Raw genomic sequence first — 71021 nt, forward strand, 5'->3', positions numbered from 1 at the left:
TTTTGAATTTATTTCCATACGTCCTTATTTTTATGTCTAAAAAATATTTATTTATTAATTTATTATTAATATTTTTTTATCAATCTAGTTTATACACTATAAGTATTTTAATTTGGTAATTGTAATGTATTTTGAATTCATTTGCATACGTTAAATTCAATCACAATAAATAGGGGATAGAGAACGAGGCAAGTTATACGGTGTTACAATAACCGGCCAAGACGAGTACTGACGTCCTGATTGTACAAAAGGGGCAAAACCATATGTAGAGAGGCTCAATCTCACATTTCTGGTCTCTTGATCGAATTCAGGATAAACTGAATTCAAGTGTTTCCATGCCGGGTGGCGCATAACCCCATCGTATGTTGAAGTCGCATGCCAACGCATATTTTCGGTTGTTGCTGGAGATGCAAACAACCTCTGCAGTCAGGGCGTCAAAGGAAAGTAGTGCATCTGTTTTGCGGGCACAGGTTGCTTTCGCCGGCTTCCAGATGCACGCCGTGTCTCCTTATATCATGACTCGCCACAGAAGTTACAGCTCTGCAACTCACTATCGTCCCCCTAATACAGCATGCAATTATTAACACAACAATCGATCTTCTCTACCGGCAAACCCAAACCGCACAGATTTCTCTTCGTACTATAGAAGTCGTCGGGCATGTTGTTATCCTTCGATAAAGCCGTTTTAAACATCAACGCAACTGATTGTAGCATCTCTCTGACATGTGTTTTTCAGCCTTTATGCTCGTGAATTGTGTCATAAAGGATAATTGTGAGTAAGTATCACAAGATGAGTACAATGGATTATCAGTTGCGTTCAACATGTCATAAATCCACGCCTAGTAACATGTTCTCTGAATGTAGGTACGGATAAAAAGGCTTTATTGTTACACTTCTTACACGGGCACCTAATGTTACCTACTCCATCTGTGTACATCGTTTGATTTATCGCATACTTAAGGAAACTCTCAAGTCTCGTTTCAAATGCAGAACGATCATTGTATCTCGCGTACATCCACAGACGATTATCACTCATTCTTGTAAATTCTAATTGGAAAAAACAAATAAAATATCATAAATTACTTGAATCAAACGAAATTTCGACGGCATAACCCCACTATCCTAACTACCAAGTGCTCGACTCTACCAGCAGCTATAGTGACCATAGTGGTCCTAATTTACTGAGCCTATACTAGGTTTACCCGGCCCCCATTGTCGCAACAATACAATACATATTAAGCAATAAAAAATAAAGTAATTAAATTAAAAACAATCATTTGTTAGGAGAAGATCCTTAAGAAATACTCCCTCTGTCCCAGCTTTTAGTATCCAACTTTTCTTTTTTGGCCGTCCCACATTTTGGTATCCATTTCTATTTTTAGTAAAAGCAGGTGGGACCCTTACTCCACTTTAATTATTTTAACTCTCACATAAAATGTGGGACTCTTATTCCACTCACATCACATCAATAACTTTATTAAAACTCGTGCCGTTCTCAACTGGGATACCAAAAGCCGGGACGAAGGGAGTAATCAATTTCTATCCCAAAGAGAGAAGGTCCTTAAGAAATTGATTAAATCTATCCCACAATATATAATAACATATCATTTCATACTTAATCATTATTTATAAACTAACAAATTCATAATTAATCATACTATTAATATTAATTAAAATTTACATAATCATACTTAATATAACAAAGCTATCTAAAATAAATAAATAAATCTAACAAATTAATACTAATCAGAATTTATAAACTAACAATTCAATTCATAATTAATCTAACATTAGTTTATAAACAAACAAATGCATAATCAATCTAACATTAATTTATAAACAAACAAATTCATAATTAATCATACTATTGATGAGGAGTAAAATATGCATCAGCCCAGCACATGGGATTCAGCGCTGACCTTGGAATGGCGAGATCAAGTCAACCAGGGACTCCGTAAGAAGACCGCGCGATAAAGCTAACAGGAACGTGACCGTGCTAATTCTACGACAACATGAGAGCAGCGCTGCAGACAGTGAAGGGCTGAAACCAAAATGGCAGGGCTGGAATCAAAGTGGCAGGGCTGACATCGACTGAGCTGAGGAACAACATCCACTACGAGGAATAAAGGGCAGGGAGCAGGGCTGTCTTTAGGCATGCTTAGGGTCTTTTCTCACTTAATGTAGGGCAGGGCTGCGACCATAATTTTACCGTTTTGCCCCTGTTTATCTCTATAAATAGAACCATTGCACTCCCATGTAACTTACGTGATTCTCAATACAACTGTTCTTATTTTCTTTGCTAATTGCTCTCAACTCATATTCAACATACAACAGGTAAATCTCTCTGAAATCACCCACCAAATTCGGACTTATCAACTGGTGCCATCTGTGAGAAACCGGAGTTTAAGACGTGAGGAATTTCATGGGGGGAAAATATCCACTATCTATCGAGAGGAAGTGCATGGGAGAATTGGGATCGGGGGTTCTTCTGAGCTATCTTCTTTGTTACTTTGTTCTTCTTGTGTGCGATTTATTGTGTGCTTTATAACTTTGTTTTTTCTGTGAATTTATGATTTTTTGTTTGCCGATATAACGTTTAACATGGAAAATTGGCTCACGCCGCTTTATTTGCGGCGGAGGTTGAATGGATCTATGAGTTTTTGACGGATCTGTGATTTTTCTTTAGTTGTCACCTTTGCATGGTTTCAATATTATGCGAGGCTGGGTTTTCTTAGGATTTCTGGAATTCTACGTCCTTTTCTGAGCTGATCGTCACAATTGGCAGGGCTAACTCCTTTTTACATGCTCATAATTTGATTATGATTTTTTGCAACAGGTCATGGAAAGCACTAACATTCCTAAGAATTTGATGGGTGATCTCACTGGGGAAGGCCGAGATCCGGCTACTGCTGCAACAATTACCAACGGGGGAATTTGCTTGGGTGACTTTACACCCACTGGGCCGGTCAGATCGGTCTTTGCAGGGCTGCAGGCTACTTCAGCCATTCAGGGATCAGGAATTGCGGGAACAGGGATGGTGAATGTTACTACGACTGAACAAATGCTGTCTTTTCTGAGCTATGCTTGCGCGAAACAAATGATGGGAACCTCTACATCCTTCTTGAATCTGGGCTCAAGTGTTGTTCCGGAGGCAGGGCTGGAAATTCCAGGGCTTTCTCGCCCATCACAGGCTTTACCAGGGAGCGCCGGGGCTGAACATCCGACAGGGCTGATCAAGAGTACTGTGGTTATCCCCCCAGCGGGAACCAGAACAACTAGAACTGAAAATGTACCAAACACTCACCATGTGGGACCCCAGTTTCCGGGGGATATGGAAGGAACTGAGGATTTGGAGGATACCTCCAGCCAGACCAGACCAGACCAGTCAGCAACCACCGTGGCAAGGAGGCAGAGCTGGCTGAATCAGCCTTGCTGCAGAAAATGGTCTCGATCATGCAGAAACACATTCAGGACCTGGAGGAAGTTATTGCAGATAAAGAAAGGGTGAAGGGGAAGAGTAGAGTCACTGGGCACAGGAAGAGTCAGCAAGCAGCGTCTCCCCGTTCTAAGGGCAGAAGTTCTCTGGATAAATACTCTCGCTGGAGAGAAGAAGAGAGATATGATGCTCGGGATGATGGAAGTAAGCGTCTCCCCGTTCTAAGGCCTTTGTTGTTGATCATAGTAGAAGTCCTAGTATGCGTGCTATGAATAGTATCGCCAACAGTTGCTGGTCTGATGAAATGGAGTTGCACAATCTTCACACAAATATGGATTTTCCTTATTATTAGGTGTTTGGGCGTTTAACGTGTTGAAGCTTTTTGAGTAGCTAACTCTTTCTTCTATTTTTTACGAGCTCTTTTTCGAGTCTCGAGCCCCTAGTCTGCGTCTTTGTGCTTTCAAGGGCTTCTTTTTCTTTTTTTCTTTCTTTATATAAAACCGCAATTTAATTAATATGCTTTTGAGAAATGTAAAATTAATACAAATATATATATATATATATATGTATTAATTTTACATTTATATATACATATATTATTACAAACATTCAAATAAAATCATATATCATACATAAATTATTAATAGTTTTTTATGAAATGTGTAAATCTAATTTTTGTCGAGATAAAAATTTGATAAAATTTATTAATCTAGATTTGTGCAATTAGCTGATGAATCAATAATTAATAGCTGATATATATATATAATTTTCATACAATACAATATATTGCAAAATATTCTTATAATTTATACTTTAGGAAAACATAAAATTAATATAAATATACATTTTATTACAAACAATACTCCCTCCGTCCCTAAAATAACTTCCTCTTTTTCCATTTTGGGACGTCCCCCAAATAACTTCCTCTTTCTTTCTTTCTTTCCATTTTTAGACACCTACCCCACCACTAATAATACTTTATTTATTCTTACTTTTCACTTTTCACCACTCTCAATACTAACTATAACACTTTTCACAACTTTCGATAATAATTATATCACTTTTTCTCCACTATCAATACACTTTACAACTTTTCATTAAAACCCGTGCCGTCCCCAAAGAGGAAGCCATTTCAGGGACGGAGGGAGTATATCATTTCTACTTTCATTTATAGCAATAAGGTCCACAAATTTCACTCACAACAATAGTGAGACTTAAACTCCACTTATAATAATACCACTATTATCAGTTACTCCCTCCGTCCCACTAGACTTGGCACTTTTGAGTTGGGCACGGAGATTAAGAATAAAGGGTTAAGAGTGTAAAGTAGATAGGGTCCACTTATTTTATGTGAGTAGAGAAAGTAGGGACCACATACTATTTTAGGAAAGTGTCAATTCTAGTGGGACAAACAAAAAAGGCAAGTGTGCCAAGTCTAGTGGGACGGAGGGAGTATTATCCATTACTTTCTTAAAATTCGTGTTGTACATAAAATGAAAACGATATCGCGGACGGATGGAGTATAAGAGTGAGAGTTGAGTCATAATCGAAAAATATGTAAGTACTACTCCCTCCGTCCCGCTTCAAATGATCTTATTTCTATTTTGAGTTGTCACACTTCAAATGATCTAATTCAAATTTAGAAATATTTAACACTGTTTTTTTGATGATCCCACCACCACTTTACACCGTTATCACATATTTTTTAATTTTCGCGTTGAAAATTTTAGGGCCATTTGAAATGGGGTGGAGGGAGTATTAGTTTAAAATCTAAACAAATACTCCCTCCGTCCCAGCTTTTAGTATCCAACTTTCCTTTTTTGGCCGTCCCACATTTTAGTATCCATTTCTATTTTTGGTAAAAGTAGGTGGGACCCTTACTCCACTTTAATTATTTGAACTCTCACATAAAATATGGGACCCTTATTCCACTCACAACACATCAATCACTTTATTAAAACCCGTGCCGTTCTCAACTGGATACCAAAAGCCGGGACGGAGGGAGTAAATAAGAAAGAAAGAAAAACCTAAACGCAACATCTGAATGTATAATTGTGTATAGTGATCTGACGGTCGCGCGCCTATTGAATCGGAGGAGTCTAGAATACTCTATTTAACTAGTATTATACCCGTGCTCCGCACGTCCAATAATTCATACGTATTTGTAATACATAATAGGAGTATTATAAAAATATATAAATGTATTTAAGTGATAGAAAAAAAATACATAACAATCAAATCAAATTGAAAATTTAATGAAATATATAATATAAATGAACATCGATAATATAATAATTAATAAATCTAATATATTATATTATGACAAAAAATTAAACACAAATATTAAGTGAAAATATTTAGTTTCGTGTATGTATTGTATGCGGACATATATATATATATATATATATATATATATATATATATATAGAGAGAGAGAGAGAGAGAGAGAATGAACGGACATATTGTACGCGGGCGTATTTACCGAGAGAATAACAAATCTATACATTTTACAAACATATCAACATAACTAATAAATGGACGTATTTAGTCAAAATAATAAAAATTTCGCCACCAGCAGGGTTCGAACTCAGGCCAAAATGTTGTTCATGAGCTACATTGATTTGTTCATCAAAGTTATATAGATCTGTTCGTTTTTTTTTTCGTATTTTTTCACTTGTTTTCTATTCTTTAAATATTTGGGTTTGTACCCCCTTGCTCCCATGTAGATCCACCACTGAACACAAATATAGTGTTGTATGATAAAAAATACACCACAAATGAAAATTTATTAATTATTTTTTAAAATAAATTTTTGAGTTCGATTAGCTCGATGGGCTAACCCGAAATCAGAACATTTAGGGCTAAAGTTAGAAATTTCTAAACCAAAAAACACTTCAACCCAATTAGCCCGCACCCGAATGACATGTACCTCGATAGGGCTAGTTCGAAACCTTGTGGATTGGCCCGATTGATATCCATATTTATATTTATCTTTATGCATATTCTTTTTCAATTATATGCATGATACTATGTGATACCATATAGTGGTTCTCGTCGTTGGTCACTTGACGAACCTTACTTTCTCAGATGAGTTACACAGTGATATCTATTTAAAAATAAATATTTAAACATTTTTCAATAATAAGTATTATTCTCATAAAGAAAATATTACAACTTTTAAATTAGAAAAAAACTAACTAATATACTTAATATACTAACACACGCTAATATATTAGTAATAGCTGATACAATTAATTAGTAATAACTAATACAAAAAAAATTGAAGATAATTTTTCCAATGCAAATATTTTTTTTATTGAAACTATTTGTACAATGTTGGTGATTTTTAAAATAATTTTTTTCTTTATAAATTATTTATAGACACTAATTAAAGTATACTATCACAAATCAACTACCGAATAAATATTAATTAATAAATAATTAATCATTAAATAAGTTTTAATTCATTACAACTTGAATTTATTAAGTTTCAAATAATTTCAATAAAAAAGATATCCACCTTTAACAAATTATCATTTAAATTAATTCTTTTATACTCCCTTCATCCCATTAATAACGTCTAATTTCCTTTTCGCATTATAGATACAATAACAATAATGTGCGTGTGTCTGTGTATACAAAGTCTTGAAGCCAAAGTCTCTTTGCCCTAAAAAAAATTGTATTCTTAAGTACATAAATGCAAATATAAGCTCAACAGTTATTTACTGTTAAAATAGTTCACGTGAGCAAGACAAAAAAACCTCATTTTTACGGTTGTTACCAGCGAACGATGGTGCAATTACTATTGTCAAATGAAGCAGGAGAGGAGAGAAAGAGCGGTGGTGGTGTTGCTAATGTCGCCGGTGAATGACGATGCGGCTGGCAAGAGGTAGCTTTCCGATAGAAAATTGGTGATAAGGCATATGATTTAGCGTGTTTTTAGGAGTTTTGGCTATTCTCTCTTTATATATATATATATATATATATGTAAAAAAACATTGTATAATGGATAGTATATATATTAAAGAATTAACTTGGATGGTGAATATGGACATCAATCCAACTCGAAATCAATTAAGTGGTGTATACATACATATATATATATATATATATATATGTTGATTGATGTTAAAAAAAAATCAAATCATATAAATTAAACAAAATTCTAATAAAAATATTATCACCTACTCCTCTTGCCAACTCACCATGTAAACTAAAGAAAGTTATATTTTCATCATAAAAGAAAAAATTAAAATATACTCTAATTTTCATTAAAACTTTGAATGTACTAATTTTATATTAAAATATAAAATATAATATTATATATTAATTTTTAAAATAAAAACTAAAATGAGCGGAAAAAACTTATTAAGAATATATTATCCTTATTCGAATTTACTAATTCAAATGAGCCCAATTACCACATAAAATATTATCCGTAATTTCACAATTCATAATTACAACATAAAACTAATGAAATATTTTTATTTAGCTTTTTATGTGTTGTAGGCTGAAGTCCATTAAAAGATAAAGTTCATGTACAAAGCCCAAATACTAATTACACACAAACTAAAAATAATACTAATTACACACAAACTAAAAATAGTATAAATACTCATCTAACATTTTAGGGCTTCACAAGGGAAGCGGCGCCGCTAGACGCAGATGATCTTAAATCACACTTAATTCCTCTGCTCCCTTTTTCCCTTCCCTCGTCTGCATCTTGAATTCTAGCCTTCTCCCCCTACTCCTTTTTTCCCCTTCCCTCGTCTGCATCTTCCCTTCTCACTCGTCTGCATCCCTCCTCTGTATCTTCAGTTCCAGCTTTCGGGAAGAGGCAAAAGAGCCCCGTAACTTCGGGAGAAGGGGGGTCGCACAAATCCTCGGCGCGGAATAAAAAGGTCTGAAATGAAATGATATTTATAGGCGGAGTGTTATGCAAATTGGCTCCAAGATTGGTGGTTTTTAAATTTCAAATTTCAGTTTGGGCGCTTTTTTCTGGAGCCAAAATTTAAGGATTCTACCAGCTATGTGTAAAGAAAAGGGAAATATTAAAATATTAAAAACAAAAGCTGCAGATTTTCTCCAAACCCAGTGGATAATTAGGCAATAACTTTTGGACCAAAGGAAGTTGCTCTTGGCGGGAATCACATTCCCCTAGGATTCTATGCTTTAATATATGTATAGATAGATTCCTCCATTCTCATTCCTACTGAACCAGCTCAACAGAACAGGGGTTTTGCTAGGGTTTAATATCTCTTCCCATCTAACCTTGTACACGGTTTCCCATTTCTAAGAAATTCAAAACCTTATGGCCTTCGCTTCAGCTTTCCGTCGCATTTTTAACGGATCATCCACGCCGTCGCTCAATATACGCTCGCAGTTCTGTTCGATTCGTTTCAGTTCCACTCTTCCGACGCTCACCTCTCCTAAGCTCTTCATCAGCGGTATGCCTCTTCATTTTCTTTTAATTGTAATACGCATTTTTCAGTTCTATCACTGCTGTTTCGTTTGATTCTATTTTGTTTCTCAATTCGTGCCAAATCTTCGTCTAATGTCAATGGCAATGGATTTTGTGTATTTGAATCGGAGTATGTTATAACCTTGCCGAGTGTTATCCTTCCTATTTTTGCCATATCACAAATTATATGCAAATACTGGAAATGTGATTGCAATCGCCCATCACATAGTGAAGGCTTCCACTGTTTATTTTGGGTAGTACAATTATATAACGCAACTGCTAGTGGATGAAGATATTTGAATACTGATAATTGGAGATCTTCAAATGTTAAAGTGACTAGTAGATATATTTATGTACTTATATGGATGCACAAGCGCTTTTATGTTTGATCTATAAAGATGTATAATTCCCTCTGTGAGGCTTCGTGAAAATAAGTGAAATGTACATATACGTGTTACTATCAACTTCTTCATGTCTAACACTGTTGTATTGGTGCATTTAATCTAACCAACATGGCATATCTCACTCGTTATGATATGACATAACCCCCAAGTATAAGTCCATTGTTGTTGTATCTCTCATATGAATGTGAGAGCAAAACATATCCTCCCTCCGTCCCATTATAAATGTTCCATTATTTTTGGACACGAGATTAAGAAATGTGTAATAAGTAGATAAAGTGGATTGATGGAAATTATTTAAATATTAGGTATAGAGAGAATATATTACCAAAAAAGAATGAGACATTTTTGATGGGACATCCCATTATGGAAAGTGAGACATTTGTAATGGAACGTAGAGAGTAGTATTTTTTTTAATTTTATTTTGGAATGTGTGAAAGAATGGGTATCCGAAACACGTGTTGAAAGAAGATGTTTTCGATCAATCTTTTTTTAAAATGACTAAATTGAAACAGTTTTATCTCAATGGATCCCAGAAGTAATCTTACCATGACCTTGTCAGTAGATATCACCCAAAAATGTTGTATAAATAGAACTCAAATTTACTGGTCAGTATTTGCTCTCACGCCTTTTGGGATGTGAGTATTGCATGAAGCACTAGGAGCTATTTTTTTATTTTTAGAGCTCAACACAAGTAGCTTATAGAATCCCTAAATCATATAGCTTGAATGAAGTACTTTTGATATGTCATAGTTGAGACATTTAATGTTCTCGTTATCGCCTACTACTAATGATTCACCTTTGAAGAACATATTTTGAATACTAACATACTTGACACATGAGGTTTCTCAGAAAAAGAGGGTATTGGTTTCAACAGTTTGTGTCTCTGAAGATTATGTAAAGAATGACCTTCGATTCTTTAATTCTCATGAAACAGGTCTTTCAAGAACGACAACTGATGATAACCTATACAAGGCATTTGCACCTTTTGGAATTCTTCGTGAGGGTAAACAGCTCACACCTTATTCTTAGGCACACCGCCTGTCTTGGATATAAATTAATCTTCTATCCTGTTGATTTAGTCTTTCAAATTCTCGTGTTGATCTTGCAGCAAAAATTATCATTGACAGAGGCTCTGGGAAATCAAGGGGGTTCGGTTTTGTAACTTATGATACTGTGGAAGAAGCTGAGAAGGCAAGGGAGGGAATGAATGCCAAGTTCCTTGATGGTTGGGTAATTTTTGTTGACCCGGCCAAACCAAGGGAAGCTCCTCAACAACCTCCTCCTCCTCGGCGAGATATGCAATCTACTGAAACCGGTTACACTACGAACAAGACTGTTGGATGGAGTGGCTATTGACTTCTATCCAAATTCTTTGGAAGATATTTTGTAATTGACTGGAATATAATAGCTTTTGGAGAAACTGGACTATTTATTGAGACATTTGGACTGCAGAATCTGTGGTTAGTCGAAGCGAATTGTATACTAGTACAATATGCAATAGCTGGAGGTATATTTATATCTGCATCTGGCAATGGCATGAGGAAAAGTCACAGGCTAGTTTGTTACATTGTTTCTAGATATTTGTCCAGTTCCTCCTCTTTAGTTATTTTTTTGGTCAAATAACTTAATATCAGATCTGGTCATTTTGCTAAGGCATTATTATTTTCAGGAAATTGGTAGTAAGTTGGTAACTAGTGTTTGATGGGTACATGTTCCGGTGCAAAAAGTGGCCGAAACATGCTCACATTACAGCGGCTCGATCAAATTTTGGAGTCAAATTAAAGCCCAATTTATATTCAAGAACTTATTATTCCATGCGTGTACAAAGATTATACTACAATAATTGTTTTATTTAGCGTCTATAAGTAGTATACTACGTTTTTTCTAGGATATAATGCTGCATTCTGTATTTATGTTTTAACCTTACAAACATTCTTTATTTATCAAAAAATCACTCTTTTTATATTTCAAACTTAAAAACACTCTTTATTTATAAAAAAAATCACCTATAGTCTACCACATTAAATTCAATTATAACCACTTATTTTTATACGGTGGAACCCTTTATTTACAAAACATACATCCAACAATTATTTTAGTAAATAAAAAGTTGACTTTTTTTTTTAAGATCAATCTATTGAATAATATTTGGCGAAGAAGTATAGTATATTTTCTTTTCCTTGTAGTTACATTCTAACAAATATGTACAATTATATATACATATATATAGGGCTAGTTTTTATGGAGAAATTAATTTTTATGTGAAATTTAAAAATATTGAACATGTCAATATTTTTTTATGAACATACCAATAATTTTATTGAACGTTTGAGGATCGAATCCTAGAGTGCAAGATTTTCAACAAATACGTTTATTCATAAAAAAATTATTGACATGTTCATCAAAATTTGGACACATAATTTATTCTTAATTATTGATCGTTCGATGGATCATGATCAATTGATGAGATTGTTTCTCCCTTCTTTCAACATTTACCTTTCTCTATTGAATCTTTTCTTAGTGGTGCGGTTCTAGTGAGAACCACAATTTTCGTGAGAACATGAGAACTGTTAAATTTACTGCATCTGCTATACAAATTAACGCATCTGCTATTAAATTTACTGTATTTGAAAAAAATACTAATTTTGCTCCCTTGAGGATTCGAACCCAGGTTCTGCATTCATCCACCAAGATGATACATCCACGATAGATCTTGATGATCTAATGGTTTAAAATGGTTCTTCGTTCTTATTTTATTTAGTGGTTCTTATTTGAACCTCTATATATATATGTGTGTGTGTGTGTGTGTGTAAAGAAAGTGGATCATGTAGATCTATTTCATTTAGGTAGTATAAAAATTTAAATTTGGATCCCACATTTTATTTATGTGGACACATAAAAATATAAGAGATATTGTCTCTTAAATTTATGATGATTTATAATTTTTTGCATTTTTTTAAAGTCTTCTTAATGTTTTTTAATATGAATAATGTTGAACATAAAAATATGCATAGATATTTCATAATATATCATCCTAATTTACTATTTATCTTTTGTTTTTCTCCTATAATATATTTATCTGTTGTGGATGTTACTGTTATTGTGTCCGAGTGCAGAGAATATAAGATGGCAACGGTGACAACATGGTGCTGCTAATGTCAGCCAAAGTAGGGATTTGGGGTGGTGATGACGATGATGGCGGCATTAGGCTGATGGTGTTTATGAGTTGGAGATGGGACAACGACATCAAACATCGATAACTAAGTCAGTCGTTGACGTGAGCTGTCCGACGGATAATAGAGACGAGGAGCAGGTAGTGGCGGCCACACCGATTGCGGGCGCACCTGAACGAGCTCCACACCGATGGTTATTTCCAAAAAATCAAAATACGTCTTACGTAAAATTATTTAAACACAATATACATATAGTTAAATATAAATATACATAAATCTGAAATTTGTGTGCACTTACGCATTTTTTACTTGAAATTGTTATTTATATTTTCATATTTGAGTTCGAGATTTTCATGCTATAAAAGAGGATTAGAAATATAAAAATAAATAAAAAAATATTATAAAAATATTTAAATAACTTGTTGGAGGAGGATCTTAGCTTATAAATTACTCCCTTCGCCCCCCAAAATAACTTTCTAGGAAGGAGGGACATGTTTTAAAATAAAGTTGTTGAGTATATTGAAAATTGTGAAAAAATGTTATTATTAGTATTGAAAGTAGTGAAAATATAATATCGTGAGTGCTGAAAAGTTAAAACATAAGAATAAATGGGGTATTATTAATGGTGTGATAGTGTCCTAAAATGGATAGAAAATTATTTGAGAGACAACACAAAAAGAAAAGATATGAAGTTATTTGAGGGACAGAGGGAGTATTTAAAAAATTTATTTAATTAAATATTTTAAGAATTATAAATTCTTAAACAATTATTTTGAAAATTTTATAAGATCAGTTAAGTGCCTATTACCTACTCCCACTGTCCCAATTAATTTGATCAATATTTTTTTTGGGTCGTCCCAACTAAATCGATCAATTTCCTTATATAAAGTAAATATAAATAAGAAAATATTTTATTATTTTATTATTGAATACATTTAAAATACTATTAATCTATACTAATAGAAAAAGAACCTAAGGCATCATAAGACATAACTTGTAGATTGTCGATTTTACCCCTATTACATATTTTATTTTAAGGTTATATATTTATAAGAATATATTAATTCATTAGATATTACACTTAATCTATGTGATATATATCTATAGCTATTGATAATTAAGGTTTATAGATAAATATATCCATTCAATAAATTATCTAATAAAAGTAATGAATTAATAATTTTTTTAAAATAATAGATTATCAAATAAAATAATATTAATTACATATTTTTCCTGCTAATTTCTTAAATTTTGAAAAAGTTAATCAAACTTAGGACGAATAGAGTATTAATGTTCACCTACAAAAAGTATTTTATCATCAGCATTCTTCCACAGTCAAACATTGTAAATGCAGAAAAGAAAAGAAAAGTAAGAAACCAATAAGTTGACGTTTGTGATTTGTGAATTTTGAGAATCTGAGGAATATACAGTAGTGTTCGACGCCCACTTCCACTCAAACTCAAAATCCAAAGTCTTGCTAAACCCTAAATTAAATTACTACTAAATTGGTTTTCCTCCCTCCCGCTCCAGGCGTCAACAATGTCTCTCTACGTTTCTCACCATTTCACCCTCAAATTCTCCGGACTCAATCAATCCAAGGTTTGCATTTCTATTCGGTAAAATCCCTCCATTCAACTATACATGCAGTAGGTTTTGGTACATGTCGCTAGAAATGAGAAATGTTCATTTCTCCTTAGTCGATTGCTTCTACATTTATAATTAAATAAATAGATAAGAAAATCTGCATTTACTCAGACCGGCTATTTTGTTGTGCAGATATCTTACTCAGCAAGTCGTTTGAGAATGAATAGCTGCAGAATTTTTGCGGCAGTGTCTGTTGGAGAGGATGTGTCGAATTACATACCAGCAGCTCCTATATTGCTGCCTGAAGGGCCATGGCATCAGGTCAGTAAATAGTGTCGAAATTTCTATTTTTCCATGTATATTTGGTGCTCTTTCAGTGAGTATACATGCGTGTATACAGTGTGGGTTATGTGAGTATGCAAATGCAGGGACGGAGCCAGGAATTAAGTTCAGGGGGGGCTGAATTTACTACGGGCCGCCCCCGAGAATTTTTTTTTGGGCTTCCGTATATTTAAGGCATTTTTTTATTAAAATACGAGCATAATAATAATAATAACAAACAACATTTTCTTAGATTATATAGTTTCAATATATTACAAATTAGTTTCAATACATTACAATTTTTTTTTGAACATTTCGTATATTTTAGGCATTTTTTTATTAAACGACAAACATAATCTAAATAACAAACAATTTTTTTTGGGCATTTCATACATTTTCTATTAAAAGACAAGTATAATAATAATAGTAATAATAATAATAAACAATATTTTCATAGATTATCTAGTTTTAAAAAACACGATTATCCTTAAGTTAAGTATATATGAGTGAATATAACAAGCAAATCAATTTTTGTATAACCAAGTTTCACTATATTTTATTAAATGAATTTTGTTTAGTTCAACTTATTAAATTGAATTTTATGTAGAAATTATATTGGTCTCGATCATAGAATGGGCCACTAAAAAAATTGTATACACATATATATATTTAAATAAATATTTATATACATTTATATATTTATTATGCATATATATACATAGAAAAATTTAAAATTTTGAGGGGGGCGGTGGCCACTACCAGCCACCCCCCTGTCTCCGTCTTTGTGCAAATGAGCTTCTGTTTTGTGCTCATGTGTTTGTTCGAGTGCAATCTAGTGTGTATTATGTTAGTCATTCATCATATGGATGCAGTTTCAGCTGTCTGCCCTTGATAACTGGGAGGACTCATGTTTGTCTGCTCCTTACATGCATGGAAAAAGATTATCAGGTTGAGTTTGTCTTGATTGAATACTTGTGTTTGATTCAGAATCTAAATCATTGTTTGGTTTGTAAATTTAATTTTTATTCATTATTAGTACCCCAATGTTGAGATAGAATATGAGCTGGATAAAGTAGTGCAATTTTGACGAATATACTTTTGAAGTTACACTATCAAAAATTGATGAGTTCTCCAAATGGACCAGTTAAGGTGTTTGCACGTCGTTTTAGTTCACCACTAATATGGACTTCAAAGTTCCAGATTCCAGGTGGAGTTACAGCTGCAAAGGGTTTCAAAGCTGCTGGGATGTATGGTGGACTGCGTGCAGTTGGAGAGAAGCCTGACCTTGCACTGGTTACTTGTGATGTAGATGCCGTATCCGCAGGTTTGATCTCCTTGTTAAAGAAGTTAACAATAGCAAGATTCCATTTAGACTGTAGCTCATATTATTAAACCAGCATCCGAGTGGGATCCTTGATATACTGCAACCTTTTACAACACTTGTGTCTTTAAAGAAATTCTTGAGTCTTGGTTCATTAGCTTCTTAAACATGTGCTTTGTTCCAACTAGCCTACTTAATTTTGTAGGCACATTTACAACTAATGTAGTTGCTGCTGCACCAGTACTATACTGTAAAGAGGCTCTAGAAAAGTCTGCAACGGTATGTTATTACAAGCCTATTTATGTTGGCTGTAGGGAATCTCCTTGTGCAGTGACCTTAGCCTAATGGCAACAGTTTTCTTACCTTTCTCCTAAAATTACCTAATTATATCTCTATTCTTCAATTTACCCCATCCTCTCGCTGAAAAACTTACAAATGATGAGAAAAGAAGAGAATTTAAGACACCAGGAAGAAGGAAAACATCTTCACATGACTGAACTGATATGTATGCCTCATCATCTCAGGGCCGTGCAGTACTGATAAATGCTGGTCAAGCAAATGCAGCAACGGTAACTGTTCGTAATATTACAGCTGTTGCTCATTAAAACAACAATAATTACTTGGTCTAGATAAATTTAGATTAAAGAATACAAAATAGTTTTATTTTTCTTGGAGAAACAAATTAAACGTCCTAGGAATTCAGCTAGGATATTTCTCTACACTGCTTCCAGAAGTTAGATCATTTTGAGTTGCAGTGGCTATTTGTGCTAATACATGTTTTAACGTGATGGAACTATATTCCTTAAACTTATTTATAATTTATAGGGTGATGCCGGTTATCAGGATGTCATAGAATGTTCTCATGCCCTGGCTGAGGTATCTGTATTTGAGTTTACCTTTCCTTTCAAATTTTAATTGCACAAATAGTGTTTTATGTATCTAACTTGTTAAGAATACAGTTACTGCAGCTCAAGCCAGACCAAGTTTTGATTGAATCCACTGGGGTGATTGGTAAACGTATCAAGAAGGTAGAAAAAGTAGTCATGATTATTAGTTATGCTTAATGTGTGCATGTATTCATAACTTGCTCAAGGTTATATTTAACAATCCAGATAGCTGCGATTTAGCTGTTCATCTGGCTAAATGCTATTCTTTCTCACATGCAGGAAGCACTTCTCAAGTCACTTCCAGATTTAGTAAATCTTCTGTCGTCAACTATTCAAGGGTAATTCGTCAGAATAGCTCTATAACCCCTTATCTGATGATAAATATTAGACCCATAGATAATGTTCCTTTTCTTCGTCCAGCTAGTTTTCTTGATTTGGATGTGAAGATGAGCTTTTCCTTTTCCTTTCTTCCGTTAAAATGCATAGTTGAATCCACTTCATCCTATTTCCTTTGTTTTTATTCTCTATTTCCATTTTCCACCTTAAATTTTCTGATTTATTGTTTGCTTGCAGGGCAGATTCTGCTGCTGTAGCAATAACTACCACAGATCTTGTGAGCAAAAGTATTGCAATAGAATCTGAGGTGTGGAACTCTTTATTCATGCCTACATTGTATTTGTCTTATTTATTATCCAATCATGATTGACACAATGACACTGAACTGCTCTGGAGCTGAAGTTAACATCTTGAATTACTGTATACTTTACTGCTAGCATGCCAATCTATGATGTTAATAGGTCCCTGTAAGAAACACAGACACAAAAACACATGTATATATTTGTTTGAGGTTGGTCTTTAAAGGGCTAAGATTTTTAGCAATGTGTGTCATCGGTTTCAATAGTTTGATAGTTTTGAATTGGATGGTTGGGCTTTAAGATGATCTGTTTCCCTACAATCATTGTTAGTTTTTCTGTTATCTATTGAATTAGGTTGGAGGAAAGCAAGTAAGGATTGGTGGTATGGCAAAAGGTTCTGGGATGATTCATCCTAACATGGCCACGATGCTTGGGGTTTGTATTTCTGATTTCATTATTTTTCTACAAAATTTTAATAAAATAATCCATTTTAGTGATTTAACTTTCATAGGTTATAACAACTGATGCCTCAGTTACAAGTGATGTGTGGCGAAAAATGGTACGAGTTGCTGTCAGCCGTAGTTTCAATCAAATTACTGTGAGTGATAAAGTTCTTCCAGTTCTTTGTTTTAGAAGGATTTATTAGCTTGAAACTATAAAGGCAATACACACACTAGCTTATGGTTTTGTATGGACAATTTTACATGTATAGTGTCCACTAACCTGTAGTCCCTCTATTTCCTGGTGTACAGTTGACACGTTACTTGTCTGACAATTGACACATATGTCTGGCAATTTTACATGTATAGCATTGTCCATTCTATTGATTAATGAATGCATTGCTTTAGGAAACATACTAGTCTTATTTGTGTAAGTGACAGTGTAACACAGATTGACTAGTTTATAGTTCTTAGCAATTATCATAAGATGCATGATTTAATGATCAAACATGAGTTAATGGAATCTAACTAGCACACACATCCACACATATTCTATTGAATCATAACAAGTTAAGAGACCATCTTCCTTTGGCCATTCACGTTCTCCTGTTGTATATTGATCAGTATGTAACTCTGAGTAAAGTTTCCTTTTCCTGATAGTAACTGATGAGTGAGATAAGGTTGTATTCACTTTTAGCCTACTTGATGCTGTTTGGCAGGTAGATGGAGATACCAGTACTAATGATTGTGTCATTGCTTTGGCTAGTGGCCTTTCAGGAGCAAATAAAATATCATCTTTTGATAATTCTGACGCACAACATCTGCAAGCATGTCTTGATGCTGTACGTATCTCTATCGTAGTTGGTATCAAATAATCTGTATGTTACTACTCAGGCTGGCATATACTGTATCTGACTATCTGGTATTCGTCTGTTCTTGTTTGTATCATCATAACCTGTATAAAAACTGCATTCAGATTAAAGCTTCTTGCTCTTTGTAGCAGGGGAAGTTCAGTTTCTACGAATTTCCTGTACTTATTTCCCAGGGAGGAGCAAAAATGAAGTACAATAGGTTTGGGGGGCTATTGATTTTATTTCATGGAGAACTGGTTTGTACAAAATAGGATAAATCTATTCACCTAATCAACATTGTGGTTCAACTTATATATAGATATGTAGTATGTGGTTAATGCTTTAGGTAGGGAACCTTGGATAGTTTACATGGTAGGTAATTTGGTCTGATACATTCAGAGAGGATCTGAGTTGACATTTTCTTTATGTCAGGTAATGCAAGGTCTTGCAAAGTCAATAGCTTGGGATGGCGAAGGAGCAACCTGTTTGATTGAGGTGTGCATATTTTCACAAAACAATTACTCCATCTGTTTTAAAAACCTTTTCCTTGTTACATATGTAATAGCTGAAAATGATTGTTCCAGTACAAAAATAATCTGCTACTAGCTGAGAAGGAATAATTCTTAGCTAGCTTTTTATTCAAGTAAAGTATCTCACTGAAAGGCAATGCACCATTAAAGGCTGAGTCAAGAATATATAATCTGTTGCTGTGGTGCCCTCCTAGTATTTTTTAATCGGGAGATATATTACTGTCTTATGCATGAAGTTGGTTTGACCAACAGAAGTTATGAGTCTATAGAATCTGTAGATAGCTTCTCCTGATTTAACTGAATACATTTTTCAGGTCCAAGTATCAGGAGCAGGTACAGAAGCTGATGCAGCAAAAGTTGCACGATCTGTGGCATCTTCTTCGTTAGCCAAGGCACGATAAAATATGTTTCGATTATCTGATAAAGAAATTCTGATTAAGACTTGCTCGGATGTTAATTTTCATTATCTATGTAGTAGGCTGCAGTATATGGCAGGGATCCTAATTGGGGGCGCATAGCTTGTGCTGCTGGTTATGCTGGAATTCCTTTTAATCAAAACAACCTTCGAATATCACTTGGTGATACTATATTGATGGACAAAGGCCAGCCACTGTCATTCGATAGGTAACATTAATTACCTGAAATGAGATGGAACTACAGCCAATCAACATGTCTTGGACCTTGTTTTAAAAGCCACCTCTTCTTTTGGCTCAAAGAAGCCCTTCAAACTGAAATTTCCGCGTACTCTGCATGCATTGAGGCACACACAAGTTCTTATTAACTGCTGATAGGATCCCTTTGAGCGGTCAAGTTCCTTTCCTTTCGTCATAATGACCCCCAAAAAAATGTTTCAGGACTGCTGCTAGTAATTACCTCAGAGAGACAGGAGAGAGACATGGGACAGTCATAATTCAGATATCTATTGGTAAGTTTGGGAAAACTGTTGATGCCATGGTTGGGCATATCAACATGACCTTGGAATTCTTTTTCATCTTACACAATTATTGCCTTGTTAAAACAGGTGATGGTCCGGGCATGGGACAAGCATGGGGCTGCGACCTCAGCTACGATTATGTGAAGATAAATGCAGAGTACACAACTTGAGCAGATGGGCTTCACTCTTACATTATTATGGACCTCAGCTACGATTACGTGAAGATAAATGCAGTTCACAACTTGAGCAGATAGGCTTCACTCTTACATTATTATGAAACCAGCTTTCGGTCTTCAGCCCAGCAGTTGGTCGATGGATAAAATTGTAATCTGGCATTAGTAATCGATTCATCTTAGATAAAGGAATTTTTACTAAATCTTGTATTCTTGTCTGGATCTTAATCAGCAGCCTCTAAGCAAGCAAATGTAGAAGCGAGCATTTAAATTGTAATTGAGGCTGCCAAGAAAAATGCAATGACCCGATTCAATGCAGCCTACCAATCTTTAAAACCCAAAAGCGAACTCGGTGCAATTTGATAAAACATTTGCCGTGTGGAAAAATCCTCACTGAAAAACAAACGTGTGGACAAAGACCAACAATAAATTTTGACAAATCCACCCATAAACTAGGTCACCGAAAAACATAGGTCAAACTACAACCAAAGTCACCAAACAAAGCACTCAAAACCATGGTAAAACAATCATCTGACAAACATTTCTCATGCATCTTAGAACGTTCATGGATCAACCAAAATCTCAATCTCTACTTATTTATGTACACCGGTAGAAAAACAAGCATCCATGACTCATCACGTAGCCTCCGCAACTGGAAAGTGCATATTTCTGACAGATTGCTTCAGGAAGCTACTCCCACAGAATGGATCTGGGCTGCCAACATCAAAATCTACAGGTGGTTCGCTGAAACTGTCTCCGTAGGTCTCATAGAAGGGCCTGAGCCTAGTGGACCCACTACCACTTTTCCGAACTGGCTTCTTATCCTTACCCTTGCTGCCTCGTGAAGATTTAGAACCACTCTTCTGCTTGTACTTCCCATACTTCTTGCTATTGCTGCGATAGCTTTGATTCTTATTTGATGGAAGATGTGACACAGATGTTGGGACTGGGTCGTACACTTCAGGAGCCCAGGTTACTGAGAGATCCTTGAGTGGTATTCCCTGTTTTTCACGGCTACCTTTCATGGCAGATACAAGCTTCAAAGGAACCTGGGAGATAATAGCATCAATAAGAAAAGAAAGAAAACAATGCAACTGTCGACACTACATTCTCAGAACCTAATCTTTACAGATTTTATCATACAAGAGTATCGTACAACCAGGATCGAATCAAGAAAGATACAGATAAGCAAGGAAGCAGAGTAACCTCATTAGTGAAATGACACATTAAAATGCTCAAACAGTTACTCGATACAGAAGAAAATTTCTGGTGTATAGACAACATAAAACCAAATCTCTCACAAGATTTTGGTCAAGGGAAATAAATATATGAGAGATTATGTATGAAATTCACTTAAGCAAACTTCATAAAAGGTATGTCTTCATCAACCAAGACCAAAGGGAAACAGTATAAATCCCACAAACTGAGAGCATAAGATAAAACCACATTTTCAAGGAACTTACACAATCAAATAACAGCATGAGCGTATTTCGATACACCAACAACTAAATTGATGTCAATATACTTATATGACTAGCCGTAGAAAATCCAGAATGACATCATTAATAATTTCTATTGCACAAGAGAGAGTTCATATACTTGAAAAATAATTGACAAAGTAGAGTAGGCCTGAGATTGTAATGAAAGCTTACAGGCAGTGATTTGGATCGTGAATAGCACTTATTAGAAGGATTATTAATGTCATTTGCTTCAGAGACTTCAGCACTAATATCTTCCTCCTGCTCTTCTTTCTCACCAATGATTGCATCTACGGAGGGCTTCGGCCCACAAAGAGGTGGAAATGTGGCACACTTGCTTAGGCATTTCTCAGATGCTGAATTACCTGTTTCACTCTTTTCTAAGCCTTGGCATTCACATTCTTTCACCACATTGACTACATAATCCTTCCCAGGAGATAGGTCGAGTTCATTAGTTGATGATCCACTATCTTCAACATCAAAAAACTCTGTCAGACATGTTTTGAGGTCATTCATAGAAAGATCCTTTGAGTTGTTCTGAGATTGATGGTCAGGGTCTGTTGAAGAACAGCCGCTGCTTTCTATATCTAGACAAGCTGATGTATTATGAGGACCAAACACTTCCATCTACACCGGAAACAGCTGCAGAAAAGAACTGTAAATGCAAAAATCTGAGTTGATTAGTCACACACATGTAAGAATGATAACCACAAGACTATGTAACCTAAGATATCTGTCAATAAAATTTGAATATACTACTGTGCAAACGTCAGAAGATCATTCGATTCAATATTTAATCACCATAAGATAGTTAGATGGACCATCATCCTAGAGTAGGAAGAACAAAGAGATATTGAAACACATCACATAGCAACGGCCATCGGGGCACATATCATATTATACCATTTGATCAAGTGCACCCATACAATCAGATGGTACTATTACAATAATAACTGACATCGAAGTATTTAGTAACAACTATCTAGTCCTCACTGTTTCAAAAAATACAGATTTAAACTTCTTAATGTATTGAATTTGAGCTTGGATCAACAATAAGGACTTCATATTCTCTGCTTTATAACCGTATTCCAAGTCCAACACCTATTCCTCCACTTTAATTCATACGCAGCATAGTTTCAAATTAATGTACTTGAAATTCATTAACCACATGACAATGTAGTAGAGCTCTGAAGCAGCTATCAAGCCAAAGAAATACAGCCAGTGTTTTAATTTAGACCCTCAGTTTCAAATCCTGGCGAAAATACAACTATACAAGTAACAAGTGCATCAAATAAGCATAACCAATAACAAGCCATGGACTATCAACAAATCTACAAAATCGGAATAAAATAACTCAAGGAATAATAAGTATATTATCCAGAAAAAAACTTAAGAAATTCATTAATTACCTCAATTAACTCCTCAAAACGAAACGTTGTCCGATCACCAGAAAATCCGAAGATCAACTAATTCCAATGTCCACGTCAAAATAATAAGAAATCCTTACGTCACGTCGACTATACCTAGCCGGAAAGCGAAAAACAGAGCGCAAGAAACCTCGATGGAAAAACCGATCCAAAAACAAAATTGAAGGCAAAACGTTAACTACTAAGATTACCACGCCGATCACTTTTCTGAAGATGTTTCAAACGATGAAAAGATGAGCCGCCATAGAAGGATGTGACGCCGGGGCGCGTGGACAAGAGAAGGTGGTTGGAAGGCACCGAATGCATCGTTCGATGCTCTTCAGATCACGATTTCCCAATTTTTCCGGTAAACGTTGTCTAAATTCTACGGTCCAACAACCTACCGAGCAAAGAGAGACAGAGAGAGAAAGCAGAAGAAATCAGAGGGAGTAGAGAGAGAATACGAGATGAGCAATTAAACCGGGGAGTGTCGGAACCATTGGCATTTGACAGTGCAACCCTAATCGTAGGAAGAGAGAGAGAGAGAGAGAGAGTCAGAGATTTTTATGGAGAAGAAAATGAAGATAAATTATCAAACGGCAAAACTGCTTTCATCGTAGTATTAGGAGTAATAGTCCCTCCATCCCAGCTTTTAGTATCCAACTTTCTTTTTTTTGGCTCTCCCACATTTTAATATTCATTTCTATTTTTAGTAAAAATAAGTGAGGCTCATACTCCACTTTAATTATTTTAACTCTCACATAAAATATGGGACCCTTATTCCACTCACAACACATCAATCACTTTATTAAAACGCGTGCCGTTTTCAACTGGATATCAAAAGCTGGGAGAAAGGGAATATGTTTTTTGAGGGGTGGGGGTTATGTTATGGGCGCTTATTAATGCACACCGACTTTGGGTTGATTTTTAGTTTTTCCATCAATTTTAAAATTTGTCAAAAATACATAAAATTTAGGGTTAATTGCATATAGATTACTGAACTTTTAACAAATTCTCATTTTGCACTTGAACTTTAAAATCTTTATTAAAATTACTTAATTATTATTTTCTTCTCATTTTGTATATTTGTCCATTTTTCGATCAAACTTTAAGCTTGAAATTACGTCGTTTTCATTCAACTATACATTACAGCGTCGGTTCTATTTTTCCATACGTTCATATTTATGTCACGCAAGCATATTCATGTCAAACGAGTATATTTATGTCATGTCACTACGATGAAAAATGGACAAATATACAAAATAAGATAAAATTTATCATAATTTTGAATTATATTTAAATTGAAATGACATAACATCTCAAAAATGGACTAAATGTTTGGACTTTTTTGTGTTATTGAGTTGAGTTGTTCGTTAAAAAATTCACATAAAAGTTGTTGGAGCTGAAATAGAAATTTTATTAAAAAATAAAGAAAAAAATAGAGGGAAAAAGGACTAAAAAACCCTTGAAAGCACAAATGCTAACAAAGGGGCGAATCTCAAAGGATCCGTCAAAAAGCAAAAATAAAAACCACGTGAAAACACTCGCAAAGGACCATGGGAAGTCGAAACAAAGAAAACGAAAACTAAGAGGAGGCGTCCTCGTCTTCATCACCCTCGTCGTCCAACATATCTCCCCAATTTTTCTTTTTTCTAGAGACCACTGCCGACATAGTTTGGGCTGCGTCGGAAGATGAGTGAATCACAAAGTTTTGCAAAATCGCCCCTCCAGACTGAGCCTTCTGCACTTTATTCAAGAACTCCACCGGCAACGGAGTGTCAAGAACGGCGCCAGTAGCACGGCCAGGAGCTTTTTGGAAATCCGAAGACATACCATTCTTGATTATACGCCTGAGTCTGTGCTTAATAGATGAATCATGAACCTTCCCCTTCTTGGTAGTCCCCTTTGGACGCCCTCGGCCGCGAGTTATCAAAGCCAGATCAGGATTGCTACTGTTGCTGTTCTGGAGCATTTCCTGAGCTCGCTGCACTTTTATATTGGTCTCCAACATCGTTTCTTTTATAGCCAATTTGGTTTCAAGAGCCATCACATCGTTCTCTTTAGCGCTCAAAGAGCTCTCTCCCAACTCTCCCGGAGCAGCATCCATTATAAGCACCTCATCGATCTCCTCTTCACTGTCTGATACTCTATACAGACCGCCCTCCTGTTCCGAGGAATGTCCCAGCTGCTGACCTCCGTGTGGCTGAACCAACTCTTTCCCAGAATGCCTCTTCTCAATCAATTCATTCCCAGACTGCCTCCCTTCAATAGAGTTATCCGCCTTCTTCTGTCGTGCAATGGGAGATGACTGAAAATTGTCAAGTGTCCCAATATTCCTTTCTGCAGAAAGTTGTGCTATCTGCCCCAGAGCAGCCTCACCCGCCTCCCTTGCCGGCGAAAAAGACACTTCATCCTTAAGCGGATCTTCATTAGCATAAAAGTTGTTGGAGACCAACCACATATTTGATTAAATATCATAAAGAAAAACAACATAAAGTTTTGCTAATGTTATACAGTTATGTATTTTTTGATAAATTATATTTTTTTTGAAAAAATCAGAATAAGATCAACACTCGTGTATTTAGGCAGACCTAAATAACTCATTTTTTCAGAATATAAATGATAAAAAGAAAAAAAATATAGGGTTGCTATACGTGTATTTTGCTAATAATGGGAAATAAGGAAATTGGAAAGTTTGTTCGCATTTATTTCTTTAATAATTTCACTAAAAGTTACTCAACATTATAATTTTTACAACCATCAGGATATTCATATTTTCAAACAATGTCGAGCACATGAAATATTTGATCGTTTTGGATTTGAGTCATTAAATGAAGAAATAAATAATTAATAATCGTTAAAAATGTGGGGTAAGATTTATCATCGTTTTTTATCACACATTTAAAGATAATCTAATAGAAAAGGGGTTAATTGTAGTTTATGACCTGAACTTTAGAGTCATTTGTAAATATGACTCGAACTTTAAAAAATATAAAAAAAAATAGATTAAACTTTGAAATCATTTGTAAAAATAGCCTGAACTTTGAAAAATACAAAAAAATAGCATGAACTTTGAAATCATTTGTAAAAATGGCCCAAACTTTGGAGTCATTTGTAAAAATGACACTAACTTTAAAAAATACAAAAAAATGACATGAACTTTGAAGTCATTTGTAAAAACGGCACGAACTTTATTAATACAAAAAATGACTCAGTTTTTATCAAATGTATAAAAATGGCATGAGCTTATACTTTCGGATTCGAATTATGATAACGTGGAAAGTTCGACATTGACGTGAAAATTATATAAAAATTATAAATTCACTTGGAATATCTATAATAAAGTATGATAATTAATTCTCTTATCATAAGAATTTTAATCTCGTACAAATAATTTTTCTCTCGTAAAATATTATTAACAATACGATTTTTTTTTTAAGTTCAGACCATTTTTACAAATTTTCAAAGTTCAAATTATTTTTGTATTTTTTTTAAATTCGTGTTATTTTTACAAATGACTTTAAAGTTTGGCTATTTTTACAAATGACTTCAAAGTTCATATCATTTTTTGTATTTTTTTTAAGTTCATGCCATTTTTATAAATGACTCTAAAGTTCAGGCCATTTTTACAAATGACTACAAAGTTCATGCCATTTTTCTGTTATTTTTAAAGTTCGGGCTATTTTTACAAATGAATTCAAAATTCAGGTTATTTTTTTGTATTTTTTAAAGTTCGGGCCATATTTACAAATGGCTCAAAAGTTCAGGCCATAAACTACAATTAACTCAATAGAAAATCATTATGAGAAAGGTCAACACGGAAAAGTTGGGTTTGGATAATAGAGCCGACCGTGCCTGCTGACTTGGATATGTTTTGTTGGACTAAAAGCACGCCAATAGAATATAACTAGTATGTCTCCCGTGCGATGCACGTAATATATCTATTGTAAATTTAAAATTATGCTATTAATAAATACTATAATTTTTTTAAATATTATTATCTCAATTAAATAAATAATGAAATGTGACATTTTTGAAAATATATATACACGGTTGCATCCATTTCTTTTTGGCGATATAATATTAATTAGATTATATCAAATACTTATAATAATATTATCCTGTTATCATCGAATATCAATCCATTTGAGCCATTCAATATTTACCTAGCAATATTAAAATACAAAAATTATTATACTCCTTCCGTCCACCAAAGATATGTCACTTTACTTTCGCCACGGATTTTAATAAAATGTGAGTGAAGTTGGTAGTGGAGTAAGAGTCCTACTTTAAATGTGAGTGGAATTGTGTGGACTCTATTACTAAAAATGGATGTGGCATATTTTTTGTGGACAGACAAAAAAGAAAATTGTGGCATATCTTTGATGGACGGAGGGAGTACATCATTACAGTAAATTGGGAATCAATCAATTTGAAATCAAAATATGTTATGGATAACCTATAAAAAAATACATATATATAAAAATCACACAACATTATAAAATAAAATTTTATTACTCAAAAGTATTAGTTGTTGAGCCATCATCAATACAACTTGATGGCTTAAAATATAATCAATATTTCAAGGCCCATAAATTAACAATTAATTTCTAAAATTTGTTTTAAACTTTATGTCTAATTTTTCAATTAACCCAACATAAAGTAACCAAAATCTTTAAATATCAATTTGATATATTTATTAAATCTTAATTCAGATAGGTTATTAAGACTTTTTTTTTTTAATTTGATTCAAAAATCTTATCATTGATTTTTAAGGTGGTATGTAAAATATACAAATATTTCATTCATTCCTAAACTATCATAATGAAATTGATCCAAGTATAATGCAAAATTTATATATATAGGATAAATCTATATATTTAAGTAGATAATTAGATAAAAGGATATTATAGTCTAAATGTCTAATAATTAAATATTAGACAAAAAAAAATGCCCTATTCAGCAATTATCGTGTGGCCCTAATTTCATTTCGTAGAACAAAAATATAGAATAGAAGAACGGCAAAATCCCCTAATTTCAGTTCACATCCGCTCTCACAGCGCCTCCAGTCGCCGACAGCTTCGCCTCGATGCGCCTCCTTCCCACCGCGACGCGCATCCAATCACTCCTCTGCCCTCGCCGCTAGTCAGCATCCCTCCAGCCACCACCTCTGTTTGATACTCCGCAGCAGTAGGTAGGTTTTTTTTTAATTTATTTTCAATCATTTTCTGAATTTGTTCATTCTCTCTGCATATTTGTATATTAAATTAAACACGCATGGAAGCAAAATCAACCTTGATTTTTAGTTTATAATATATATTTACTGATGAATGAAGCAAGCTGTTAATATTTACTGATTTTGTTCGACCTTGAGCAGCAAGCTGTTAAATTATTTCCTAAAGGTTTTATTTCCAAAAGATGCGTTGGTGTAGCAGAAAAATGCTCGGCTAATACTTGTTTACTCCGAGCAGGTTCAAAACTGAAGCTGTGTTGGAAGTACATGTTGCCATACAAATCTTTAGTGCTTGTTTCAAACAAATCTTCAACGTTGAATTGCAAATATAGAAAAAAAAAACACCATTAATATGCATGCACAGAAAAACTAAGTGAATCAGGAATATGGATGGCAACGGACCGGATCTGGACCGGGTCTGGCCAATACCAGATCCAGATCCGTTTTCATATACTAGATCCAGATCCAGACCCGTCAGATCCGCGGGTCCACGGATCCAGATCCATGGATCTACTATTTTAAAATTAAATTAAAAAAATTTCACAAAATCAACAACATCTAATTTCCATCATGAAAAATATAACACAAAATACTTTTATCTAATTACTTTTAGTTTTTATTATTTTAAATATAATTTATTTATTATTTTTAATTTAGTTAATATTATTAGTAAACTAAATATAAAATATAAAATATATATATATATAAAATAAAACGGATCCACGGGTCGGATCTGGGCCGGATCCGGATCTAAAATTTCAAGATCCAGATCCAGATCCGTTTTCAAAACTGAGATCCAGATCCAGATCCAGATCCGTCGGGTCCAAAAAATTGAGATTCAGATCCGTAAAAACGGATCTGGATCCACGGATCTGGACCGGGTCCAAGATCCACTGCCATCCCTAATCAGGAACAACAAAAATGAAAAATTTGTTTTGATTCACGTTCTATATATAGAGATGAATCTCCAACATTAATATTTGAGTTTTAAATCTTGTGAAACTTTTGGAATTCATAACAAAATCATAGCCTTTTTTAATACCTCAAAAAATTATTTAATGGAAATTGTTATGTCAGTGTGAAGCTTTTTAAACAAAACGTGAAAAATTGAATGGATGAACTTTTCGAATGCCTAAAAGGAAGATAAAAAGTGAAAAATTGCAGATGAGATGTTTTTTGGCGGGAAAGTTTTGGAAGAAAACTTGCCTTTAGTATAATAGATAGATTTGACATTATATTTCTTTTAGATATTATGGAACAATTCATTTATAAATAAAAACTTTATTTGAAGTAGCATCAAGTCAAGAATCTCAATATAACCATCACAAACAAACTGACCTAAAACATATTTAGTTGAGTTGGTCTTGAGTACAACCAATTGTACCGTATAACTAGATTGCATCTTGACCCGCATCTTGATTTGCATTATAATCTGAACCTGCATCCTAATCTGAACCATGTAAATAACATTATTCGGTTATACAAATGACACTGCCTATAATTGACATTATTCGCTTATACAAATGACACTATAACATTTTAAAATGTCATTGAGTGATTTGTATAATAGAATAGTGTCAGTTATAGACACTGTCATTTGTATATAACTGGATATTGTCAATTATAGACAGTGTCATTTGTATAACCGAATAGTGTCATTTATACAATTTAAGTCAGGATGTGAGTTCAGGTCAGGGTACAATCCGGTTGTCCGCTGCAAGCGATTGTACACAAGTTTTTGTGTATTTGGTTAATTGATCAGTAATAGAATTGGTAATCTTATTTATCCAATTAAATTTCACTTGTTCAAAAGTAGAAAACAATATTTTGATTTCAAGGATCTCTCCTCTGGCTATCAAAGGATCAGAAGCGCTGTAGGGAGTCTAAACAAGGTTTTTATCTTAAAGTCGGGGAATTTGGGGACGGAACTCGATTAGAATTCTAAATGATTAAATTAAGTTGAATATCGTGATTTTGTATTTATATTTGAATATTAATTAGATTGAATCGAATATTTGTATTTGAATTCGAATCGAACATTTATTGAATATGAATATCAATTAGAAAACAAATTATTTTATTAGTTTACAACTGCAGTGTGAATTGTAGTTGTGGTGGAATAATGATCTCCATTTAAAATTTTGGTTTTATAAATTTGTGAAGTATTACTTTTTGAATATCAAGAATTTTCCATTATGTATGTATATTATGTTACTTTATATTTTTCTTTTTTAATTGTCAATTATTATAGAATGTCATAATTCTTTTATTATATTTTTTATAATGTTATAATTATCTCACTCTCTCTCTCTCTCTCACACACACACACACATATATATATATATATATATATATATATATATATATATATATATGTATATATATAGGGGGCCGCTCCAATGAGACCCCCTAATTTTAGTGAGATCTAGGGCACGATCTGGTGCGTTTATTTTATCAATCCTATGACTGATATTGTATCTGGAGGGTGATTTTTTTTCGCAGGGTTCGAATCCTGGAGGGAGCAGAATATTTTAAATTTTGTTATTCATCACTATATACTGCATTGTTCATCAATATATACATCCATGTTCATCAGTATATATGTCTTATTCATTACGAATTTTTTTTTAAAAAAATTCATCAATATATACATCTTGTTCATTAGATATACGTTTTGTTCATTAGTATTATATGTCTTATTCATTGTACTCATGTTACACGAAAAATAGGGGGTCTCACTGGAGCGCTCCCCTATATATATATATATATATATATATATATATATATGGTCTGTTTCAGCATGAAAACTCCATTATAGAGAGAAGAAAGAAGAAATCTGAACCATTCGTTGAAATTAGGGCTGTTAACCGGTCCGGTTCGATTTTAACCGAATCGATTAACCGGTTAACCTGAACCGAATAAGGCGCAATTTTCTAATCGGTTAATACTTCGGTTAACCGATTAATCGGTCCGGTTCGGTTAACCGAATTAACCGATTAATACATAATTTCTCAATTTGTTCAAAAAAAATGGTTAATTCACCGGTTTAATTGAGCTAGCTTATGAAATTCAAAAATTTCGAATTTTTAGAATGTTGGCAATAGGATTCAAACTCTTGCCCTTTGAAAGAAAGGGTAAGGTCTTATCCACTCCACCAACTAATGACTTGTGATTATTTAGATTTTTTTTATATAGACTTGTATTTTTATATATTTTTTTTAAAAAAGAACACCTATAATAAATGAATTCCCAACCTAGGAAACAATTAACGACAATAAAATTAAACAAACTAACACATATTACAACCAAAAGTCACAATAATAAGTCAATTACTTTCAATCCATATAAAAGTCTAATGAAATTAGTCTAAACTCCACCAACAAACATAACATAAAACATAAAGTAACAAAAGTCTAAAGTCCAACATCAACAACAAAGAAACGGATTCAGGGTAAGGCACTTTGGCTTGTTTGACTAGGAACATCTCCACTAGCTTGTTAGCTTGGTGTGTGATTGATTGTGATTCATTTTGGATATTCTCTATCTATTTGAGAAAAACAAGAGGTTCGATACATAAGCATAGACTACTCCAATATCAAAGAAAACCTAGAGTAACAGTTCGAGGCCTGATCACAAGCAAATAATTTGTGTGATGGTGTCTAGAAGGGGTGAAATTCTGGTCCACTTTTCATGTTAGAAGAACTGTGATATGACCATAGGACGAACCAATGGCATGAATAGGTTTGATTTATTCAAATCAAACCATGAACACCACACTGAATTGTGATTTCCCATTCCACAACACTAATCCATAAAAATCCTTCCTTTTTTTTCACATAAATCACAAGTCAAGGATATAGTTCTATCAAACTCTACTTCAAAATGAAAGCAAATATAAGTTGCCGATGTCAACTTATTTACTACATTCAACTAAGTTTGAAATTACATGATTTAAATTCATTTGATTTTAAATTACTGGAATCAACCAAAACATAGCTCACAAGTCACAATCAGAGCTCTAGATACTGAAGATATTCAAGAATCAAGATAGCATGAAACTAACAAGCTCAATTAATTCTATATCACTCAGAATATCAAATTCATCAAATCAAATAGTATAACCAAACACACACTACTCAATAAACTCAAGAAAGTTTGGGTCGTATTGATATTCATAAAGCCAATTAATCTATTTTCATAATATATTAGCAGTACCAATCAAAAAGTACACTTTTCGACATTATATGACAAGCTGTTAAGAGAAGCACATTGCGGCGCATTCAGATGCACGATGTATGCCTCTAATGATAGTGAATTGATCTACAACGCATTAACTTGATCTATATTACTTTACAGTCTACCACTATTAGTAATGCTCATACTCAAATAACCATACAAATCAATCAGGATTCAGCAAAAAAGATACAAAGAGTCAAAGATAAATTCTGGAACTGGGAAAAAAAAAACAAAAAAAACTTACCTTCAGGCCGGGGATGAGCGACGACATTGTTGTACAAAGAGAAAATGCATTGAGCCTTTACGGCCATTAAAAAAATTATTTTTTTTAACCAACCATTTGATATCAGTTAGTTGAGATGGATATCTACTCTAGTATGTGAATAATATAAATCAATTTGTACAAGACATAATATTATAAAGCTAGTTGTTTATTGTTGTAATCATTAGGGAAAAAAATGTTGGTCTATATTTAGGTCCGCGTCATTTCAAGTGCAAATAAAGTTTCCCCTTATGTGATGACTAAAGATAGAGCCCAAAGTTTTTTTAGGCTCCTAAATTTGGCCTTTATGTAAATGTAGGATAAATTTTTTTGGGCCCGTCATTTCAACTCGAAGTGGATCTAAGGGGCACCATTCTGAAAGTACAACGCAATACTAACAATCCAAATCAGAGATGATAGACCCCAATTATAAAATGACAAAGAAGTCGCTACCAACAGTAACCCGTGGAGGCTTTTCAATAGCTCTCGAAAGGATCTTATAACTGAATTATATTACAAAAAGATATGATGTTAGTTGCCATTACTATCCAATGCAAAACACTTGAAGTTTGGAATAACGAGGTTGCCCCTCAACATAAGGCGCAGTGGACTTGAAATGACAAATTCACTTCTCCGCCCATAGAGCTGAAAAGACCATTGTACCCTTACATTAGGAATATATATAACATAGACACATTTTCACTATACAAACACACACGATTCAAATAGAAGATAAATATGAATTCACACATGCCACAACATTTTCACCCCTACATCGACCAACCAAATCTTTTTGACCTTTGAACTGGCGCGTCAGATTTGGCTGACATGGAAAAAGTTTGTTTGATTATCCCAATAATATCGACATCGGTCAGCTAAATATTTTCCACGCCTAAGATCATGTTTATCAGCAACCATCCAACCACTCAACCATTCAACCAGTATTTAATTAATTTTTATCTCTTCCACATCACTAATATTCATCCCATCCCAACCACCTCTATTTTTGTTCATTTATCAATGACCACCCAACCACAACATAATTTTATAATTATTTTTATTCGTAATAATTTTAATAATATTAAATATAAATTAAAATATTATAAAAAACTAAAATACAAAAAATAACAAACTAATAAAAATTAAAATTACGACAAACTAAAAATATAAATTACAACAATCCAAACTCGAAATAGAAAAAAAAAACAATACATACTACGCATTTAATTATCATCTCCAAACTTTTGCCATATATGCTCAATCAAGTCATGTAATAGAGAGCTGTGATCTTCTCTATTGCGAAGTTGGGACCTAGTTCTCATATAGCTCGCTAGGCTTGCAATCATATTCGTAGAGTATACGAAATCATTAGTTTCCTCTCCATCTTCACTTCGACGAGCATTCTGTCTTAGTCGATCTTCGATGAATTCTGTAGGATCATGATAGTTAAGGTAATTGATTCTTTCATCCTCCACTATCATATTATGCATGATGATGCAAGCAATCATTATTTTTCCCATAATATCACGATCCCAAATAAGACATGGCTGCTTAATAAAAGCAAAACGCGCTTGTAAAACTCCAAATGCTCGCTCAACATCTTTTCGTGCAGCCTCTTGATGTTGAGCAAACAACTGATGATTTCGAAGTTGTGGAGCAGGAATAGATTTGATAAATGCCGCCCATTGAGGATATATACCATCAGTGAGATAATATCCCATATTTCTTTCGCGACCATTAACGATATAATTGACCTTAGGTGCTCGACCTTCCAAGATATCATCAAAAACAGGCGATTGATCAAGTACATTAATATCATTTCTTGAACCTGGGGTTCCAAAAAATGCATGCCAGATCCATAGGTCTTGTGATGCAACTGCTTCCAGAATAATTGTTGGCGTACCGCTTCGTCCTGCATATTGCCCTGCCCATGCAGTAGGGCAATTTTTCCATTCCCAATGCATACAGTCAATACTGCCCATCATGCCTGGGAACCCTCGTCGTTCTCCAATATGAAGAAGAGCTGCCATATCTTCTTCAGTTGGCTTTCTGAGGTACTCAGCTCCGAAATTGGAAATGACACCTTCAACAAATTTGATGACTGATTTACGAATGACTTGGGCGCTCATTCGTAAGTATTCGTCATGCAAATCGGCTGAAGTGCCATATGCCAACACCCTCATGGCTGCAGTACATTTTTGAATTGGAGACATACCAAGACGGCCAGCTGCATCAGGGTGTTGTTGAAAATATCTATCGGTGGCGACGAGCTTGTTCATTATACGTTCGAACAAAGGCTTTCGCATGCGAAACCTTGTTCGAAAATATTCTGGGGGATAGATTGGATGTTCTGAAAAGTACTGCTCGAACACACCTTCATGACCTATCTCATGTCTTCTTTCAATATACCGTCTCCTTGCTCTAACGACATGATTGGTAGGTTGTACAGATAGACTTGCGGCCTGGATTACCACATTCTCAATGATGCGATCAAGTTGGCGATTATGTTCGGCAACGCTTTGTTCACATGCTTCATCATCGCTAGAATTTGAAGCACCAATATTAGAACTGGAGGCCATTTTTTGAAGATTAACTTTTTCAAACACCTCATGGTGAGTAAACTTTGGTTTACCGTAAATTGCTTGAGCTGCTTTCTCGATATCCTCTTTGGACTGACCGCTTGCTCGTCGCTCATATGCTTTCTTGTATGCATCAACCCACAGAGTTACATTTTTGTTGAGGCGTTTGTAACGGTTCCTCAATGATTCCACGCTCCTTCGACCTCCAATTTCTGGATTATCTGCTCGACTTTGCTCATACATATCTGCAACAGTTTTCCAAAACGACTTACTATTTCGGTTAGTGCCAACAATTGGATTGTTACTAACAAAGCACCAAGCAGACATTAGTGATATATCTTCTATATCAGTCAAACTTTGCGCATTGTTGGAAGGGTTTGCAGAAAAATTTTCAGAAAAATTTTCAGAGGTTTGGTGATATTCAGAAATAGGAGAATCAGTAGGATTCTGCGAGAATTCTGAATTCATAGCATAATCAAACTCTGGGAATTCATTGGAGCTTGTAATATCAGCAAGATTTGGATAATAGTCTTGGGAGGGGTTGAAATTTTGAGAGTTGAAGAAAGAATTATTGCCTCGATCCATTGAAAAATAGAGAAAGAAACACTAGATGTTATATGTAGAGAATGGAAATAGAAGAACTTGAAGGTGTGTTGAAATATAGCAAGAGTGGTCTCTATTTAAAGAGAACGAAAAAAAATATAAATTTTGGTATAATTATTATTATTTTTAATATTTTATATAAAAGATATAATAGTTTTTATCAATTATCTAAATAAAATCTACTGAACCAATTATATGTTGACAAGTGTCACCACCTCAATGGATGAGATAAGGGGAGAGAGAGACCAAGGGAGGTCGGTTTTTTGCCGAGGTCGACCACCTCCAATTCGCACTTTTAATTCTTATTTTCCTTTTCCCCATTTTTAATGACATGGCAGTGACCATGTCTCTTAAATGAGACCGATAAACATGGTTTAAAAGGCAAGGTAAACCCACGTTGATATGACAAAATTAATCTCAAATAACTAAACAGTCTCTACATAAAAATTTCTCATCCAAACTCAAAATTTTTAATTGTTTCACACACCATTTATTAAAATACAAATATAGAGTATAAATATCTCACAAGTGAAAGTATGCAATACAAAATAAAAACGAAATTCCGTCAAAAATAAAATAAAATAAAAACGAAATCAAACAAATTCAACTCTTAAAAAAAAAACTCTAAAACAAAATGTAAAGCCTAATTTTCAAAAGAAAAAAACCCAATTTACAACTTAAAAATTAGGAGAGCGTAACATAACGCACAAAGTTTGCGAGATCTCATAAATATCCAAACCAAAGAAACGCACATGTCTTTTCAACGTGATTGTAGGCCTGCTGTGAGAGCCACATTTGATTGGTCCACTTTAAGTCACGCGGATCGTCCCCAAATTCCTCTTCATCCGTTGATAAAAACAATCCGACGCTCCAGATTTACCCCCTTTTTTCATCTCATCCCGATTCTACTCTCCTACTTAAACCAACAGCACCGCCCCCGCTAACTTGACACGCACCTCTTCTCACTCTACATTCACTCACATTTTCTTCTTCGATTTTATCGATTACTTAGCAGCTCGAAGAAATGGAAGCTGGCGGTAAATTGAAGAAGGGAGCCGGTGGCCGCAAGGGCGGCGGTCCCAAGAAGAAGGCGGTCTCCCGATCCGTCAAAGCCGGCCTCCAGTTCCCCGTCGGCAGGATCGGTCGTTATCTCAAAAAGGGCCGCTACTCCCAGCGGGTCGGTTCCGGCGCTCCGGTTTACATGGCTGCTGTGCTCGAGTACCTCGCTGCTGAGGTGCTCCTCTCTCTATTTCATTGACCCCTAATTAAATGATGTTGATTTTTTGGAGTAATGTACATTTTAGGGTTTAGGTTTTTTGTAATCAGTTTTGAATAGCTCATATTGAAATTAGGGTGTTTTTTTGCCGCCATTGATGTAAATGTTGGTGTTGTTTTCAGGTTTTGGAGTTGGCAGGGAACGCCGCGAGGGACAACAAGAAGAATAGGATAATTCCGAGGCATGTGCTGCTGGCGGTGAGGAACGACGAGGAGCTGGGGAAGTTGCTCGCCGGAGTTACGATTGCGCACGGTGGAGTGCTGCCGAACATCAACCCGGTGCTCCTGCCGAAGAAGTCGGAGAAGGCTGGGGCCGCCGAGAAGTCACCTAAATCGCCGTCCAAGGGCGGCAAGTCTCCGAAGAAGGCTGCTGCTTAGTTTGCTTTGATATGACCCTTTTTTTGGGGGGGTTTTGTTCTAGATGTTGATTTGCTGTGGTCTTGGTTTGTAGGATTGAATGTTCATAGGTAATTGTAGTTCTATCCTTTTAGATATTTGCCATGGCTTAACATTATGTGGAAACATTGTTCAATCTTCTGTTTCTAAATCTCAATTTCATCCAATATTTTGCAACTTGTGGAACTCTTTACTTGATTATGTTTTACGAATACGCATATTTGGTAATCAACACATTCGATTTTCATATTGTTTTCTTGATTTTGTTTTCATGTTATGAATCTGATCTTGAAAGTAGAGATGACAGAATTTGTATATTGGAGGTTGAATCTTTTGTTTTGTGGTTGCATTAGAAGTTAAGTGAAGCTTCAGATGACTGAATTTCAAACTTTTCAATGCTGGGGGGAAATTGAATTTGGCAAAGTTAGTTTTGAATGTTTGTAATTATTTAAATTTTAAAACTAAAATTAAAAGATATGATAGTTGCATGAAGAATCATTGTATTTAAAAGTTGCGGCTTTGGACTCTAATGGAGATCTTTTGCTTTGAGCGTTAATCATTCTACCTCAAGATCAATACACGCAAACAAGAATTTTGCATCAAGCGTTAGCCATTCTACCTCAAGACCAAATTTTGTCTCGAGCGTTAGTCATTCTACCTCAAGAGCAATACATGTAAACAAGAATCACAATATCTTAAGAATGAATTGTCATAATCTGTTTGCACTTAAAAGAGGAATCACAAAATAGGAGGAATACATATGATAACATGATAATGCAGAGGAAATGGCTTCTATTTACCCCATCACAGAAGTTGATCAATATCAAATCATTATTTACAGACTGGTTCGATAAGTAGTTTTCCATTTAATTTCCATCTCCTCACCTAAATTAGAGGTGATACTTTTTGACACAAACCGAAAAATTGTTAATGTTTGTGTTTATATCAACAAGATAGTAGTTCATCAAATGTTACTTCCTCTACAATAGAACTTGTAAAAATGGGTATTTCACACTATTAACACATAAAACTCCCTAGAAAAAAATGACACAAGTTTTAAGACGAAATTATTGAGTGTATTGAAAATGATCAAAATGTGTCGTAATTAGTCTTGAGAGCTGTGAAAATGTGAAAAGTAAGGATAAATGAGGTATTATTAATGGTGAAATATTGTAAGAAAATAGAAAGAAAACTTTTTTTGTGAACAAAGTGAGTATTTTATTTGTTTAGCTAAAGGAAAAATTGTTTTTTATTTTTACATTCATGTATTTTTGGAGACTTTTATAATTCGTTCTTCATGTATAAGTATTACGTAGAAACATAATACCACATAATTTTAGTACTCCTTTTTCATGTACCATTAATGGATTGCAACTTCACCCACGGTTTTTTTATTACGGCAAAGTTTTTTTTACATCTACTGATTTTTTTTTTAAATTCTTCATATATAATACACTAAAATTGATATATATATATATATATATATATATATATATATATATATATGTTAACTTGGGTAGGTGATTGTTTCTGTTAAAACATATAATATGAATTAAGCTAATATGTCTTATATATATATATTTCAAATATGCAAATGTATCAAGTATCGATAAATGTATTTCTTAAATTACAATTGGGTTATAGTTTCCATATTAGAATAAATTAATTTGTAAAATATATTTCTAAAGTTCATCACAATTTCTAGGCTAAAGTGACTGGATCCATGTCACAGTTACCGCAAAACAAGAACTGAATTTTCGACAAAAAAGCCCAACGAGAATTTATGATTTTTTTTATACAGTCAAAATGAATTGTTTTTTTATTGTAGAAAAAAATAATGTTTTGGTAGAATAAATTGATTGATGAAAATGGTGTGAGAAAATGCAAAAATTGAAGTAGATTCAATGAATGATGTTAATTTTGCGGAAAAATGAGGGAAAAAGCCATAAAAGGACCCAAAGTAACGGATCTTAAATCAATTGCGATACAGCAGCAAAATCCTAATCCAACGGCAGCAATTGAGGACAACGCAGCGATCCGCGGCATAGCCCAACCATCCAATAGCACGCGTCGCATGCTCTCTATATAAACAAACCCACGAGCAATGCATTTTCCCGCAACGAAACCCCCCTGAAATCACTCACCCCCACAAGTATCGTGAATGGCGCCAAAGGCGGAGAAGAAGCCAGCGACGGCGGAGAAGAAGCCGCCGCGGCCGGAGAAGAGCGCGGTGAAGGAGGCCGGCGGCGAGTCGGGGAAGAAGAAAAAGAAGGTGAAGAAGAGCACGGAGACGTATAAGATCTACATATTCAAGGTGCTGAAGCAGGTGCACCCGGACATCGGCATCTCTAGCAAGGCCATGGGGATCATGAACAGCTTCATCAACGATATCTTCGAGAAGCTCGCCATGGAGTCGTCGCGCCTCGCCCGCTACAACAAGAAGCCCACCATCACCTCGCGCGAGATCCAGACCGCCGTCAGGCTCGTCCTCCCCGGCGAGCTCGCCAAACACGCCGTCTCCGAGGGCACCAAGGCCGTCACCAAATTCACTAGCTCCTAATTTTTACTCCTCTCTTCATTTCATATATACGATTCTGGATTTCCGAAAAAGGAAATACAACGGTCCATGACATTTCTAATAAAATTCATTTTAGTTTACCTGGAATTCTATTTGCTTTGGTTTTGATTGGGATGATCAATGGATCGTGTAAATGGTATTGGATATATGAACATGGCATCAAGTGAAAGGGAAACACAGAAAATGAACTATAGAATGGTATTTGCGTTGATCACTGATAACCGAATGAGGAGATGAGTTTTGAATCTTTTGATCGATGATAATGTTATGAGCAATAATTGGGCAGACAGATGACATATTCAAGCATTTATTTACGAAATTCTTACACAGATGAAGGCAATGTAAGTAGAAAAGCCACAATTGAAGCAGCTTCAATGATCATGATCTAAAAGTAAGAGCATGTGGTTTCTGCAATTCTTGAACTTTAAAAAAATAAAAGGTTGGAAAGTATCATCTCCTGAAGCATCCAGTTGGCGACACAAGCGCAACGAAGACAGCACTAAAGTTAACGACGACAACCACACTGAAACTAATCCGCGGGCTGTGATGCTTCCATCTTCTGATTTGAATCAATCTCCTACCTAGAACCTGCCATTACAATGTAAAATGCAACTTTATGTGTTAGGCAACCCCAAATAAGCTTTTTGAAACATAATTGTGTGCCCAAATAGTTTAACTAACAAGCGTTTAAGAAACTGCATGCATGCATGTAGAGTTCAGAAAATCTCATCCCACAGAAGATACTGTACATTTGTATCACAAGATCTTTCTAATTTCAACTGAATGGTATTGATGACTTTGCTCCTCTTTTGGTTTGAAAATTATAGTTCATGACAAAGAACATGATGATGGCTAACAGTCAAGAAATTCTCTGAATCCTTGTTCCATGATCGGCACGAATTCCTTATAAAAGAAGAGGTTTAAGGCTTGTAAATGCACATCGACTTGTAAGTGGGACTGCATACCCAAGATCCCTTAGTACAAAAGAAGACAAATTTACATTAGCTACCTTAAATTAGTTTTGACAATCTTTACATCTGAAACCATTTTCTGACTATGGACGGCAATCCACCCGGTAGCTGGTTCTCAAAGAAATCAATTAAGATAACCTAATATTTCATGCAAATGAGTACACAGTTGTATGAAGTAACTAAGTCTACAGCAAGGTTCCAGCAGTAGTAAGTGTGAAGTACCAGTTGCACATAAAGCAGGACAGGAACATTTTTATTCACGGAAATGAATGGAAGACATGAAAGCTGAACCACAGAAAACGCCCTGCCAAACAATATCTGCCGCGAAATAGTCAAGAGAACCCACACCCTAAACTTGGCACCTTGCCTTATTCTTACACCCTAAGACCCCAACAAGCAGAAACTACTAAAATGATGATTACTGTTAAAAATAACCTCCTACTAAAAGAAAGTGTCATAACCCTCAACCTGCCTTGCCAGTCCTTCATGCACTTAGTGTAACACTCGCTGACGAGGTTTTGTACCAGTTTCCAATTCTCAGTGAAAAAAAACAGTACAGAACACCTTGTCACACATCCTAAGTCTAGAAAATGATTATGCATACATGAACGCAAAGCTAAAATTGAAAGTAAAAGCTGTAAAACGTAATGAATCTTTTAGATCATTTCACACCCAACACTTGCACCTGACTGATTTTTTTTTTCTTTCACAGTTTTGTGATTGTCTAAGCGCAAGTAGATCAATCAAATGAGTAGATAGCTGAAAGATTAATTGCAGACCCACTAGGAACTTCTAATAAGAATTCAACTACCGCCCAAAGAACACTTAGATGGACCAGAGAAATGTAAGAGAACACACCTAAGAAATATGATCAAACTGGTGCATCATTGCAAAGGGTTGGTAGCTGGTATAAACCCTATGTAGTGAGTACATCTTTATGTCAAGAAAAAGAGTCTCACAGAAACTTAAAGCAAGTCTCGTATTTAATAAATAATGCAATTAAGCGAACACACACCAGGGAACGGCTTTTACCACTACTACCATTACAATGAGCTCAAGCAGCACGTATGTTTCAAACTCAAGCTTAAGCATGAGAAAAGAAAGGATAAGAAAAGAGAGGAAATTTTTATCACTACATTTTTTTATCTCATGTTCTCTAGGGAGGAAAACATGGTAAAATATATCAAATCACTATCCTATGATAATATTAACATGAATTGGAGGGAAAATGAATTTTTTTCTCATGCTGAATGGGGAAAATTATCCACCACATATAACTTGTGAAAAGAGTGGGAAAATGGTGAAAATATATGTTTTCCACCATTTTTCATCAAAGAGAACGCACCCCAAGAGTCAGAACAGTTCAAAATGGGAGTCATGACAATGTAGCCGAGAGTTCAATGGCCATCCATTCAAAGCTTCTACCATGAGAGTGCATCATTTCTTTTTTCTTTCAAAGCATATAATTTGCGACTTTTAATAAATAGAAAATCTCATTTTTAATTAACAATAGAACTCATGAAACTCCCAGCAGAATGGACGCAAAACTAAAAACAGACTCACGAAACAGAAGTGTCCATTTCATACAGACCTCGGCGGCTCAGAATTCGCATTTAAATTCCGATGCAGAACTCGTCCACTGCCAGAATTTCCACCTTCAATAAGCTCCTTCAACCCCACATTCCCCACCTTCTCCTTCTCATCGTCATCATCGCCTCCACTCCCCATCTTCACAGTCTTCTTCAATTTCCTCTTTGGCGCGCCGACTCTCTCGAAGTAATTCCCGTATATATACTCCGGGGTGTAGCCATTTTCCTCATCAAACAACATAATATGTCCGTGCCACTCCCAAACCCGATAATCGGAGCCAGTCTCCTCCTGAAAACCGACGCAGATATGGTGCTCACCGATCGCGATAGCCTGGCCGGAGTTAGGTTTGAGTTTCTCGATTTCGCCGCTGAGAATTGTGCGGACGATTTCTTTCTCGAGCTTGGATTCTTCCTTAGCTAGCTGCGTTTTGGAGGAGGAAGAGAAGTCGTCGTTTTCCGAATCGGACTCGGATTCGGAGAGGTTGAGGAGCAAATCGGAGAAGAGGAGGTCTTCGAGGGATTTATCGGGGGAGAAGGGCGGCGCGGCGTGGAGCGACGGGGGGCGGAGTTGGAGGCGCGACATGAGGGACTGGAGCAGCAGGTTGTCGAAGTTGGGGGTGGCGGTGGAGGAGTTGAAGCCGAAGCCGGCGCCGCCGCCGCTGCCGTTCATATCTATTGGATTGAAGCTGAAACCTTCAGAGAGGGGTTTTGGGAAGGGGTTTGGGGTTTTAGTCTATTTTAGCTTTAGGTGTGGCTTTGTGAGGCAGTGAGTCCTAGATATTTAGATCAAGTGGTGTATGATTCTATTATTATTATTATAAATTATTAATAAGGTTTTTCATTTTATCAAACATGATAACGTCTGATCACCATCAATTTATTCGTCTGCCATTTATTTGTTTTCTATAGAGCCACGATGAATTCGTCTACTATTGATTGAATTTGATAGAGTTGAATTTTTAATAATTAGTTTGATTTTGTTAAAAATGAATTGAAGATATTACGAGTCACAGACTCACAAGAGAGTTTGGGCTGAGGTGGGCTTTTGCCTTTATGGAAAGGGTAATTTTATTCATAACCCCTATTTTACTCAGTATAGCCATCTATCTAAAATAATAATATTAAATAATTATGAATTTACTATTTAACCATATAATTCTTAGCCTCCAAACTAAATATCTTATACAGTACTAATTAAGAGCCTTGGTAATTTTTATTCTTCCATACAACGTTTTTTCGTTTGAAATCAATCGCATCTGTTCTCGAATTTGAACCAAGGGCACATACATAATGCAAAGATGAAGAGAAAAATGGTCAGCAATATCACCCAGAACTAGCAAAAACGGCTATCTACAGCCTTGATTGAAGTCGACACCAAGGGTATGCCCCTGTATTCAGCCACAAATATGTTCAAGTACCCGCTTCTTCTTTAGTGTGCCCTCCGATAGTCCGATGCTACTAATCTCACTAGAATTGGATTCGCAACTAACTTTCTTTTGAACACGTAGAAGATTCACAAGGAACTAAACTGATTTTTTACCACTTTTTCTGCATCTGTCGAGGGATGCTTCATTTTAAGGATTGAAATGAGTTTTCTTCTCTTGGTTTTGTTTATTGAATTCTGCTTGATTCTACAACATATGTGCCCTTAAATTAGTGAGTTGTAGCAGTCGTTGAAATTTACACTATTTCTCTTTTTGAGTTGTATAAATCTGGAAAATGCAGTAGATAGCCAATTTTGCTGGTTTTGCTGGGTGATGATGTTACAGACCATTTTACTCTTCATCTTGCATTGCGTATGTGTCCTTGATATTGGTTCAAATTCGAGAACCTATGGGGCTATAAGAAATTTAATTTGGGGCTATGAATTATAGGGTTAAATAGTAAATTTATAATTATTTATTATTATTATTTTATATAGGGGGCTATACTGAGTAAAATGGTGGCTATGAATAGAATTACCCTTATGGAAATTGAACTGTTTTGAACATGGACCTGTAATACTTTGGCTATTGCATTATAGTTTATAGACTTTATAGTAACTGTTTTTCTTCTTATTATTATATATATTCTGTATATATATATATATATATATATATATATTTGTATGTGTATACGTTAATGTTATTATGCCTCCTCTTTCCAATGGTAAAGCTAAAGTTATCATCTTTTTTATGGTATGGTCGTTCTAGATGAGGGAATGCAATAAGATTTGAAATGTATGAAACGAAAGTTAGTTGTGTTTTGCTGTGCAAAAGAAAGTTGAGAGGTTTTACCTTATAGTATTTCAGTATTTAAGAAAATAAGAAATGCCCATCTCAAAATATTTAACAGTCCATGGCTAACGTAAGATATTCCATATCAAAATATTCAATATGTCAAAAATAGTATAATAAATAAGTTGTGAATATTCAGAATAATAACATAGAATGTCGTTGGGGTGATCTGCTGCCTGCTGGTATCGAACTCACAAATTGTAGTATTGACACCATTGCTCAAGAGATTTCCTCTTCCATCGAAGTCGAAATGAGTGATAGAACAGATCAATAGGTATAGGTATAGGATTGTGTATTTAAAAGAAAATATAATTAAATAAATTAAAAATTAATTAATCCATCAAAATAAATAATAAATTAATTTATCTATTCATCCCAACCAACTCAATTACATGGTAATTTAGGTACAACAATCGCATGCATGATGCGTGTGTGCACAGTAAGAGAGAATTAACAATAGCATATAAGAGATGGTAGAAGAATATATCGAGTATGTAGCAAATTTAATTCATTAAAATAAAACCATACGGCGCCAGAGGCCCGTAATCTAGGTACAAGAAATATATGTATGTGCTGGAGAATGAACTGGAATAACCATAAAAGTAGTAAGCTTTTTTGCGGTACCATAAAAATAGTAAGCTTGAGTATAGATGAAGAGAGTGATATTAATCACGCCAACCCCTTTTTTACATAGCAAATACCATATATGTTGGGTTTATCCAACATCCTACTCTATCAAATAAATTCTTATTCGTCATCATCTTATATTGTATAGAAGTATTGCAATATATCAGGTATTCTTCCAGATCAAAAATGATAAACATGGAGCACCACCCTTCGCTTGCAGCAAACTACCGCCTTAAGTTCTCCACTATATACTCTGCATATAGGTCCCTGCACCACACAAGCCATTGTGTCGGATCAAAATTGTGCAATATTTGATAAGAACTGGAAAATTTTGCTCAAATCAGGGGAAAAAGAAATGACAATCAAGAAAAATATCCACAAAAGGTTAGTAAGTTGATGATAACCTAAGGGTGAGGGTGCTGATTATATTTTTTTACTGTGGGAGTAGCAGAACAGTAAATGAGTTCATGAGTATTAATGCAAATGTATAATTGCTAAGCCATGCTCATTTTGGAAGAAAGTTTCTGTGTAGCTTTGTGGAAAAGAATTGAGAAAAGCACTGAACAATATCAAATATCTTTGTAGCTCTCCGTTTCCCAACAGAAGCAAATACAGCTTCAATCTCCTAGTTAACTAAAGTGGGGAGGAGCACTCACATGGACGATTGGACAGCTTCATAAGCTTTTGTGGCTGGAAGAAAGTCATCGACTGCAACATCCTTGTTCTCATTTTTCTTGTCTGATTGATTTAAGAGTTAAGAAGATAACAACATGAAGTATAGAATCAAGTCGAATTTAAGTAGCGAAAAGCAGGAGCTTTTTGTTTAACCAGAAAATAAAAAACAGACAAAACAGAATTAGCACAATCTTTTCTCAGAAGGATACAGTCTTCGAAAAAACGGCGAATTTCAGCCAATCGGTGGGGCGGAAGCTCACTAATGTCTGTGTAATGCCGATACTCAGGATCATCAGCACAGACAGCAATTATCTTGTCATCTTTCTCTCCCTGTTGCAGTTATCAAGTCAGTAAATCCTTCTCCTGAATCCTGAGATGAATGTGGTCTAAGGGTGCAAAGTAACTGTACCTGATCAATCATGGGCATGAGACCTATTGCTTTGGCCCTGAGAAAGCAGCCTGGAAGGACAGGTTCCTGAATATATGTTCATGCAGAATTAGTACACATTATAGAAAGAAAAATCGTTCTTGAAAGCCTTAAATCCAAGTATCATGTCACCAAAATATACTGGGTAAGGGCCTTAAGGGCCAAGGTACCATGATTTCTGATAGCAAATTACTATAAACCTAAGGAAATTCTTCAATTACTAAGGCCTGAATGACCAGAAAAGATCAAATTTTAAGAAACATAGAAGCGTAGTTTTCTTTTATCAGGAGGATTTTTTGGGGTTTGGAAGGAAATATCACTATTTTTTTAAGAAGTAAACAATATATCTTGAACACCCCCCCCCCCCCCTCCAAAAAAAGTGCAGAAAGCTGAAAATCCCGAATCCATATTACCAAAGTGAGAAGTTACAGTTTGATATCTCACTCTTTCTCGAAAATTACAGAATATGCCATACCTGCATAATGACCAATACATCGATAGGGTCATTGTCTTCACAGAGAGTACGAGGGATGAAGCCATAGTTATGGGGGTACACAACTGATGAGTAAAGAACACGATCAACCTGAAGGTGCAAACAAATTTTGTAGTTGATGATCAACCCAACATATCTTGCTTTACAAGATAGTAAACCTCATACCTTGATTAGACCAGTTTTCTTGTCAAGTTCATATTTCACCTTACTTCCTTTACTTATTTCAACCACCTGCAATGACGATACAAGTTGTTGGACTGAGCTTCACAGTAAAGCAAAGTAAAATTCTGACAATCTCAGAATAAAAGAAAGGGCAAACTACAAAAACTATATAATGCTGCCAAAGAAGAAACACGAAAACAGAAAGCAGCCGATCCATATAGTGAGTCGAGCTGAATGACTTATTACTGCCACTCTGATGACATTATCAAGTATATCTACACTGTGAAATTTAATTAGTAAATAGTAAAGATGTGACTCTGGTCCCACTCAGTTGATGCTTAACAACCAGATTGAGTAGTTCTACTATATGCTAGAACAATAATTACGTTATAGTTTGATGAGACAATAGAAGTAAGAGGTCATTGGGATCTAATATTATGCAAGATGACAAGAAGAATAAATAAAATGTAATGGAAATAAGAAAAGGGAGTATCAATAATCAGACCAAAAAAAAGTTTAATAGCAAAGTAAGATGATATTGCTGGGGAAAGTGGAACTATAAATTTTCAAAGCTAATAAGAGGGGTGATGGGGAATGAAACTAGATACACAGATAGCAACAACAAGGTTCAGTTGGCCTCATTACGGTCAAGTATTTTTCATTGGTTAACCAATAGGCAATAACAAACAAATACAATGGAAATGAACGTTTTGGGAGTGATGTCACAAGTTTGATCTGAATTCTAATCATAAGGCAGCTCATTCAGTATTCTCAACTCAAAACTACAATTCCATTTGGGAATGTATTAACAAGTTTACATTTACAAGTACAAATGATGGAGATATTCACATGTTTTCAGTTAAACATCCATCTTCTCAAATTTAGCATAGTAGTATTAAAGAATGAAAGGGTATAAGAAAGTATCTTACACAATTGAAGATAATCGGGGCCCCAGGTCCTACATTGGCAATAATGGGAAAAATGATTAAATATAACAAAGCTAATTGAGTAATGACAAATAAGGTAGATAGTCAAGATATGTACCTATCTCAAGTTCATGCCAAGGATGAGCAGCAACAGTTTTCCTCGTCATGGAAGAAAGTATCCTTTCATTAAGAGGCGCATGTAATGGCTTCTGGATGTCAAGAGGTATGCTTGGAATTTCAATTGGTGGAGCCATAACTGCAGGTGGAATATCAGGAAACTGATTAAAAAAAATGCTAGTTAAAGAATTTACCACAGCTCCAAAATTGATCACAGTAACAGTTGGTCCCCTGAGATCAAGAGGTTTTTTGCTTCAGATTTTGGCAGATGAAATGAACAAGATCTACCAAAAAAGGTTATCTAACTACCGGCCACATACTACCCATGTAGTTGACATATATTTGCTAAAACAAGATATTAAGTATAACATATAGAACTAATGTTTGAATTGGCAGCAAATTATACATCTAAAGGCGAATGAAATCATATGATTAGTTGAAGCGATCTTGCCAGCAGAATGGGATGGAGAATTATATGATTTATGGGAACAGACTTGCTGATAGTGTAGATTTTAAATAATGCAGAATTATGTGCTGACAGAACCTTTAAAATATACAATAAGATTCACCAGAAAACTGTTAACTCCTCCCTTCTTTAGTTTCTCGATTAAATCCTTCACTATGGAACTAGAAGTGCATCATATCCTCAACACACATTGTCTAACAAAATCAGACAAACCAGCTTCTAGTTAACACAAATGACATTGCCATCTCCAGAGACGCTTCATCTTTGATTTGGGACAACCATCTATTTTAGAAAGGAGTCTTAAAAAATTAGAAGTCCCAGCCACTTCCATTTTTCTATATATAAATTCTAGGAAAAAACCATTCAGCCAAACCTGATAAAAACCTTACAACTGCAAAATAAGTATACACAAGAGTCCCACAACAGCCACATAAACAGAGTGCAACTGCATATTGGACTCCATTGAATATGTAAACCGTCCATTAGTAAAGTAAAAATGTAATCCATCATATATATCAGCAACAAATAAACAGTAAAAATGAACTTATCGTAAAAAACAGCTCGGATCCAAGATCTTCTGTACACATACTTTCAGAATGCAGCGGTTTAGTGCACAAACTAATATAATGCGTATCCCATATACACAAAAACCAAAAAAAACAGCAATAAATCCGTGTTCAGCAAACGAATATACTAATGAGCATCGAGTTAGTGAAGAATGAAATAGAAAACGCATGCAGATTCAAATGCACATAGTACTCCGAAACTCAACAAAAAAAAAAACTAGTTGATTGCAGCTAAAAAATAAATTCTACTGAACAGAGCTTCCATCGAAAAAATTAAAATACGGTGAACAGAATCATGCACAACGTTTACCCGGAACAGAATCATGCACAACGCCCAGCATTACAGGCTTACAGCTGAATAAAGCCTAAAACAAGTGAGAACACAAGAGAAACGCAGAAAACGATGAAGCGTGTCATTAAAAACGGAACGTACCCGAAACAATTAAATAAGAGCTCGAGAAGGCGTCGGTGGGAAGCAAACGAAAAGCTCAGATCTCGAACATAATACGGAGCGTAGGAAGGAAGGCAGATTTTATAGAGGAAATGAGTGGGTGGTGGTGGTGAGAGAAAGCAAGTGTAAAGAAAAGCTTTTACCTCGGAGAGAATGGCGGTGTGATTACGGTTCCCGCCCTGTGCCTTGGTTGAGTTGAGACAGCATATTCGGAGGAAAAGAGTCAAATGCCAAAGTAAAAGGGTAAATCTGCCATCGCGAATCACTACCAGCTGGGAAAGACGTGGCGGAGCCCAATTCGGTGGCGTGGGCCCATTAGGACTTACTACTTGAGAGCTGATTCGAGAAGGATGGAGATGGACAGTCGCGCAGCGCTTGCTGCCAAATGGGAATATATTTAGGCATACTTTACTTTTCCTTCTCAAGTTTTACGGCTGAAGAATATAGATATCAGCTTTGCTTAATATAACTATGTTCTTACGGCCTCACAAAATGAAAACAAAAAAATCTCTATAGTTTACTTCTCAACCCGCTCGAATTATACTACTCCCTCCTCCACATTTTTTTCATTCGTCTATAAAATTTACTTTTACCCTTTATCTAAAAATATTCTTATTAGTATTACTCTTCGAATTCTCACATATTTATAGGTATTGTCACTAATAGATTTACATAACTTTGACGACAACATTTTTTTTGTATTCATGATATATTCTGCCCGAAAGTCATAGAAGAATGAAGCATTTTGATAGAATCCTGATCAAGGATGTGAATATTTGCCAAAAATACTAAAAAAAAGTGTGCAAAGCAAAAAATTCCATTATTTTGTATTCCAATTCTAAAGTAAGACTCTTATTTTTATTTTTTTCTTGGGGGAACTCTTACAATCTATATAATATATAAAAGAGGAGTTTTCTTCCTTCATTTTTTCTCTCTCTTCTCCCATCAATTTTTTAATTATTTTTTTTCTCTTTTCTTTTAATTTTAATTCTTTTCTAAACATTGTCATATTTAATTTATAAAAAAATATTCAATGTGCATTTTCAGTTTAAGTTCGTCAGAAGATCTTTAATATGGTATAAAAATTATCAAAAATGAATTTAAAATGAATAGGTTATTAAAATTTTAAAATATTTTATTTTCTTTGTTAAAATTTTACAATTTTTAATTTATGTTTGTGTATGAAAATATTTATTTATTACTATTATTATGTGAAATACTCTATAATAATAATGTGTAATATTAATTTTTATTATCAAATAATTTAAAATAATTTAATAACTATAATTATCATTACACTTTATACATAATTAAAAATTACGTTTTTAAATTCGGAATTTTATAGAGTAATTAGTATTTTATTTTTAAACCATATTTTGCATTTTTTATATTCTGTTTCTATTTAATATTTATATTTATTTATTTAAACATATCATTTAATTTCGATTTCGCTGTGCATCGCACGGATGATCGTACTAGTATTTAGAAAAAGGATAGTATTAGATGTAGGAAGAAATGTTGGAAATAAATAACTATATAAGAGGATTTGATTTGGAGGACATAAGAAAATATGTGAATTTGTGTATAGTGGACGTGAATGTGTAGGGAGACTTAGAACTTTTCTGAATAATTACTTTTTCAACTCACTCCCTTACGTACTTTCTTACTACCAATTCCAAAACATGGCTACATATTTATAGTGACAAGTAGTGGTAGCCTAAATAATTCTAGAATTGTCACAACAATTATTACATTCTCTAGAATTCTCTAAACACTCTAGATTTCTCTAGTTCTAGCTATTTCTCTTTATCCTAACTTTTTCTTAATCATTGTAGATCTTTCTTATTTCTCTATCTCATTCTCAACTATTCTAGAACACTCTTTACAAAATATCTATACAAATCAAGTTTATTAATTTATTTTAACGCTCCCAAGCAAAACTCTGAACTTTGCGAAATCCTTTCACGACAAGCCTTGCTTTATATCTTTCAACTTCACCTTTGAAATTCTTCTTAACCTTATGCACCACTTGACACCAATGGCCTTGTGCCCTTCCAGTAGTGTGACGAGTTCCCACGTATCATTCTTCTTTATGGCTTTGATCTCTTCGTCCCTTGCGACACGCCAATTTTCACTATTTGCTACTTTTTCAAAGCTAACATGTTCACAATCAGCAGATAGGCAGAATAAGGTAAGATCATTTAACCTTTTAATATTCTCATAAATTTCATCTAGACTCCTTGCTCGTGGTGTGGCTATTTCATTTAAGAAAGATGGTGGCGAGTCTTCAGTAACTGGTATAGGTGAAGCTGGCAGAGTTACTGGCTCTTGTTGGACTTCTTCAACTTGCTCAACTATCCTTTGATCTTCGAATTGTGGGATGAAGGTAGAGTACTCACCATTGAGACTGAAATTCCATACGCTTTCTTCATCGAACTTCACATCTCGGCTTATCACTATTTTCTTGGTATTTGGATTATATAACTTATAGCCTTTAAAGTTAGAGTCGTACCAGATAAAGATGAATGATTCACTTTTATCACCGAGTTTCTTCCTTGTCTCATCTGGTACATGTATGTAGACTTTACTCCCAAATACCTTTAGGTGGAAAATTCTTGGCTTTCTCCCGCTCCAGGCTTCTTGTGGAGTGTAACGATAATCACTCTTAAACTTCGCATCAATCACCTAAACTCACTCAAGCTTAGAACAGATCACGTGGATTCACGGATTAGTACCTGCAAATCACAATATGAGTGCTCGTGTGCAGAGAACAAGGTGAGACCTAATAAGCCGAGATGACTATCATCTATCAAGCATCTCGATCGGACCTCAGGGCCTTGATTTGTTGTCCGCTCTCCTTCTCGACAATAGCTTTGAATTTCTTGAATGCTTCAAATACTTTTGACTTCTCTTCAAGAAATATACCTAAGTTTTTCTTGAAAAATCATCAATGAAGAGCAGAAAATAATTATTTTTACCAGGGGAGCTTGGATTTATTGGCCCACACACGTCAACATGAATTAACTTCAGGGGCTTTTGGGCTCTTGAGTTTGGCTCCTTTGGGAATGACTTTCTGAACTACTTCCCGAGTAGATAACCTTCGCAGAGTTGATCGGGATGCTTGATAGATGATAGTCATCTCACCATCTCTTTCTTTGACAATAACTCCAAACCACCAAAATTCAGGAGCCCAAACCGAAGGTGTCATAACCAAGACTTTATCTTGGTAATACACTTTCAGTCATTTTGCCACGTCATTTCGAATATTCAATAAGAACATTCTATTTTTAGACATTGACACCTCGGCAATAAGATTATTTTTGTCATCTCTTATTTTTATTGAAATGTTATAATCTCTCATGTGAATATCATAACCTTTCTCTAAGAGTTGCCCCAAACTCAATATATTATTCTTTATATTGGGCACGTAGTAAACATTTGAAATAAATTCATGATTTTCATTCTTCAAGAGAATTAAAATCTTGCCTTTCCCTTTGACTGGAATTTTAGATTCATCGCCAAATGAGACATTGCCGCTTACTGACTCATCAAGCTCCACAAAATGCATCTTTTTCCGCACATGTGGTTACTTGCACCGGTGTCGAGGTACCAAGTGTCAGCTTGGTTTCCAGTTTCTTCTTTACATGCCAGAAACACATTGCCATTTGTTTCGCTTGTGTTCTCGGCATAATTAGCTTTCTCATTAACTTTTGATTTCGCATCTCTGCACTCGAAAGCATAGCGCCCAAACTTATGGCAATTTATCATACCTCGACTGCGGGTTGCTTCTCCCTCGTCCGCTACTTAGAAACTCTTTTCTTTCTTCATTGTTAGCAAAATATTCTCATCCATGTCCACGACCATATCCTCGACCACAACTGTGATCTTGTCTTTGTCCGCGACCTCTTCCTTGTCGACCACCACCATTGCCCGAACTTTCTATTTTCTCTATTGGGCTTACTTGCAACTTTAAAAGTTGCTCTACAATTTCTTGTTTCTTCTTTTGTTTATCCTCATATGCTTGCAACGATCCCAACAAGAGATCGATAGTCATCTCCTCCAAATTTTTAGTTTCTTCATTGTTATTACTATAAGCTCAAATCTTGGAGTTAGTGAGCGCAAACTTTTTTTCCATAATACCAACATCCTTCAATTTTTCACAATTTCTTTCCATTTGATTCGAGACTGCCAAAACTCTTGAAAAATAATCTAAGACCGATTCGGACTCTTTCATATGCAATGACTCAAATTCTTCTCTTAAAGTTTTAAGACGTACCTTTTTAACTTGCTTAGCTGATTTACACACGTTCTGGAGCTTCTCCCACGCTTCTTTGGCGGTGCTCGTGCTCGAGATTTTCTCGAAATCGTCATCCCCTAGCGCTTGGTAGATGAGATAGAGAGCTTTCTTGTCCCTCTTTCTCGCATCCCGTAACTTATCTCTTTGTTGTTGGGATAGTTCGGTCTCGTCTTGCAGCTCCTCGTAGCCATACTCTACGATCTCCCAAACATCGTGGGCTCCTAATAGTGCCTTCATCTTGATGCTCCAATTGTCAAAATTGCTCTTGTTGAGCATGAGGACTTGGAACGATTGTAGGTTGGCCATTCTACAGGTAGGAACTTGTAGCTCTGATACCACTTTGTTGGAAATAAATAACTACATGGGAGGATTTAATTTGGAGGATATAAGAAAATATGTAAATTTTATACAGTGGACGTGAATGTGTAGGGAGACTTAGAACTTTTCTCAACAATTACTATTTCAACTCACTTCCTTACTTTCTTACTTCCAATTCCAAAACATGATTACATATTTATAGTGACAAGTAGTGGTAGCCTAGATAATTTTAAAATTGTCTCAACTATTACATTCTATAGAATTCTCTAAACACTCTAGAATTCTCTAGTTCTAGCTATTTTTCTTTATCCTGACTTTTTCTCAATCATTTTAGATCTTTCTTCTTTCTCTATCTCATTCTCAACTATTCTAGAACACTCTTTACAAAATATCTATACAAATCAAGTTTATTAATGTATTCTAACAAGAAAATGGTTTAGAATAACGTGTTCGAGATTCGACACAATTACACCCTAATAATAATATACAAATATGAAAAGTTCATTATTCGTATTTTGTCAAACATGTTCGACGTGCGCCATTAATTAATTAATAAGTTAATCAAAACTCCCCCCCCCCCCCCAAAAAAAAAGAAAAAAAAAACTTGATCAAAACTCAAATTAAGTACAATTTCAACTTGTTGAAACGAACAAACATTCAATCAAATACTCATTTTTTGTCAATTGTATTTCTTAATATACGTAATTAGTAGTATTGCGTAACCATGCACTCTACGCATATATACGATTAGTAAATTTCAAGTGATAATAATTGCCTTAAAGTACTAACTTTTTGATCAATTTTGATTTTGCATGTAATTTTCAAAACTTGTTCAAAATACACGAATTTTTCATGTTAGACGATTCTATCACCATACAAAATTTCTACCTAAATGTGCGTGTGTAGTGATAGAATGATTAATATATAGGGTCAAAAGTTTTAGATTCGAATTAATTAACTGTGACACAAACTTTATTTTAGCACTGTTAATTTTTATATATAAAAAAATCATGCCTAACTGATAATGATGTAACAATGATGTAACATTAACGTGGCATAAGTTTGCTTCATTGACATGTATATGATTTTAGTTATATGGGTAATTGTCTCAAAATACATAAACTTTGTTTGTATATTTTTTCCTACTTTACTTGTTTGTATATTTTTTCCTACTTTAACAGTGATTTTTAAATCTTAATTCAAAATTCTTGATGTGTTACAAGTGATTTTTAAATCTTAATTCAAAATTCTTGATGTGTTACAAGTGATTTTTAAATCTTAATTCAAAATTCTTGATGTGTTCAAATAACCAAAATGCACTTTAGGTGCAACTTGCAAGACGTTGCAATTGACTCTCAATTTGTAATGAATCCTGAAATTGGAAACACTGTCGGAGAAAAGTAAAGATGCACTTCCTAAGAATTCATTATATACACACAACGTGTGTGTATATATATTATGACTTGTGCATAAAAATATACAATGTGTGTGTATATATATTATGACTTGTGCATACAAATATACAATTCTACATTGATGGAAAAATAATCTAAATGAAACCTAAAAGACAAAAACTCAAACGATACTGAGGATTATCTGTTCTTAAAAAAAAAAAAAAAAAAAAAGAATCGTTCTCTCTTAAAGAAACATTAATTGCTTTGTTATAATTATACAGGGTAGCTCAAATTATGTTTAGTTGAAACTTCAAATTAATCTTTAAATCCATGCAATTTATTGCGCGTACCTATTCATGTAGCTGTAATATATAATTGGTCAATTTACACTGTTTCCCGAGAATATGGCTATGATTAGTTACATCTAACTTATTATAGAAAATGTTAGGGCATGGAACATTTATTGTAAATTATAGTTTATAATTTTATTTAGGGTTAATTGCACCACATATCACCTAACTTTGTCCGAATTTCATTTTTTTTCATAATTTTTAAAAAAATCATTTTTTTTTTATCACAAATTGAATTAATCGTTCATTTTTTTCACTATTTTTTCCCCCTAGATCGGAGTTGACGTGGCTCGCCGGCACACGCCACACATGTTCCACTTCGGCGATTGAAAAAGGGGTTATTGCCAGAAAATACATATACTTTGTCAATTTTCTGGTTTATATCATGACTTTATAATTTGGCCAGAAAATACATCAATTTTCAATTTAATTGCAATTATAACATGACTTTATAGTCTGGCCAGAAAATACACCAAATTTCAATTTATTCTCAATTATAACATAACCTTATTTAGATTATTTTTCATCATAGATGTATTAATATTTATTGTATTTATATTAAATTTTTATGTATAAAATATTTTTAATTGATTGATTAATTTTTATAAAAATTAAGTTAGATGATTAATTATTTCATAATAATTATTTCATAATATATATATATATATGTATGTATTTTTAAGCCATCAATATAATATCTTGTTTATATATATAAATTTGATTTTAATATTCTATTAATATATTATATATATAATAAGTATTTATTTATTTAAATTGTGAAATTATAAAATATTAGGACCAATTAAAAAAATTACGTACATATATAATAGAAACTATGTTAAAAAGTAAATAATATTATATATTATTTACATATAGATGTATATTTATCAAATATATATGTATTTATATATAGTATATTGTGAGATGAAAAGAAAATTAAAAATATTTAATGTATTAAACTTGATATTATTATACTAAATTAATTACAAGGTCATGTTATAATTTAGAATAAATTGAAACTTGGTGTATTTTTTGGCCAAACTATAAAGTCATGTTATAATTGCTATTAAATTGAAAATTGATGTATTTTCTGGCCAAATTATAAGGTCATGATATAAACCAGAAAATTGACAAAGTATATGTATTTTCTGGCAATAACCCCATTGAAAAAGTTGCATTTTTTATTACACCAAATATCACGAACTTTGCCCGAGTTCTATTTTTCCCATAATTTGTCATGTTTTTTTCATTTTTCACCCACGCATCCAAAATTCCTCTCTACCTTACTAAGTGTTACGTTCATGTATTTGAATGGTGGCTTGCGATGATTTGCGGGGACAATCCGATTCTGTATTTTCGAGCTTGGGGGCAGAGGACGGCGGAGCTTCGGCGATGGAAGACACATGATTGATGGGTGGCGGCCGGCGAGATGGAAGACAAGCGGAGCTTCGACTGGCGGCGCAATGGAAGACACAGGACTGGAGGCACGATGGAATTAAGACAGGCGGCGGTGGGTGTCGATGGCCCACAACGCCCCAACGGCGAGATGGGTGGCGGCCGGCAAGATGGATGGATGCGAGATTGGGATGGAGGAGAAGAAGACAGTCGATTTTTGTTGAAGAAGAAGACAACAGATTCTTAGGGGATTTTTTTCTAATTCAAGTGATATTAGGGCTTTTGTGTGTGATTTTGTTATTTGAGTAATTTTAAATTAATATATATTCCACATCAATGATGTGTAAATTTAAATCCACATCAGCGCCAAGTCAACTTTCTGGTCATCGGAGCTAAAAATCATGGGAAAAATTAATGACTAATTTAATCTGTGATAAATATATATTTTTTAAAAATTGTAGGAAAAATGAAATTCGGACAAAGTTGGTGATATTTGGTACAATTAACCATGTTATTTAACTCTCGGTGCACGTTAATTTCATCAAATGATATTAGTATTTAATTTACATATTTATATTTGTAATCAGAAACCAAAATGTATCGGAAGTTGGAACGTAGCTTCAAAACTATGACTCCGTTAACAACTCGCTTTCACATTCACATAATTAAAGAGAATAAAATGCTTATACTAATTTGGCAAGGAATTCTGCCCCTCCCTACCTTTCACATGTAAAAAACCTTGTAAATTACGGTTGGTGTACTTTTATGCAACAAACCAACGATGTGAAATCTACGATTCATACCTAGCTATTTCGTTTTAAATTTTTAGTTGGAACTACTTAATTTTTTTTTTTATTTTTTTTTAGCTACTACTTAATTAAGTTTTGATTTGGTATATGTGAAAGTGGTATTTGTCAAGTATCTGGACTTCAAATATACACTATTCTGTTAGCTCCTTTCAAAAAATTATGCTAACGTGATCTCCATCTCATATAGTAAATTGTTTGTTTGGAAATATATTCAACTCGTAACCTACTTATTATTATTATTTAATTACAAAAGCTATCTAATATATAATCAAATAGCAACCCGCATGCAGGCGAGATTGAACCAAGATCTGAGAATTTTTGGATGCCTCAGCTTTACCACTTGAGCTAGGACTCATTGACATTATATATATATCTACTTATTATTATAAATTATATTTCATATTTTTTATTTTTATTTTTCCGACAAAAGTATGCGAATCATTATAGAATCAAGCTAACAAACTGGATTGTACAATTGCAAAAGAAAATTATTTCGATCTTATAATATCCGAATCATTATAGAATCAAGCTAACAAACTGGATTGTACAATTCCAAAAGAAAATTATTTCGATCGTATAACATCCTAACATCCCTCTTCGGTGGATTATGCTCCGACCCAAAGACTTTTGATGATTAATAATTTAAGTGCGTTACACACCTCATTATCACTTTCTTTAAAAAGAGATTCACTATAGTTTTGATGTCGACGGAATAACGTTAGAGATTGTGGGGTCTTACAAAGAATATTATAATTTGGCATATTAGCATATGCTTCTTACCTAATCATAGTATTCTGTAAAAAAGAATGTAATCATCCCATGGGTTATCTTTGTACAAGTTTAGCTGAATAATTTAATTTTCTATATTATTTGAAAATTATGCGAGGTACGAAATTGGTCCCAATATTTGGGATCAAGAAAGTGTTTAAAGTAATGTGTGGTGATAATAGTGCTTTTTCGACACTTGAAAAATGAGAGAATTGGTTTTTCACACAAGGATGGCAACGTATTTTCTTTCTTATACTTATATTCCTTCCATTGTTTTTGTAAATTTATAGCCACAAATTGCTCTCATCGTCACCCACTCGTATCTCTTTCTTTTGATCTTCCCTTATCTTCCTTGAACAAAAATATCACAAACTTCAAATGGAATAGAAAGAAAATGGAATAAATCCCTAACATAGAATTACAGAAAGATAATAAATCTATATAATATATAAAAGAGGAGTTTTCTCACTCCATTTTTTTCATCCATTTTTTCTCTCTCTCTCTCTCTTCTCCCATCAATTTTTTTTATTATTTTTTTCTCTTTTCTTTTTTATAATTTTAATTCTTTTCTAAACATTGTCAAATTTAATTTATAAAAAAATATTCAATGCGATCTTAAGTTTAAGTTCGTCAGAAGATCTTTAATATAGTATAAAAATTATCAAAAATTAATTTAAAACGAATAAGTTATTAAAATTTTAAAATATTTTCATTATCAAATAATTTAAAATAATTTAATAACTATAATTATCATTACACTTTATACATAATTGAAAATTACGTTTTAAAATTCAAAATTTTATTGAGTAATTAGTATTTTATTTTTAAACCATATTTTGCATTTATTATTTGTTTCTGTTTATTATTTATACATATCATTTAATTTCGATTTCGCCGTGCATCGCACGGATGGTCGTACTAGCTATATATTAAAGACAAGTATGCTTCGAAGTGTACTATAAGATTTTGCTTCAATGCAGAAAAAGTGGCTTCACGACTAAATGAAGCCAATATTTATGGAGCACGAAAATAATTCTTGCAAACATGGGTAAATGCAGTTTTTGTGGGGAAAGGATTTTCTCTTTTGGAGTGTAAATTAAATTTAAGGAGAAATCAAGGACAGATTGCAGCCAATGTAAAATGAAGGAACTTTGCCGAAATAAAAGGACGAACAAGTTCCAAGAAAAAAAATTCACGGCGATAACATGATCATACATCAAATTAATTTCTTTTATTTCCACACATCAAATTAATTAGTAACACTATACACAATCATGATTAATGATACATCCAATCATGATTATTTAATTTATTTTAACATATTTTTTTATGTATATTTTAATTGTGTTGCTTTGCTCTCCCAATTTTCTTATAGTGAAATGTACGAACTCGGTTCTTTGGACCATTTTGAAGCAATGAAATTTATTTATGCAAAAAAAAAAAATAGTGAAAATTGAGCCACTATTAAAAATATATCCGTGATTGTGTTGAAATAACATATTTTAATATATAATGTAACGTTTATATTTTAGTTAAAAGTGATTAAATGAGAAATTATGTTTTCATTAGTTTTAAACTTGTTTTCTTTTAGTGTGTGTTTAGTTTGATTGTAAAATTTTTATTGGAAAATGATAGATGAGAAAACATTATCTATTTTTTTCATATATGTTTACTATAGATGAAAAAAATAAGAAAATGTTGAAAAATATTTTCACACCATTATTCAACATTGAAAAGAAAATGAGTGAAAATGAATTACAAGAGAAAATATTTCACCATGCTCGAAGAAAATTTTCTATCATAGTAAACAAGTGAAAATGATGAAAAAAAGGTAAAAATATACCATTTTTTTTCCCATCACAGTAAACCTACCCTTACCAATTTAAATACATGTTGGTGGGACTTTAAAAAAAAACTTTGGTGCCTCAATTTTGTGAATTGAATTAGACCACATCGATACTATTATCGAAACAATGACATTTCTATGCATGCTTTTAGGTTAATAGTTTCTTAGGAAAAAAACTACTCGAAATCATTGACGGACATAAATTTTTAATTTTCACTATTGTACGTAATATGAATTAGACTTAAGGCGTTGGAGAAAATGAAGAAGTCAAAAGTATTTGAGTACACTAGCATCAATATGCCATAATCAACTTAAGAATAGATATCTTCCCATTATTCATAGAGTGTGTGAGTGAATAATTTGAACGGGCCATTTATATTTGGGCCTTACTTGCATGGGCTAATGAACCGCTTTTAAAATTTTATTATCGTTTTACATATGGACTCATTTGTACATTAGTATCCCTTCGGAGCTTTATAGAAGTGGTTCTTATCTTAGAGCGACTCCCTTCACAGTGGGAGCTCTATAATGAGCTTTATAAATTTCGTTTGAATTTTGTTCAAAATAATGTATTTTAAGATTAAAATAAATATCAATTTTAAAATCGAAAATTTCGTTACAAGTAAGTTCCAATACATTAGGCGTTATGGGTGTGCATCGGTTCAAAACCGAATCGACCGATCCAATTTTTTTCAAATCTAAACCGAACTAGAGGGCCTAAAATTTAAATCAAATCGACCAACTAAATAAAAAAATCGATCAAAATCGAACTAGCAATAACCAATCGTAATCGATTGGTTTTGGACAATTATTCAAATCGAAAGACGATAAGGTGGCGGTGAGAAAGGAAGGCAGTCGCAGGAGGCGGCAGTTATTCTCAGCTTCGGCGCTTCGCGGTGAGAAGGTAGGTGCAAGCGGCCGGCCGTTAGGCGAATTGGGATATGAAAGGAGGAATGCGGCACGTTCACTGTGGTTGCGAAGGGGGAGGCCGAAGGGGGAAGGAAGTCGCACGCTTAGCACAACAGTCAGTCGCGCTGTGAGGAAAATGCAGCGAGGCGCGCACAGACTGTGAAGGCCGAATGAAGAGAGGAAGCGGCGCTGCGAGCAGAGAAGGTAGCCAGCAACCGCTGTTGTGTTGTGTCATGCCCGTTGCTGTGTTGTGTCAGGCATATGGGTTGGGTGACTGGTGAGGGTGGTATGCGGCGCAGATCACAAATAAGAAAGATAATTAGTAGTTTTCTTGTGGGTTAAGATATTATTTATATACGAGGGGGTTAAAATAAAAACACATTGTAAAATATAAAATATGAAGTATTTTCAGCTCTTTGATCATCAAGTTCTATATTTGATTCATCACTTTGTTTGATGAATTCATGGTTATCTGAGTTCGAATCCCATAGGTAACAATTTTTTTTCTCGCAATTCAGACATTTATATAGCGATTTCATACATGTTCTACATAGAATTCATACTTTTTAAAATTAAATCTCAACCATTAGATTATGGGTAGATCAATGTTGTAGATCTATTTATATTTTATATTCTAAGAGCGATTTTCAGTCTAGCCTTCCCCTATATATATACGCTTCAGTGAGATTGCTATTTTTCGTGAGATCATGAGTATAATGAATAAGGCAGTATATACTGATGAATAGCGATATTAAAAAAATTGGTAAAATTTTCGCTCACTCCAAGATTCGAACCCTGGTAAAAAAAATCGCCCTCTAGGAAAATACTCAAAATAGCCATCCGTCCCGCTATTGATGACTTGTTTCTTTTCGGCACGGGTATTAAGGAGAGTTATATTAGAGTATGTCTCACATGTTTAATGAATCTTAAATATTGTTAACAAAGGAGGCCTTTGTTTCTCCAAAAAATATACTGCCGTCGCCACAGCGAGGCCGCCGCCGCCGCCTCTATCCCTTCGCCTTATCCGTGCTTGTCGTCTCCATCCACCCCTACACACCATCCTTTGAACAACGAACAAAGAACCAGTGGCGGAAATATAAGAAATTAATTCAAAAAAAAAAATAGAAATCCAAGAACCCGAAAAGCAATTGCCTCCAACAACAAGAAATGGGCGAAAACATTTGCAAGAAATTAAAGAAATTGCCTCTTAATCGTCGTCAACATCAGAAAAGCAACAATTAAAGCAATTCTGCAAATTTCTTCACCACGATTTGATCTCGAATCTTGCCGCACAGAGAGTGGCGAGAAATGAAGGCAGTGGAGGGTGGAGGCGGAGGGCGGCACGGGCTGCATCGACGAGCGGTCGTATTTTTGGAGGCGCAGATCTGATGAGGAAAGAGACGGAGGTGGTGCTACGGTGGATGAGGTGATGGTGGAGGCGGTTGGAGCGAGAGAGAGACGAGACGACTGTGAAGGTGGAGGAGACGACGGGGGTGGAAGAGACGGTGAGATCCGGCAGAAGTGGAGGTGACACGCAGAGGAGAAAGAGAGAAGTCGCGGAGGAGGGTGGGTGGACGCGGAGGCGGAGGCGGTGGGTGGACGCGGAGTTGCCGTGCCGTCGCCGTGGAAAATGAGAGGCGACGAGGGTGCAACATGAGAGATAGAGTAATCAGGAGAGAGAGATAGAGAGAGTTTTTTGAAACTGGGAGAGAGAGAGAGTTAAAGTGAGAGTGCTTTCTTTTTAATTAATGTAGGTTTTATTAGGCATTTAATTATTTCTTTAATTAAGATTAACTATCCCTTATTATTTCCTAAAATAGAAACGAGTCATTATCGGTGGGACAGCCCAAAATAGAATACGTGCTATGAATAGCGGGACAGAGGGAGTATCAGCCATATCATACATGAAATCAACACCCACAAATCAATCTAAGATCTCACCACATATATGGGATCTCATTAGAATGCTATGGTGAGATCCCCTATAAGTGATGAGATCTTAAATTGATTTGTGGGTGTTGATTTCATGTATCCTATGGCTGATATTTATCTAGAGGGCAAATTTTTTTACCATTCGAATCTTGAAGGGAGCAAAAATTTTACCAATTTTTTTAATATCGTATATACTGTCTTATTCAACACTATATACTGCCTTGCCTTATTCATTGTACTCACGATCTCATAAAAAATAGCAGTATCACTGGAGTGCACCCCTATATATATTATATATATATATATATATAAGTGTGCTAAAATAAAAACACATCTTAAAATAAAAATTAGAAACTATTTTCAGGCATTAGATCACATTTGCCAAATACAAAACGCAACATGCTATCGTTCAAACCCTAACTTCACAATTCTATCATAAAAAAATGTTCTTCACTCGAAAATATAAGTAATCACACTTTCCTTGGACACATAGACACTTAAAATACAACAACTACCAACAACATATTGTAAAAAACAAAACTTAAGAACATACCTCTCACTCATTTCTCCAATTCAACCGTCGATCACCAAGCTCGAACCCTCCTCTTGAACCACCTAATGCCAATGGAGCAGATTGATCACTGTGAATAAGTGTAAATTTTATTTCCTATGTATTTCACCGTTTGATGCACCCCTTCATCGGGTTTAAATTTTAGAAGACAGTCGAAACGACATCCCGTCTTATGTGGCAGAGAGTGCACACATCGATGCCACGTGTTAAGTGATTTACGACACGTCGGATAATTTAGGCGTTAATTTTTGCCTGAAATGTGTTTCATGGAAAAATTAGAAAAAATTGATAATTGATGATTTTAAATTGAATGTTCAAATATTATGAAAAAAAAAAATAGAAATTGATCAAAGTTATGAATTTAGAGACAATTAATTCTAATCTTTTGTATGTGATATTGTAGTATAGAATCGCGGACTATAAGTCCTCATCAAATTCACACACCAAAAACAATATCGTATTTTTAGAACGGCTAGTTTCTTAACTAGTTTAGGCTAATGACCTTCTGGATGATTTATGGGCTACTTTCAATCAACCAAAACATATATTTCGAATGCTGATTATGACTATTTCTACATTTCTTTTTCTTCTAAATTTGAATGTTTAATACTCTTTTCAACCTCTACCTCTTATTATGTTATTCTAGAGGAGTGGAAATGTAGAATAGTGTCAATCCAATAATTATGGGCCTCATCCAGGCTGTCCCAAATATGAAATATCAAATCAAACCATATAAAAAGTCCAAAGTTTCTTATTTACTAAGTCACACACATATTCGCGACCCCTTCTTCTCCATTGCCAATTGCATACTTTTAAAGCCAAATTCTGCCATTAATTTATTCAGCAAATTGGAATTCAAACAATAGTGTGAAAAATAAACCAATAAATAAAAATAAAAATAAAAATAAAAATAAATTTGCAGAGTGCAACGACCGACCACTGCTGCTTACCTCCTCTTTTTCCTCATTCCTCATTTATTAGATCCATCTTTTCTGCATTCCCTCCGATCTGGTAATAACCTTTTCCAGTTTCTCCCACATTCAAATCAATTTTCAAATTTCATTCATCACCCATACATCTGAACTAATTAGGTCTTATTATTTTGTTTTCTAGGGTTTGTTTTGAGGAATTTATTTGAAATAAAAACATAATAAAATTGAAATCAGATGGCCGCTCCACCCGCCAGAGCACGAGCCGATTATGATTGCCTCATCAAGCTTCTCTTGATCGGTGATAGCGGTGAGTGTTTTTTACCCCCCGAAATCTGTACCAATTTTATCTTTGAAGTTTTCGGTTATCTGCGGTTTGGATGCGAACTATATGAATTTTGCGTGTGGATTTTGGAATTTTCAGCTGCATTTGATGCGAAATGTTTGTATTGTTTCCGCTCCTATTATTGTAGTTATTTCGGTTGAGTATATCGACGATCTCCATTGTGTTGATTCATGGGCATTTTGTATGATCGACCATGACTTTTTTCTTACGATTTACTGGCGAAGATGGTGAGACGCTGTCTGTGTGCTCCTGCAAATGTGGACTTTTTCAAGAGCTCTGCCTGCTTGAGTATATGTTAATGTGACAAGGAAAATGGCATGTATTTTCAGGCAGAGATTATACTTTTATGAGTTTTAAATTACTAGGCATTGGCAGTTGCATGAGGATGATTTCATTGTTGAGGCTACCGGAGAGTTTTAGTTGGCTTTTAAACTTAGAGAGATTTGATTAAAATTGGATAAAGGAAAGTAACATAGCTAAGATAAATAAAATGGTACACTATATGTTAAACTAGTGATAATACTGAGTTCCACATTATTGTTATTTGGAGTTCTTTGTGTTAGGCTGCTTTTGATAGCATGTTGCAAATGATCAAAGGAGCTGCTGCTCTACGATCTTGTCTATATAATGTATCCACTCGTTAATGACTAAATCAGTTTGATCAGGTGTTCTGTGCTCATCCAGTATGTGTTATTTTCAAACTGGTTGTTAATGAACCCTCTCATGGATATCAAGGAACTGGTAATTCTATGACAAGTAGTGATTCATAAGAAACTGTTTGAGCTATCTGTTTATCTTTATTCATTCCTTTTGTAGATTCATGTCGTACAATTTTTTTCTAACTTTTATTGGATGATTTGGTAAACTAATTTTAAATGTACTGTTTGAACTGGCATCTGATATTACCAATATTTAAGTCCGAACTATTTTGTTTTCTTTTCCAGGTGTGGGTAAGAGTTGCCTTCTTTTACGTTTTTCTGATGGTTCTTTCACCACCAGTTTCATTACCACTATTGGGTAGGTTCCCCTTCATCTGTAGATTTGTTGCTACAGTTTACATCTCAAAGCTCTCCTGCCTATTGTATTTGATCGTGCCATTCTCTTACAGGATTGATTTTAAGATAAGAACTATTGAGCTTGATGGTAAAAGAATCAAACTGCAAATATGGGATACTGCTGGACAAGAGCGATTTCGTACTATAACAACTGGTATTCTTTGAATGATGCAGGCCATTTCCCTCTCCCTTCTCTTGAGAAAACTGAAATAGGAATTTCAGTTTAATTGCAACTCTTTTATACTTTTCTACAGTCTACAGATATAATGTGGCATGTACATTCACTGTTTCTTTGTTAGTAAGATGAGTTGCAGTAAGAAATGTGAAGTTCATTGGCTAAAGAATAAAATAGACAATATTAATCTGCCTACAATGATCTGGGGTGTTTTGCTTTTCTACAGAATTTTGATCAGCATGTTGTATACTGTTTGATGAAAATACTTAAAGTCCTTGAAGTTGATTATAATTATGTGAAATTTTGTACTTTGGGAAGAAATGTCGATTTGAAAAATAAATGGACTGATGAGTTTTTAATTTTTATACTGTTGGACAGGCTAAAATGCTTCCTATAGTCCTCATTTGATGGCGAACTATTTGAATGTCTCTGTCTTTAATGCCATGTTTATTTGGCTCCATGCTGAGAATAATACTAGTAGTTTCCCTTCTACTCTCTTTTGCTTATTTCCCTATGTCGCTTATGCTTGTATCTTGAGTTTCACTTTTAGTTCTCTCTCTCTCTCCCTCTCTTCACCCCCCCCCCCCATCCTATGCAACAAACCTTATGAGATTTCTCAAAACCACTTTCCTTCTTCCCACATGTTAGTTTGTTTTTGTTGGTTAATGGTTAGGACTGTATGAAGTTCATGATTGTGGAAGATTGTTACAAGGGATAGAGTGGTAGAATGAGTTGAAGGTGGTGATGTGGGTAGGGTGGGGGAGAGTAAATGTGCCAGGAGTCCATGAAGTTGGGGTAGGGGATGGCTGATTAGTGAAGCAACATAGACTGGATTGTGGGAAGGGCCATGCTTTGATCTGTTCATACTTTAGTTGATTTACTTCCTCCTCGTCTGCCTAAAATCCTTTACATCAGGTTTAGGAGAAGTCAAAGGGAATTTTTTTGGAGCTTATCAGCCTTTTTAAGAACTTATATCCAGTCTTTTAAAATGATCCAAGCGGAAATTAGGGTCATAAGCTAGTTCCCGAGTCGATAAGGAACATCCAACAATGTCTAGATTTCTTCACTCGAGGAATGAGATGCCAAAAGAGAAGTTGGTGAATTTCCAATGAACACTATTTAGTTTTATTTTCATGTAACCTTTAATAGTTCTTTTATGAATATATTATAAATATATATTGCGTTCTTACTGTATGCGTATGTATTAGCTAATTTTTTCTATGAAGAAATAGTTGGATCTTCACAGAATGTATAGAAGCAAACTTTTGGTAAATTTTGTTCTTTTGAGTTGTTGGGAACTTTTTTCTATTAGCTGAAGAAGTTCATGCATAGCTGAATTCTGGTTAAGGTTTTTGGTTGCTGTTTAAGGGGACTATTCACACATGCATTTCTCCACTTCATGTTCATTTAATGCCGGCCGTAGCTTTGGTTGTTATCAAATTACATGGGTTAGTAGAGGCTGTTGTTGCACGTTTTGAGGTCTTACTGAATGCTGCTAAACAGTGCTAATATATTTGCAGAAGCAAGAATCTTATAACTATTTGTGGAATAGTTCTGCCCATTTTTCTGTTTATGTATTTGTACATTAAGAATTTGTCTTAACTTATTCATATATGTAGTATGCTCCTAGATCTTATAGAAGTTCATTGCCTAAGAAATGCTTCATTTGCAGCTTACTATCGTGGAGCAATGGGTATATTGCTGGTATATGATGTTACTGATGAGGCATCTTTCAACAGTAATCACTATTCACTCATATTTATTTTTTATTATATCATCATAATAGCTAGCTATTGGAGGATTTTTCAGAATTTCCTTATATATCCAGTGACTCCAAATACCGTCTTAAGTAACCTTGTGGTATTTAACAGTAATCTCTCCTCTATCAAATATTGACCTCATCCTTTTTTCAGATATTAGGAATTGGATCAGAAACATTGAGCAACACGCCTCTGACAACGTCAACAAGATATTGGTGGGAAACAAAGCTGATATGGATGAAAGCAAAAGGGTACTCTTTCTGTCTCTGTCTGTCTGTCTGTCACTCTCTCTTGCTTGCACACACATACACAGACTTATAAGCATATACATTTGCGGGTATATCTGACTGCTGGAGTGTGATGTTACCTTGGGTTAAATCTAGTCACAATTCATTTGAAACTCATCATGCTTGTATATCTGATCAATCAAATCTATTTCTATGTAATAAATATTGGGAAATTCAAGAAATAGAAATACAGTAGAATGACGACAGGGAGCCATTATAATGGGTACTCTTAACATGTGCAAATTGTGCGTGTTTATTTTCTTATTTTGCTTGTTTTCCACAATATTCTGAACAAATTGAACTCCATAGGCTGTTCCTACCTCCAAGGGTCAAGCACTAGCTGATGAATATGGAATCAAATTTTTTGAGACTGTAAGTGCTAGTACTTGTTGCCTTACATCAAAAACTTATACCGAGTGAGACTGTCTAACATGATCACGTTAACAGAGTGCTAAGACGAACATGAACGTGGAGGAGGTTTTCTTCTCAATTGCCAGGGACATAAAGCAAAGACTCGCTGAATCCGACTCAAAGACTGAGGTACTAAATAGCTGCATGTATACAGCATATTTGTTCTTTTATAAGCCTGCCACATCAGAATCTGATTGTATTCCGACATGAATGCAGCCTCAGACCATAAAGATTACCCAACCGGACCAGAATGCTGGGGCTGCTCAGGCTGCTTCAAAATCAGCTTGCTGTGGTTAAGATAGGGTGCAGTGATCCCCTAACTCGACCATTTTGTTATGACAATATTGGTGTTACTTGTATTTGCTATTCCTCAATTTTTTTAGATGCTAATATTATTTGTTTCTCATTTTGGTATGAAGATGAAATCTCAATCTCAGCAACCCCCGCTTTCCCTTGCCTTTGTTTGGTGCCATTTTCGTAGGATGTTTTAATACCTTGATTGGGAATTTCTCTGCGGACGCAGGTGACAATATCTACGGCAGTTATTTTTCTGGAACTATAAACGGAAAAGTCCACTTTAATAAAATATAAGTGCATGCTTACCTGGAGGATTCGTAATTAGATAGAGGCAGAAAGTTGGAAATGACAAAATAAATAAATATATTTTATGTATATTTTGATTTATTAAGAACGAATGATTGATGAGTCATATTTACCTCTTTGCTAGATTTTCCACTTAGGTGCGTTCTCTTTGGTTGTAAATTTATCAAGAGAAAAGAAGAGATAAATAAAATTTCACCCTTTAAATCTTTTTTTTTTCCCACATTTCCTATTTGACCCTTACCCATTCTTCATTTACACTACAAAGGAGGGATAATATTATTCCTCCAAAAAGAGTGTGATAATATTATCCCTCCTTTGTAGTGTAAATGAGGAATGAGTAAGGGTCAAGTAGGAAATGTGGAAAAAGAAAGGAAGGATTTAAAGGGTTAAGTTTTGTTTATCCTTCTTTTTTCCATGATAAATTTACAACCAAAGAGAACGCACCCTTATTTGAAATAAAGAAAAATAAACATAAGATACCGTTAGATTTTCTTTCGTAAACGAGAACTAAGAGTAGTTCGTGTGTTTTTTGTTGTAAAATTTTCATTGGAAAATGTTGAGAAAATATTATCTTTTTTCTCTTTTTAAAATATTAAAAAATATTTTCACATCAATATTCATAAATAGTATTATTAAATATGGGAGAGAAAAATGAGTGAAAATGAGCTGGTTGAGAAAATATTTCACCATGCTAAGATTTTTTCTTTTTTTAGAAAAAATAATAATGAACATGTAAAAATGATAAAAATATATATATAACGGGCCCAAAAGTATAAATGTCCCGAACTTTCATTTACTCCTAAAAAAACTTCGAACTCTTAGTTGTTTACATAAATTGTCCCGCTATACAAAATTCGATGACGAAAAGATGAAAAAAATTTCCAAACTTTCAGCGTTTTTCAACAATGGTGGTTCCTTATATGA

The 71021-nt window shown here is 34.4% G+C and overlaps 9 protein-coding genes and 1 long non-coding RNA gene across 15 annotated transcripts; 6 read left to right on the forward strand and 4 right to left on the reverse strand.

Moving 5' to 3' along the window:
* The first annotated feature begins 8085 nt into the window (after window positions 1-8085).
* Window positions 8086-10877, forward strand: LOC130997593 (organelle RRM domain-containing protein 2, mitochondrial-like). The gene is made up of 3 exons (XM_057922960.1): window positions 8086-8883; window positions 10236-10304; window positions 10410-10877. The coding sequence occupies exons 1-3, from the start codon at window positions 8748-8750 to the stop codon at window positions 10655-10657; spliced, it is 453 nt and encodes a 150-aa protein (XP_057778943.1). The 5' UTR covers window positions 8086-8747; the 3' UTR covers window positions 10658-10877.
* Window positions 10878-13810: 2933 nt separating this feature from the next.
* LOC130997594 (arginine biosynthesis bifunctional protein ArgJ, chloroplastic) lies at window positions 13811-20493 on the forward strand. Of its 3 annotated transcripts, none has more exons than XM_057922961.1 (17): window positions 13811-14073; window positions 14251-14379; window positions 15580-15703; window positions 15906-15979; window positions 16225-16269; window positions 16526-16576; window positions 16660-16728; window positions 16867-16925; window positions 17161-17230; window positions 17577-17657; window positions 17734-17820; window positions 18382-18504; window positions 18946-19008; window positions 19358-19435; window positions 19522-19667; window positions 19898-19968; window positions 20065-20493. In XM_057922961.1, the coding sequence occupies exons 1-17, from the start codon at window positions 14014-14016 to the stop codon at window positions 20145-20147; spliced, it is 1413 nt and encodes a 470-aa protein (XP_057778944.1). In that variant the 5' UTR covers window positions 13811-14013; the 3' UTR covers window positions 20148-20493. The 3 variants fall into 3 exon arrangements, with proteins under 3 accessions (XP_057778944.1, XP_057778945.1, XP_057778946.1); XM_057922962.1 differs by having other exon boundaries at window positions 13814-14073; window positions 17734-17781; XM_057922963.1 differs by lacking the exon at window positions 13811-14073 and adding an exon at window positions 15252-15327 and having other exon boundaries at window positions 14248-14379.
* An 87-nt stretch (window positions 20494-20580) lies between these two features.
* LOC130997595 (uncharacterized) lies at window positions 20581-23690 on the reverse strand. The gene is made up of 3 exons (XM_057922964.1): window positions 23038-23690; window positions 21803-22283; window positions 20581-21199 (listed from the first exon to the last, which is right to left on the reverse strand). The coding sequence occupies exons 2-3, from the start codon at window positions 22253-22255 to the stop codon at window positions 20786-20788; spliced, it is 867 nt and encodes a 288-aa protein (XP_057778947.1). The 5' UTR covers window positions 22256-22283; window positions 23038-23690; the 3' UTR covers window positions 20581-20785.
* A 4328-nt stretch (window positions 23691-28018) lies between these two features.
* On the forward strand, window positions 28019-29399 carry LOC130997596 (uncharacterized). Its single transcript, XR_009093130.1, has 2 exons — window positions 28019-28228; window positions 28506-29399. It is a non-coding gene; the product is annotated as an uncharacterized LOC130997596 (long non-coding RNA).
* A 4395-nt stretch (window positions 29400-33794) lies between these two features.
* LOC130997597 (uncharacterized) lies at window positions 33795-36605 on the reverse strand. The gene has a single exon (XM_057922965.1). It carries the CDS (start codon window positions 35927-35929, stop codon window positions 33989-33991), a length of 1941 nt encoding a protein of 646 aa, XP_057778948.1. The 5' UTR covers window positions 35930-36605; the 3' UTR covers window positions 33795-33988.
* A 55-nt stretch (window positions 36606-36660) lies between these two features.
* Window positions 36661-37795, forward strand: LOC130997598 (histone H2A-like). Its single transcript, XM_057922966.1, has 2 exons — window positions 36661-37181; window positions 37346-37795. The coding sequence occupies exons 1-2, from the start codon at window positions 36972-36974 to the stop codon at window positions 37598-37600; spliced, it is 465 nt and encodes a 154-aa protein (XP_057778949.1). The 5' UTR covers window positions 36661-36971; the 3' UTR covers window positions 37601-37795.
* Window positions 37796-39779: 1984 nt separating this feature from the next.
* LOC130997601 (histone H2B.5-like) lies at window positions 39780-40283 on the forward strand. Its single transcript, XM_057922968.1, has one exon. The coding sequence runs from the start codon at window positions 39780-39782 to the stop codon at window positions 40176-40178; it is 399 nt and encodes a 132-aa protein (XP_057778951.1). The 3' UTR covers window positions 40179-40283.
* A 191-nt stretch (window positions 40284-40474) lies between these two features.
* Window positions 40475-43611, reverse strand: LOC130997600 (uncharacterized). Its single transcript, XM_057922967.1, has 2 exons — window positions 42759-43611; window positions 40475-40784 (listed from the first exon to the last, which is right to left on the reverse strand). The coding sequence occupies exons 1-2, from the start codon at window positions 43424-43426 to the stop codon at window positions 40778-40780; spliced, it is 675 nt and encodes a 224-aa protein (XP_057778950.1). The 5' UTR covers window positions 43427-43611; the 3' UTR covers window positions 40475-40777.
* A 1912-nt stretch (window positions 43612-45523) lies between these two features.
* On the reverse strand, window positions 45524-50465 carry LOC130997602 (soluble inorganic pyrophosphatase 4-like). 4 transcript variants are annotated; one of them, XM_057922969.1, is made up of 9 exons: window positions 49802-50465; window positions 48461-48598; window positions 48346-48374; window positions 47420-47485; window positions 47237-47344; window positions 46744-46809; window positions 46544-46664; window positions 46316-46397; window positions 45524-45926 (listed from the first exon to the last, which is right to left on the reverse strand). In XM_057922969.1, the coding sequence occupies exons 1-9, from the start codon at window positions 49830-49832 to the stop codon at window positions 45884-45886; spliced, it is 684 nt and encodes a 227-aa protein (XP_057778952.1). In that variant the 5' UTR covers window positions 49833-50465; the 3' UTR covers window positions 45524-45883. The 4 variants fall into 4 exon arrangements, with proteins under 4 accessions (XP_057778952.1, XP_057778955.1, XP_057778953.1 ...); XM_057922972.1 differs by having other exon boundaries at window positions 50086-50090; XM_057922970.1 differs by having other exon boundaries at window positions 49925-49944.
* A 14705-nt stretch (window positions 50466-65170) lies between these two features.
* LOC130997603 (ras-related protein RABE1c-like) lies at window positions 65171-69934 on the forward strand. Its single transcript, XM_057922973.1, has 9 exons — window positions 65171-65542; window positions 65645-65770; window positions 66751-66823; window positions 66915-67015; window positions 68709-68774; window positions 68950-69047; window positions 69393-69455; window positions 69531-69623; window positions 69711-69934. Exons 2-9 carry the CDS (start codon window positions 65698-65700, stop codon window positions 69789-69791), a joined length of 648 nt encoding a protein of 215 aa, XP_057778956.1. The 5' UTR covers window positions 65171-65542; window positions 65645-65697; the 3' UTR covers window positions 69792-69934.
* Window positions 69935-71021: the final 1087 nt, after the last annotated feature.

Source organism: Salvia miltiorrhiza, chromosome 8 (assembly GCF_028751815.1).
Source record: "Salvia miltiorrhiza cultivar Shanhuang (shh) chromosome 8, IMPLAD_Smil_shh, whole genome shotgun sequence".
In the NCBI taxonomy this organism is placed as follows: Eukaryota; Viridiplantae; Streptophyta; class Magnoliopsida; order Lamiales; family Lamiaceae; genus Salvia; species Salvia miltiorrhiza.

Coding starts and splice junctions, on each gene's coding strand:
- LOC130997595 (XM_057922964.1), bottom strand. CDS start 22,255: ATGGAAGTGTTTGGTCCTCATAATACATCAGCTTGTCTAGATATAGAA. Junction 21,200..21,802: donor CACGATCCAAATCACTGCCT/GTAAGCTTTCAT, acceptor ATTATCTCCCAG/GTTCCTTTGAAGCTTGTATC.
- LOC130997602 (XM_057922969.1), bottom strand. CDS start 49,832: ATGCTGGGCGTTGTGCATGATTCTGTTCCGG. Junction 46,398..46,543: donor TCGCCGTTTTTTCGAAGACT/GTATCCTTCTGA, acceptor TAAATCAATCAG/ACAAGAAAAATGAGAACAAG. Junction 45,927..46,315: donor GAAGCTGTCCAATCGTCCAT/GTGAGTGCTCCT, acceptor TGTGTGGTGCAG/GGACCTATATGCAGAGTATA.
- LOC130997601 (XM_057922968.1), top strand. CDS start 39,780: ATGGCGCCAAAGGCGGAGAAGAAGCCAGCGACGGCGGAGAAGAAGCCG.
- LOC130997594 (XM_057922961.1), top strand. CDS start 14,014: ATGTCTCTCTACGTTTCTCACCATTTCACCCTCAAATTCTCCGGACTC. Junction 14,074..14,250: donor CCGGACTCAATCAATCCAAG/GTTTGCATTTCT, acceptor TTTGTTGTGCAG/ATATCTTACTCAGCAAGTCG. Junction 16,577..16,659: donor GTTCTCATGCCCTGGCTGAG/GTATCTGTATTT, acceptor TTAAGAATACAG/TTACTGCAGCTCAAGCCAGA.
- LOC130997600 (XM_057922967.1), bottom strand. CDS start 43,426: ATGAACGGCAGCGGCGGCGGCGCCGGCTTCGGCTTCAACTCCTCCACC.
- LOC130997597 (XM_057922965.1), bottom strand. CDS start 35,929: ATGGATCGAGGCAATAATTCTTTCTTCAACTCTCAAAATTTCAACCCC.
- LOC130997598 (XM_057922966.1), top strand. CDS start 36,972: ATGGAAGCTGGCGGTAAATTGAAGAAGGGAGCCGGTGGCCGCAAGGGC. Junction 37,182..37,345: donor TCGAGTACCTCGCTGCTGAG/GTGCTCCTCTCT, acceptor TGTTGTTTTCAG/GTTTTGGAGTTGGCAGGGAA.
- LOC130997603 (XM_057922973.1), top strand. CDS start 65,698: ATGGCCGCTCCACCCGCCAGAGCACGAGCCGATTATGATTGCCTCATC. Junction 69,048..69,392: donor ATATGGATGAAAGCAAAAGG/GTACTCTTTCTG, acceptor TGAACTCCATAG/GCTGTTCCTACCTCCAAGGG. Junction 69,456..69,530: donor GAATCAAATTTTTTGAGACT/GTAAGTGCTAGT, acceptor TCACGTTAACAG/AGTGCTAAGACGAACATGAA.
- LOC130997593 (XM_057922960.1), top strand. CDS start 8,748: ATGGCCTTCGCTTCAGCTTTCCGTCGCATTTTTAACGGATCATCCACG. Junction 8,884..10,235: donor TCCTAAGCTCTTCATCAGCG/GTATGCCTCTTC, acceptor CTCATGAAACAG/GTCTTTCAAGAACGACAACT. Junction 10,305..10,409: donor TTTTGGAATTCTTCGTGAGG/GTAAACAGCTCA, acceptor TTGATCTTGCAG/CAAAAATTATCATTGACAGA.